Source organism: Lactuca sativa, chromosome 3 (genome assembly GCF_002870075.4).
Source record: "Lactuca sativa cultivar Salinas chromosome 3, Lsat_Salinas_v11, whole genome shotgun sequence".
In the NCBI taxonomy this organism is placed as follows: domain Eukaryota; kingdom Viridiplantae; phylum Streptophyta; class Magnoliopsida; order Asterales; family Asteraceae; genus Lactuca; species Lactuca sativa.
This window is the reverse complement of record NC_056625.2, coordinates 43,446,412-43,518,500: the sequence shown is the minus strand read 5'-3', so window position 1 is coordinate 43,518,500 and position 72,089 is coordinate 43,446,412. Positions and strand designations below refer to the sequence as shown.

The window sequence follows — 72,089 nt, the reverse complement described above, 5'->3', positions numbered from 1 at the left end:
TAAGTCACCAAATTAATTCCTAATTAATTTATGACTTATATTAATAAAATAATATTATTATTCCTCTAACATATTATCCTTATAATACATTAATAATAATATCTCTTCTCTCTAAATCACCCTGTCAAGTTGCTATGGTGAAGGCAACCCAAAAGGACCATGCACAACCGGGTCAAGTACTTACCAAATATAGTTACAGCCTTAGACACTAATCCAACAGTCTCCCACTTGGATAACTCTAGTAACTATAAATGCAAACACAATCCGATTAGCAATCGTAGCTCTCAAAGACGCTGTCAACTCTGATCTTATCAGTAACCTGTCCTTTAGATAAGGGATCGTACAGTCCTCTGTTTTGATATCGTGCAGACAATTTGATGAAATATTGTCATACTTATTGTCCAACAATTATTTTCTCGATCTCAGATTTATTTGACATAGAACTTAATAGAACACATCAATTCAGTCCTGATCGGGCCCGACACATAAGTCAAATCAAATCATCGAGCGGCTGTGATATCGCTTTTACCCTCTTAGGATAAAAGTTATAGATAAACTTCGACTTATATGCATTTACTTATCGACTAATCAACTATACACAACAATACGTTTTATGGCATCAATTTACTGATGTGGTTTCGCATTATCAATGTACAACCAATTAGTAAATAATAAACCATATATCTAGGTTTTAAGACCATATGATATTATCATCTTGCGATCACTCCAAAGTGATTCCAGCAAGCGCGGGTTTATTCCAATGCTCAAAACATGTTCATAAGCACTCATGAACGTTGTAGCAAACATTTTCTATGTCTAATACCATTTAGACAATCTACACACCAATTCACGACAATCTTCATTCATACCTACTTCCAACATATGAACGATTGTGGACTGTTTAAATATATCGATTATTCTTAATAAACTCAATTATTCTGGAAGTCAAAACATGCAAAGTGAAACAATAGATAAACAATTAACATAAGACAATAACTTTACTTATAAATAATACTCCTTCACTTAATCATCAAATGTCAATTACATTTATCTATTACATGTTTCGAAAACTATCTAATCTAAACTAATATCATCCTTCAGCCCAATACTCCTAGCATGCTGCAAGTGCTTAACCCTACTCAGCCCCTTCGTAAGCGGATCTGCTGGGTTATCTTCTGATGATATCCTCTTAACCACGAGGTGTCCTTCTTCTACTCGATGTCTAATAAAGTGATATTTTCTGTCGATATGCCGAGATCTACCATGATCCGTCGGTTCCTTGGTCAAGGCAACCGCTCCTTCATTTTCACAAAAAAATTCCATGAGCTCCTTTATAGTAGGCACAACTCCAAGATCGCCAATGAAGTTCTTTAACCATATTGCCTCTTTAGACGCTTCGCTCGCTGCAATGTATTCTGATTCACATGTTGAATCAGCTACAGTTTCCTGTTTGGAACTTTTCCAAGTTACTGCTCCTCCATTAAGGGTAAAGACCCATCCCGACTACGAACGGTAGTTGTCCCTGTCGGTCTGGAAACCGGCGTCACTATACCCTCGCACCTTTAAGTCATCACTCCCTCCGAGGACTAGAAACCATTCATTGGTCCTCCGAAGGTACTTCAGGATGTTCTTGACCGCAATCCAATGTGCTCTTCCAGGATTCCCTTGATATCTACTGACCATGCTCAAAGCAAATGCCACATCAGGTCGAGTACAAGTCATAGCATACATGATCGAGCCAACTGCGGAAGCGTAAGGTACTCGGCTCATCCAGCTATCTCGACTTCGGTACTCGGACTTTGAGTCTTACTCAACTTGATATTACTTTGTATCGTTAGTTCTCCCTTTTTCGAGTTTTCCATACTAAAATGTTTTAGTACCTTATCTAAGTAAGTATTCTGACTAAGTCCTATTAGTCTCTTACTTCTTAGCGAAGCACTTCCCGAGCCAGGACTTGACCTCCTGCAGAGTCGGGATGTCGTTTCCTATGAGCAGTATGTCCTCGACATACAAAACGAGAAAGCTAACTATGCTCCCACTGGCTTTGACATATACACATGATTCATCTTAACTTCGTACAAACCCAAACTCTTTGACTTTCTCATCAAAGCAAAGATTCCATCTGCGAGATGCTTGCTTAAGTCCATAAATGGACTTCTCAAGCTTGCACACTCTATTTGGATGCTTCGGATCGACAAAACCCTATGGCTGAGCCATGTAAACTTCCTCAGCCAACTTCCCATTAAGGAAAACGGTCTTGACATCCATTTTTCATATCTCATAATCATGAAATGCGGCAATAGCTAGCATCACCCTAATAGATTTTATCTTCGTAACTGGTGAGAAGTTCTCATCATAGTCAACTCTGGGAGTTTGAGTAAAGCCCTTCGCCACCAATCGCGCCTTATATGTGTGGACATTCCCATCCACGTCGGTCTTCTTCTTGAAGATCCATTTGCACCCAACCGTCTTATGTCCGAACACATTGTCAACCAAATTCCAAACTTGGTTGTCATACATGGACTAAATCTCATTGTCCATTGCCTCTTTCCATTTTACAGACTTTGGGTCTGCCATGGATTCCTTATACCAATTAGGTTCATCTAGATTTATTAGTGTACTATCACTAATATACGTGTCCCCTTCGGTAGTAATATGAAAACCATACAACTGGGGTTGAACTCTAACTCTTTCGGAACGTCTAAGAGGTAATGACTCGTCAATTGGTTCAACCGGAGTTTCCTCCTCGGGTTGAGCGCCAGCGGTAGAGGTTCCTTCATCACTAGACTCTTGAATCTCTTCAAGATCGATCTGCATCCCACTGTCTCCTTGGCTTATGAGTTCTCTCTCTCGGAAAACCCCTCTCCTCGCAACGAAGACAACATTGTCACTCGGTCTATAGAAGAGATATCCAAAGGATTTCTGCGGGGAGCCGATGAAAATACATCGCTCATTATGGGGTTCGAGCTTGTCAAGAGTTTCTCGTCTTACAAAAACTTCACAACCCCAAACCTTGATATGTGCCAACGAGGGAGCTTTCCCTGTCCACATCTCGTGAGGTGTTTTGGCAACCTTCTTTGTAGGGACTTGGTTAAGGATATGGGCGGCAGTCTCTAAGGCATACCCCCAAAATGAGATAGGTAGCGAAGCACGACTCATCATTGAACGAACCATGTCTAATAAGGTTCGATTGCGCCTTTCTGCCACACCATTTAACTGCGGTGTCCTAGGTGGCTTCAATTGTGAAACTATTCCACATTCCTTGAGATAGTCGTGGAATTCAAGAATTAGGTACTCTCCTCCTCGATCGGATCGAAGCATCTTGATTTTCCTGCCCAACTGATTCTCCACTTCATTCTTAAACTCTTTGAACTTTTCAAACGTTTTAGACTTGTGCTTGATTAAGTAAATATACCCATATCTACTATAATCATCGGTGAAAGTCACGTAGAAGCGGTTTCCATCCTTTGTGGTGGATCTAAAGGGCCCACATACATCGGTATTTAAGAGATCCAATAAACCCTCACCCCTCTCACAAGTGCCAGTGAAGGGTGACTTGGTCATCTTTCCAAGTAAACAAGATACGCACGTGTCATCTTCCCTAAGGTCGAATGACTCCAACACTCCATCCTTTTGGAGTTGGGCTATGCGTTTCTTGTTGACATGTCCAAGACGACAATGCCACAAAGATGCTTTGTCCATACTATTTGAAGAATCCATACACAACACATCATTTCCTAGGTTATCTACAACCATAAAAGTTTCATAAATTCCATTACAAGGCATTGCTTCAAAGTATAAACACCATTAAGATAAGCATAAATAGAACCATTCATATTATTAAACAAATATCTAAATCCTTGTCTAAACAAACCATGAAATGAAATGATGTGTCTTGCCATATCTGGCGAGTAGCAACAATTATTTAAATCTAATCCTAATCCATTACTAAGCACTAAAGAATACACTCCAATCTTGGTGACAGGCGACGATCTTCTGTTTCCCATGATTAGATTTATTCTTCCTTGCTCCACATCTTTATCTCTTCTTAGTCCCTGCAAATCAGAACAAATGTGGTAACCACATCCTATATCAAGGACCCAAGAAATAGTATGAGACGAATGATTAGATTTAATTGTGTATATACCTGCAAAAGATGGCTTGATCTTTCCATCCTTGATGGCTTGCAGATATTCCGGACAGCTTCTCTTCCAATGCCCTATTTTGTGGCAATGATGGCACTCTGCCTCCTTCGGGTTACAGTTGGGCTTAGCGGGATAACCTTGGTCCCACTAGAAGAGGAACCATCTTGGGACTTTCCCTTGCGGTGGCTCTTTGACGGAGCCTTCCTCTTCTTGCCCCTTCCCTGCCCTATAGCCAAAACAGGAGCAACGGTTGGTGCGGGAGTTGGTGCCACAGACTTGTCCTTAAGGTTGCTCTCAACAGTCCTTAGGAGACCTTGGAGTTTGCTTAGGGTGACCTCTTCCTTGTTCATGTGGTAGGTCATCCTAAATTGATTGTAGCAAGGGGGAAAGGAGTGAAGAACAACGTCGATAGCCAAATCTTCCCCAAAGTTGACATTCAACTTGCGAAGACGATCGACATACCTTTGCATCTTTTGCAAGTGCACGGTTAACGATTCTCCACTTCCCATCTTGGCTGTGATCATGTTGGTGATGATCTCGTAGCGCTTTTGCCTCGCGCTTTGGTGGTACCTCTCCATCAAGTCTTGATGTATTTGATAGGGATACATGTCCTCATAGGACTTTTGGAATTCTTGGTTCATAGTGACTATCATGATGCAATGTACTTTCGTTGCATCACAATCGTGTGTCTCAAAGATAACCATCTCTTCGGGAGTAGCGATTTCCGGGTTGAACTTCTCGAGATTTTTGTCTAGGACATACTCTTTGTCCTCGTAGCGTGCAATGGTGCGAATGTATCTTATCCATTCGCTAAAGTTCGTACCATCGAAGGTCACCTTTTGGCAAAGACTCATTAAGGTGAATGAGTTAGCAACAGCGTTGTTTGCGTTCGACATCTACAATTAGAAAGGACAAAGTTTGATTAGAATTGGATCCCTAATTAAACACCCAAAATGAAAAATTAGGGCTAGGACCAAACAACATTATTTACATATTAGAAAAGGGATGCCGTAATCCAACATGCAAACAATTTGGAGGTAAGTGAATGACGATTCACTAATTCTTCACCTTGAAAACATAACCTTAAGTTTTATTGAGAATTCCTAGATTTTCTTTGAGATTCATTGAACCTTTCAATGGCATGTTTAAATCTCGATATGCCCCTCTAGTTTGTGACTGGGATACCGAGGATCACAAAGCGGGTGTGAATTACCATGCAAATCTACATGGTGCCTTCATTGTTACAATCATCTATTCGATGTGCCGGTAAACCACACACGCTCCATCGAACTATGATAAACAATGAATCACCTTTGCCACCTTTGCTTAGAACCAATTAGTGTGCCGGTAAACCACACACGCTCCACTAACTTCTTAGCAAGGGTGCAAAGTGCAATTTCATGGGATTGCATCAATTCACTTTTCCTAAAGTAACTAAGAATGGGAATTTCATAAAATAGTTTAGTTACTTTTTAGATTCATTATATTTATTAATGAGGAGAGAGAGTTTCCCTATCCTACCCGTTCGGATAACGACCCTCCACCAGTCAAGCAAGCGGTAGGTGTGAGTGTACACCCATTAAGCGCCATTTTATAGGTAGCAACCTTATACCCAGTTTATAGACCGACTTCGTGAATGAGGCATACTAACGGTAAGACCAGCATTTTAATTTTACTTATATATGTATATATATATATTAAGCCTTTAATAATATAATAGTATAGGGTTGAATTTTAAACTTGTAAAACTCTAGGGGTTGAAATTTAAATTCTTCTAAATTAAACTGTTAATCACAAAATTCAAATTTCAAAACTTCGGGATAGAAATTGAACTTTTCAAAACAATAGGGAGCAAATAACAAATAATTCAAATTAAACAATTAATTTCATAATTATCTATATTTGACCTAATCCAATTTTAGTCATTAGATAATTACTAAATAATCTTAAAATAGTCCATATTTATCACATAAATAAACAATATTTAAAAGATTTGAAATTATCTATATTTATGTCAAGGATAATCATTAAATTAAGTTAAAATTTGGATTTTTACATAATAAAACGATTTAGGTATCAATCCAAGACAAAACAACAATAAAATCCCGAATTATCCTCTGTCTGACGCTCGGACTCGCTGAGTCAAGCTTTGGACTCGCCGAGTAGGGCCAACTCGCCGAGTCCAAATACTGACTCGCCGAGTTGGGTCGAACAGAGGTGAAGAAAAACGATTTCCAGCAAGCAAAACAGTTAAGCATCACATTCAATAGAAACCAATCATGGCTCTGATACCACTGATGGGTTTTGGACATAAGAACTTTCCCTATATGCACATACAACCCTATAGCTTGGGTCTAGGTTTCTCTAATTGAACATGCAATATATTCAAGACTTTCATGGCTAGATCTAATGTAAACTAACAATCAAAACATATAAAAACAGATCTAGAACAATACCTTGAGTTACTTGCTTGAAACCTTCTTCTTCTTGGAGCTTAGAGTCACAAATGTCACTCCTCTAATGACTTACAAACACCAACTAGCAAGAAGATGATTTGAGAGAGGTAAGGAAGAGAGAAATCAGCTCTAGGATTACTCCAATAACAATGGTCCGATTTCCACAACCCCAAGGGGCTATTTATACTGTGAGCTCCTAGGGTTTCCCCTAAAACCCTAATTGGATAACTTAGCCTCAAAGCAATCCAATATCCCTTCTAGATAAGGCCTTGGACGATTTCTAGGTGATCCACATCCCTAAAATCGTCCAACCCATATCCATAAGGGTTATTAGCTCAAAATACAACTTTCACACATTTGACAGTTTATGTCCCTTTATTCAATTAATCTCTTTAAGTCACCAAATTAATTCCTAATTAATTTATGACTTATATTAATCAAATAATATTATTATTCCTCTAACATATTATCCTTATAATACATTAATAATAATATCTCTTCTCTCTAAATCACCCTGTCAAGTTGCTATGGTGAAGGCAATCCAAAAGGACCATGCACAACCGGGTCAAGTACTTACCAAATATAGTTACAACCTTAGACACTAATCCAACATATTTCCCTTGTCTAATGATACTTAGTGGTAGACCAGATGGCAGTTCTGGTTCCAGCTAGGGATCAGGCTCGGACTCTGGAGCCGGGCAGCTTGATGGTAAGATGAGGGAGTTCATTAGATCTGAGGGTATATGTAGTATCATTGACCGGACTCCTGTGATCTTTATTATGATCATAGGAGGGTATTTTAGAGATTTGTGATGAGAAGCTAAGTGCATTCTGCATAGATGATTGGTAGATATCCCCAATATTCTTGTACCAGCCGTGGTCTCAAAGGGGACATGGACCGACTTGCTTCTTGTCTCCTGGAGGACGGGGCACGTGATTGATGGGAAGAGGTTGGTAGAAGATTGAGTGATGATGTGGTTGATGCTATGTCATTGGATGACTTTTAGATCAGATTTTGGGCAGAGGGTGCCCAGACGATTGAGGCGCTACAGTTGGCGTGAGAGTTGTTAAATACCCACCCGACGACGGAGACTGTGGCAGAGATCACTGCCAAGTCTCGTGAGAGAGCTTAGTTGGAACCACAGTAGGTTAGTAGATGAGGAAATGAAGAAGGTAAGATATCAGGACATACTGCAGAATGATAGCAGAGAGATCATGAGTTTCTCGGGGTGTGAGACCCTGAGTGATATGACTTCTGGAGCCTGAGAACGGGAAATTGACTTGGATCACATTAGGAAGAGGAAACCAGATCAATTGCTTATACTGAAGGATCTCGAACTGAGACCCAAGATTTAGGATTATCTTTCGAGAGACCGGTAGGACTAGATTCGGTGATGCACTTGTGGGAAACTGCACAAGGGAGCCTTTCGTTCCAAGGGCTTCAGTAAGTGTGACTCCGGGTTATCCTCTGTTTGTGTTTGAATTATACTTCCAAGAAATGGAATATTCCAATTGCATACCGAGAATTATTAGCGGATAGCGAAAGATCATTTCCCAAATTGCGGGATTTGGAGAGTACAACGTCATCTTGGTTTATTCCAAGACTGAGTAGCAGCATGAGAAGCACCTAAGGGAGGTGCTAGAGACTTTAAGGATGGAGAGAATTTTTGCAAGGTACTCCAAATGTGAGTTCTGGTTGCGTGAGGTGTAATTTCTTGGGCACCTTGTCAATCAGAAAGGTATTCTAGTCGATCCGGCCAAGATAGAGGTCGTGATGTAGTGGGACATTCCGAGGTCTCCAATTGAGATTCAGAGCTTCCTGGTTCTAGCGGGTTATTACAGGAGCTTTATTCAGGACTTTTCCAAGATTGCAGTTCTTTTGACTCGACTGACCAAGAAGTCAGTGGCCTTTTGCTAGGGGCCAAAGCAACAGACAGCTTTCGAGACTCTCAGACAGTTAAGTGTTTCAGGAAGTTTAGTGCTTCAGACAGTTTCAGTGCCTCAAGCAGTTACTGTTGGAATAGTGTCTAAGGCTGCAACTATATTAGGCAAGTATTTGACCCGATTGTGCATGGTCATTTTGGGTTGCCTTCACCATAGCAACTTGATAGGATGATTTATTAAGAGAGAATAAATATTATTAAGAATAATAATATTGTTATTTGATTAATATAAGTCATAGAATTAATTAGAGTTAATTTGGTGACTTGAAGAGATTAATTAAATAAGAGGGTATAAACTGTCAATTGTTTGATAGTTAAACTTTAGACTGTAAATCCATATTGGATAGGGGTGGACGGATTCTAGAAGCTAAAGGATAGCTTAAAATCGTCCAAGTCTGTCTAAGGAATGGATTTGGATTGCTTTAAGAGAAGATTATCCAATTAGGGTTTAAGCTGTAACCCTTAAGGAGTCTACAAGTATAAATAGACCCTATGGCAAAGGGAAATCGGCACTTGATCTAAAGTAGAGAATCACTGGCCGAATTCCTCCCTTTTCCTCTCTCTTAAATCATCATCCTTGCTATTCGGTGTTTGTAAGCCATTAGAGGAGTGACAATTGTGACTCTAGAGCTCCAAGACAACAAGATCAAACAAGAGATTCAAAGGTATGATTCTAGATCTGATTTAGTATTGTTCTTATACCTAATTAGTCATTAGAAGTCTTGGATTCAAAGCATGTTTTATTAGAAAGCCTAGATCCAAGCATTAGGGTTTTGCATGCGCACATAGGAAAGTTCTTATGGCCAAAACCCATCAGTGGTATCCGAGCCTAGCTTGGTTTTCATTAAATTGTTGCTTATTTGTTTGAAACTTAACTGCAAAATTCGATTTTGTGTTTCTGAGTCATGGACTCGGCGAGTCCCTTGGTGCACTCGGCGAGCCCAAGCGTCAGGAATGGCTAGATTCGGGATTTCTTCATGATTATCTTATGGAAACTTACCTTAATCATATTAGATCAACCCTAATCCAATTTTTTGATATATATGACTATAATCTTGATCTAATTAAAGATATTTATCAACTAATGAAATATTTAATTTCCTTATATGATAATTAATTAATTATTTTGATTTATTTGGTAATTATCTTGAAAGAAATCTTGAATAAATCAAATATAGATAATTAGGAAATTAATTGTTAATTAAAATTATTTGTTATTTGATCCTCCATGTTTTAAATGTTTAAAACTTGTCCTCAAGTTTTGAAATTTATATTTTGTGATTAAAAGTTTTAATTTAGACAATTTAAATTTCAAACCCTAGATTTTAAAATGTTTAAAATACAACCCTATACTAATATAATATTAAAAGATTAATATATATATATATATATATATATATATGTGTGTGTGTGTGTGTGTGTGTGTATAACTAAAATGCTAGTCTTACTGTTAGTAGGCCTCATTCACGAAGTCGATCTATAAGGTGGGTATAAGGTTGCGGCCTATAAAATGACGCTTAATGGGTGTACACTCACACCCACCCCTTGCTTGATCGGTGGAGGGCCGTTAGCCGAACGGGTAGGATAGGGCAACCTCATCTTCTCTTTAAAAGTATAATAAGTAATACAAAGTAACTACACATTTTTTAAAATCTCCCAATCTTAGTTACTTTAGGAAAAGTGAATTGATGCAATCCCATGAAATTACACTTTGCACCCTTGCTAAGAAGTTAGTGGAGCGTGTGTGGTTTACTGGCACACTAATTGGTTCTAAGCAAAGGTGGAAAAGGGTGATTCATTGTTTATCATAGTTCGATGGAGCATGTGTGGTTTACCGGCACATCGAATAGGTGATTGTTACAATGAAGGCACCATGTGAATTTGCATGGTAATTCACACCCGCTTTGTGATCCTCGGTATCCCAGTCACAAACTAGAGGGGCATATCGAGATTTAAACATGCCATTGAATAGCTTCAATGAATCTCATCCGAATCTAGGAATTCTCAATACATCTAGGACTAATAGTTAGGTTTTTAAGGTGGAGAATTAGTGAATCGTCATTCACTTACCTTCAATTTATTTGCATGTTAGATTACGGCATCCCTTTTCTAATATGTAAATGTTGTTGTTGGATCCTAGCCTTAATTTTTTCTTATTGGGTGATAATTAGGGATTCATATTCTAATCTATCTTTGTCCTTTCTATTTGTAGATGTGAACGCAAACAACGTTGCTGCTAGTTCTTTCACGTTGATGAGCCTTTGCCAAAAGGTCACCTTCGATGGAACGAACTTTAGCGAATGGATAAGATACATTCGCACCATTGCTCGCTATGAGGATAAGGAGTATGTCCTCGATGAGAAGCTCGAGAAGATCAACCCTAAAATCGCTACTCCGGCTGAAATTACCGCTTTTGAAACCCATGAGCGCGATGCAACGAAAGTACATTGCATCATGATAGCCACCATGAGCTCCGAATTCCAAAAGTCCTATGAGGACATGTACCCGTACGAAATGCATCAAGACTTATTGGAGAGATACCACCAAAACACGAGACAAGAGCGTTATGAGATTTTCACTAACATGATTTCCGCTAAGATGGGTCATGGAGAGTCTCTTACCGTGCATCTGCAAAAGATGCAAAGGTATGTCGACCGCCTTCGCAAGTTAAATGTTGACTTTGGGGAAGACTTGACGATCGACATGGTGCTTCACTCTTTGCCTCCGATGTACAATCAATTTAGGATGACCTACCACATGAACAAAGAGGAGGTCACCCTAAGCAAACTCCAAGGTCTCTTGAGGGTCGTTGAGAGCAACTTCAAAGACAAGTCTGTTGCACCAACTCCCAATCCACCCGCTGCTCCTGTCTTGGCTATTGGTCAAGGAAAGGGAAAGAAGAGGAAGGCTTCGTCTAAGAACTATTGCAAGGTTAAAGCCCGAGATGGTGCCTCTTCTAATGGGACCAAAGTTGATCCCGCTAAGCCCTGCCCTAACCCTAAGGAGGAAGAGTTCCACCACTGCCACAAGATAGGACATTGGAAGAGAAGCTGCCCAGAGTACCTGCAAGTCATCAAGGAAGGAAAGATCAAGCCATCTTTCGCAGGTATATACACAATTAAATCTAACAATTCTAATCATGCTATTTCTTGGGTTCTTGATACCGGTTGTGGTTACTACATTTGTTCTAATGTGCAGGGACTAAGAAGAAGTAGGGATGTGGAGCAAGGAAGGATCAATCTAATCATGGGGAACAGAAGATCGTCGCCTGTAACCAAGATTGGAGTGTATTCTTTAGTGCTTAGGAATAATTTGTGTTTAGATTTGAACAATTGTTGTTATTCGCTAGAAATGGCTAGAAACATCATTTCATTTCATGGTTTGTTTAGACAAGGTTTTAGATTTTCTTTTAATAATGAGAATGGTTCTATTTTAGCTTATCTAAATGGTGTCTTTTATTTTGAAGCTATACCATGTAACGGAATTTATGAAACTGTTATGATTGTTGATAACTTAGGAAATGATGTTTTGAACATAGATTCTTCCAATAGTATGGATAAAGCATCCTTGTGGCATTATCGTCTTGGACATGTCAACAAGAAACGCATAGCCCAACTCCAAAAGGATGGAGTGTTGGAGTCATTCGACCTTAGGGAAGATGACACGTGCGAGTCTTGTTTGCTTGGAAAGATGACTAAATAACCCTTCACGAGTACGTGTGAAAGGGGTGAGGGTCTATTGGAACTAATACATACCGATGTATGTGGACCATTTAGATCAACCACGAAGGATGGGAACCACTTCTACGTGACTTTTACCGATGACTATAGTAGATATGGGTATATCTATTTGATCAAGCAAAAGTCAGAAACTTTTGAAAAGTTCAAAGAGTTCAAGAATGAAGTGGAGAATCAATTGGGCAGGAAAATCAAGATGCTTCGATCCGATCGAGGAGGAGAGTACCTAAGTCTTGAATTCCACGATTATCTCAAGGAGTGTGGAATAGTTTCACAATTGATACCTCCTAGGACACCGCAACTGAATGGTGAGGCAGAAAGGCATAATCGAACCTTATTGGATATGGTTCGCTCTATGATGAGTCGTGCTTCACTATCTATCTCTTTTTGGGGGTATGCCTTAGAGACTGCCACCCATATCCTTAACCGAGTCCCTACTAAGAAGGTTGCCAAAACACCTCACGAGATGTGGATAGGGAAAGCTCCCTCGTTAGCACATATCAAGGTTTGGGGCTGCGAGGCTTTCTTAAGACGAGATACTCACGACAAGCTCGAACCTCGTAGTGAGCGATGTATTTTCATCGTCTACACGCATAAATCCTTTGGATATGTCTTCTATAGACCGAAGGACAATGTTGTCTTCGTTGCGAGAAGACGAGTTTTCCAAGAGCGAGAACTCATAAGCCAAGGAGACAGTGGGAGGCAAATCGAACTTGAAGAGATTCAAGAGTCGATAGATGAAGGAACCTCTACCGCTGGCACTCAACCCGAGGAGGAAACTCCGGTTGAACCAATTGACGAATCCTTACCTCTTAGATGTTCCGATAGAGTTAGAGTTCTACCCCAGTTTTATGGTTTTCATATTACTACCGAAGGGGCCTCGTATATTTGTGATGGTACACTAATAAACCTTGATGAACCTAATAGCTATAAGGAAGCCATGGTAGGCCTGGAGTCTGCGAAATGGAAAGAGGCAATGGACAGCGAGATCCAATCCATGTATGATAACCAAGTCTGGAATTTGGTTGATAATGTGCCCGGACGTAAGACCGTTGGGTGCAAGTGGATCTTCAAGAAGAAGACCAACGTGGATGGAAACGTACACACATATAAAGCGCGATTGGTCGCGAAGGGCTTTACTCAAACTCCCGGAGTTGACTATGATGAGACCTTCTCACCAGTTGCGAAGATAAAATCTATTAGAGTGATGCTAGCGATTGCCGCATTTCATGATTATGAGATTTGGCAAATGGATGTCAAGACCGCTTTCCTTAACGGAAAGTTGTCTGAGGATGTTTACATGGCTCAGCCAGAGGGGTTTGTGGATCCAAAGCATCCGAATAGAGTGTGTAAGCTTGAGAAGTCCATTTATGGACTTAAGCAAGCATCTCGCAGATGGAATCTTTGCTTCGATGAGAAAGTCAAAGAGTTTGGATTTGTACGAAGCGAAGATGAGTCATGTGTATATGTCAAAGCCAGTGGGAGTATAGTTAGCTTCCTCGTTCTATATGTCGATGACATATTACTCACATGAAACAACATCCCGACTCTACAAGAAGTTAAGTCCTGGCTCGGAAAGTGCTTCGCTATGAAGGACCTCAGAGAGGCTTCTTACATTTTGGGAATAAGGATAGTAAGAGAAAGAAGTAAGAGACTAATTGGACTTAGTCAGAACACTTACTTAGAGAAGGTACTAAAACATTTTAGTATGGAAAACTTGAAGAAAGGAGAATTACCGATACAAAGTAATGCCAACTTGAGTAAGACTTAAAGTCCGAGTACCGAAGCTGAAATAGCAGAAATGAGCCGAGTACCATACGCTTCCGCAGTTGGCTCAATCATGTATGCTATGACTTGTACTTGCCCTGATGTAGCCTTCGCTTTGAGCATGGTTAGCAGATATCAAGGGAATCCTGGCAGAGGCCATTGGATTGCGGTGAAGAATATCCTTAAGTACCTTCGGAGGACGAAGGAATGGTTCTTAGTCCTCGGAGGGAGTGATGACTTGAACGTGCGAGGGTATAGTGACGCCAGCTTTCAGACCGACAGGGACAACTACCGTTCGCAGTCGGGCTGGGTCTTTACCCTGAATGGAGGAGCAATGACATGGAAGAGTTCCAAGAAGGAAACTGTAGCTGATTCAACGTGTGAATCAGATTACATTGCAGCGAGTGAAGCTTCGAAGGAGGCAATATGGCTGAAGAACTTCATCGGTGATCTTGGAGTTGTACCTGCCATAAAGGAGCCCATGGAGATTTTCTGTGATAACGAAGGAGTGGTTGCCTTGACCAAGGAACTGAGGGATCATGGTAGATCACGACATATCGACAAAAAATATCACTTTATTAGACATCGTGTAGAAGAAGGACAGCTCGTAGTGAAGAGGATATCATTGGAGGATTACCCAGCAGATCCGCTTACGAAGGGACCGAGTAGGGTTAAGCACTTGCAGCATGCTAGGAGTATTGGGCTGAAGGATGATATTAGCATAGATTAGATAGTATCAGAAACATGTAATAGATAAATGTAATTAACATTTGATGATTAAATAAAGGAGTTTTTTTATGAGTAATGTTACTGTCTTATGTTAATTATTTAACTATTGTTTCACTTTGCATGTTTTGACTTCCAAAATAATTGAGTTTATTAAGAATAATCGAATTGTTCAAATTGTCCACAATCGTTCAGATGTTGGAAGTAGATATGAATGAAGATTGTCATGAATTGGTGTGTAGATTGTCTAAATGGTGTTAGACATAGCAAAGGGTTGTTGCAACGTTCATGAGTGCTTATGAACTAGTTTTGAGCATTGGAACAAACCCGCGCTTGCTGGAATCACCTTATGGAATATGATATAAAAGGGGTGATCGCAAGATGATAATATCATATAGTCTGAAAACCTAGATATATGGTTTGTTATTTGTTAATTGATTGTACATTGATAATGCGAAAACGCATCAGTAACTCGGTGTTATAAAACGCATTGTTGTGTATAATTGGTTAATGAATAAGTAAATGCATATAAGTCGAAGTTTATCTGTAGCTTTTATCTAAGAAGGTAAAAGCGATATCTCGGCCGCTCGATGATTTGATTTGACTTATGTGTCGGGCCCGGTCAGAACTGAATTGATGTGTTCGATTAAGTTCTATGTCGAATAAATCGGAGATCGAGAAACCTAAATGCTAGACTAATCATTCCATAGAATTGTCAGCATGATATCTAACAGAGGACTGTACGATCCCTTATCTAAAGGACAAGATTGATTAGATCAGAGTTTGATAGTGTCTTTGAGAGCTACGATTGCAAATCGAATTGTACTTGTGCATATAGTTACTAGACTTATCCAAGTGGGAGACTGTTGGAATAGTGTCTAAGGCTGCAACTATATTAGGCAAGTATTTGACCCGGTTGTGCATGGTCCTTTTGGGTTGCCTTCACCATAGCAACTTGATAGGATGATTTATTAAGAGAGAATAAATATTATTAAGAATAATAATATTCTTATTTGATTAATATAAGTCATAGAATTAATTAGAGTTAATTTGGTGACTTGAAGAGATTAATTAAATAAGAGGGTATAAACTGTAAATTGTTTGATAGTTAAACTTTAGACTGTAAATCCATATTGGATAGGGGTAGACGGATTCTAGAAGCTAAAGGATAGCTTAAAATCGTCCAAGTCTGTCTAAGGAATGGATTTGGATTGCTTTAAGAGAAGATTATCCAATTAGGGTTTAAGCTGTAACCCTTAAGGAGTGTACAAGTATAAATAGACCCTATGGCAAAGGGAAATCGGCACTTGATCTAAAGTAGAGAATCCCTGGCCGAATTCCTCCCTTCTCCTCTCTCTCAAATCATCCTCCTTGCTATTTGGTGTGTGTAAGCCATTAGAGGAGTGACAATTGTGACTCTAGAGCTCCAAGACAACAAGATCAAACAAGCGATTCAAAGGTATGATTCTAGATATGATTTAGTATTGTTCTTATACCTAATTAGTCATTAGAAGTCTTGGATTCAAAGCATGTTTTATTAGAAAGCCTAGATCCAAGCATTAGGGTTTTGCATGCGCACATAGGAAAGTTCTTATGGCTAAAACCCATCAGTTATGGCATTTTGGATAAGTTTCGCATCCTTGTCAGGATGGAAGATAGCCCAAGCGACTGTATGGTTTGAGGATAGTGTGAGATGGATGTTCGGGAAAAAATTGCCAATAAGGAGATTGCATTCCCGTAATGTTTTCCAGCAAGCCTTAGGGAATCAGGTTAGGGATTCTAGTCAGGACATGAGTTCAGTTGAGTGCGGGCCAAGCGCGTGTTCAATCCAGTATGGAAGGTGTTGTAAGTCTGCTGGTGTAGCCGTAGCATTCACTAGCATCCAGATAGTTTTAGAGTCTTGTAAGTATGCGGTAGTAGCCGTAGCATTCACTAGCAGCCATATGATGATAGAGCATCGTAAGTCTGCGGGTGTTGCCGTAGCATTCACTAGGTTGGTAGATAGCATGAGTGTGTTGTTAGGAAACGGAAAAAAGAGTAGTACCCACCAGTTCGGGTGTAGCAGTGAGGATATGGAATTCCATGGATTGGATTTTAGAATTACCTACATGGTTTAGATTTGGTTGAGCCAGTGATAAGACTGTAGGAGCGCTACTACAGTTATGGAATCAGGGAAGCAATGGACCGAATAAGATTCCTGCGATATCAGGCTACCATTAGTCAGATAGTAGTCATTTTTTTAGCCTTGGATTTGGAGGATGCCAGGATCCGACGTATGGACTCAATCAGTTAGATTAGAAACTTATTAGAGCCTTAGTGGCATGATAACTAGTGGCAACTTGTTCCAGAGGAGGATTTCGTTTTGAAGTCATGTGAGGAGACTAAGTGGGAGTCTTTTGATGCCACAACTGGGCTAGAACCTGGTATTTCAGATGAATGACGGATGAATTGAGACCGGGAAAGTCTCGATAGATTTTGGGAAAGCGGTCATGTAGCAGCATGTTGTTTCATGCAGTTTCAACGATTGAGCAGTGTTAGTATTTGTGTACATTGCAAGCACGGACATAATAGTTGGTTGACTGGGAAGTGACAAGTCACTCACAGTAGGATTTGCTGAGCCTTGACCAAGTATAAGTGATCTGTAGGGATAATTGGGCATGTAATCCTATTTTATGGTGGGAAACCTTGAGCTATTAGAAGTTGAGCAGTCAGTTTAGAGATATGCAGGCTAGTTTCACCGAGAATGATTCAATCTGAGTGGTTTGCCAGGGAATCATACCATCTCAAGACAACAGATTTCAGAGAAAGTGGATGTGGACTTGTTGCGAGGAATTCGGTCACCAGTGGAATTTAAGGCTTTGCGAAGATTGGTCATAGCTACCCTGGGAAGGCTAGGGTGTGCCCAGGATGGTGACCATGTTACTAGAGCGGTTGGGCACGTAAGGGTGGTAAGGAACGATTTCGAGGACGAAATCTAATTTAAGTGCGGGAGAGTTGTAACACCCCGTTTATTTATTCAATAAATAAATAAATTAATGAATGTATAATAGCCCGAAAAGTGGAATAGTGTAGCAAGGAGTTAGTTTCGGGGGTTAAAAAGTTATAATTGAAAGTTTAAGGGGTTAAAAATATAATTTTCAGATTAGTTTAGAAAGGATTTTTGAAGTCAGGGGCTGAAAAGTAAGTGTTGGATTAAGGTTGAAAAGATTTTATGGAGTAAGGGGCTAAAGAGTAAATTTTGGACCTAATTTGAAAAGGATTTGTAGAGGGAGGGGGGCTATTGGTAAAATTCAGAGTTAATTGGTAGACTTCTTTCGGAAAAACTTTATGTAGGAGGGACTAGAAGCGTCATTGTAGACTTCTTTCGGAAAAACTTTATGTAGGAGGGACTAGAAGCGTCATTATGGAAAAGATATGTTAAAGGACGGGGATATAGCCGATACCCTCATAAGCCTAAACCCTAAACCTAATAAGAGTAGTAGCTGTCACCCCCTTCCTTGCCTCCGACACCGTCGCCACCATCCACCCATCCGTCTTCCGACCACCTTGCACCATTGATCAACCCTTGTCACCCTCAGCAGCAAGGACCGGCGTAGAGGACTTGTGATGGCGGAGACGAAGTGTAATAAGTCGATAGTGCCTGCCGCCGCTATCTCTGACAGTTGGCGCCAATGCTGCTACTGTTCTGTTGTCGGCGACGACGGGTAATGGTTGTTGTCCTGGTGTTTTGTTGTTGCGGTTCGGACGCCTACTCCAGCCGCCACCTTCTGTCCAACTGCCACTTTCTCTCACTGTTGTAGTATCCATCGCTCGCTGCCAAGGTTGTTTCTGCTGCCGCTCGTTGTGCACCACCTAGTGGTAGGCCGTTTCTAGATCTATTGCGTGTTGGGTTGTTGGCCGGCAACTGAGAAGAACCACCATGGCGGCTGGCCAAGGTGGTTGTCGCTATTAACGCCGCTATGCCGTTGTGGTTGCCGTTTCTACCTTATTCCGCCGCCACCAGCCACCGTGGGAGGTGGCTGTGGGTGTATTTATAGGTGTGTGTTCATGTGTTATTGCTGTTTGCGATTATTATGAGGTTGTATGTGTGTTTTGTTTAGCGGGGATTCACAGAAAAGCCACCGCCACCACGAGCCACCGCCGACCACCACTAGGATGGATGTGTGTGTGTTAGAGTAGTTAGTGTGGGTTTATTTATGGATTAAAAGCTTGTAATTGTAATTAGCAAAAGAGTAATGAAAAGAACGATAACCACCACCGTAAGGTGGTGGCAACTGCCGTGAGCCGCCGTTAACCACCCCTACCCAAGGTGGTAGTGGGTGGTGCCCCACTAGCAAAACCCTAATGGGCTTAAAGATTGATTTTGGGCATATTGGGCCATGTTTTGGTGGAAACCCTAATTAGGTTTTAGAAAAGCCTAATTGTGAGTATTTGGGCCTTGGACATATTGGGACCCACCTTTGGGCCATTGGGATTGGATGGTGGGTTAAGCTGAATTGCTCCGTATTATTAATCTAGCAGAGTAAAGGACTTAAAGGATTAAGTCCTTAATGGGTTATGTAAGAAACACTTAACCCTAATCGTCATTTTATGTGAAACCCTAATTTCACTTGGGCCTTAAGTTGGGCCTTTCTACTGGGTTTTGGTAATTGGGCCAATAATAGGCCATCCAAGAATGATCATATGAACTAGAACAATTAGATGGGCTTTAGGGTAAGGTCCACAGAGGGTTTAGGCCCAATTTCGAAAATTAGGCCATAGATGGGCCGTAGTTTGGGCCTAGATGGTTGTATGATATTGGGCCCTTAGAATGAGACATGTTGGGCTGGACTAAACAATTGGGCCTTAAAGGAAGACCATGTAGAGGTTTGGGCCCAATTTGGAAAATTGGGCCATATGATGGGCTTGAGTTCATTATTAGTCTTTTGGACTGTTGGATTGGGCCTTGGGTTGAATCAAGCTAAGTAGCCTTTACCCAAGCCTGGACTTATAGATATGTGTTAGAACCCAATTATTAATTGGGTGTTATTTTGATGTTGACAGATTCAGGAATCTGTCATCCAGTAGCTAGGGTTATATCAGCGGGACTTCAGTAGTGTGAGGTGAGTTTCCCTTTAGTAGGAATGGGTCTAAGGCACCAATGCCGACCCGTTTAGTAGTGTAGTATATCGGGGTTAGCCCGATGCAGTTTATATGTATTCTGGACTTTGGTCCAATGCCGGGGTGGTCCCAGGAAGTAGTTATGAATGCTTGATGTCTTTGTGATTCATGCATGTTGTGTTATGTGTTATATGTTCCGGGCTTCGGTCCGATTTTGGGCAAGCCCGATGCAGTCTATGTGATTATGTTATATTTTTATGTTATGTTCAGTTTATTCCGAACTTCAGTCTGATGCCGGGTGGGGCCCAATGCAGTGGGCGGTGCCCAAGTTATTCCGGACTTCGGTCTGATGCATTGGGCGGGGCCCAAGTTATTCCAGACATCGGTCCGATGTCGAGTGGGGCCTGATGCAGTGGGCAGGGCCCAAGTTATGCCAGACTTCGGTCCGATGTCGAGCGGGGGCTAATGCAGTGGGCAAGGCCCAGTATATGTATATGTGTTATTGTATAGTATGTGGTAGTTTTGGGGAGCTCACTATGATTCTTGTTTACAGTTTTCTGTTTTGTTTTCAGGTTCTTCAGTTTTCAAAATAGGAGCTCGGGAAGATTGAAGTGCACACACCACAGCTTTCAGCCTGGGATTGTTTGATACTCTGATATATTTTCTCATTTGTTATGATACAGTAATTAATATGAGATTTTGAGATGCATGACACTGGGTTTTCTTATTGATTGTTGATGATTATAGTTTTTATAATATTTTAAAAACAAAATTTTTGGCTTGTACTTTTGGGATGTTTCACAAGTTCTCTATCCATCAGGGGGCCACAGAGATGTACCGAGACCTGAGATTGAGTTGCTGGCAGCCCTGCATGAAGAGGGAGGTTGTGTGGTTTGTTGAGCGGTGTTTGTGACAACCCGAAATTTCTATCATGTACAGTTAATCAAATCAATCAAAGTTGGATTCGTTTTTCTATCTTCTAGCATTATTTAGAGTCAATAAGGGCATTTTAAGCCTAGTACCACCAAGGATCGGGTGTTAGGAAGTATCTGCTTGAGTCCATTGTGCACCAAGCAAGCCATAAACTTCATCATGTGGAGTTTACTGCCACACCATATGAGTTTACGGCCGTAAACTCAAGGTGGCCGTAAACTCATGTCCTTAAACATGATATTCCATCTCTTTTCTTCATTATTCACCATCACACCTCAAGAACTCGACTTCTCTCTCAAGTATCATCAAGAACTTTCATCTTGATCTTCAATCTAGTAAGTAATCTTTCTATTTCCATGTTGATATCCTTCTATATCTAGTGAAGATACATGATTTCATCCATGAAATCTCTTCTTTTGGTTAGATCTTCAAGTGTTCTTCATTTCACCAAGAACACCTACTAGTTCTTGGACCGTGAACCCCCTCCCAAGCTTCAAAAACGAGAGTATATCTTCTATCTCATAGTTAGGCTTGTTAAGCTCTTGATTTCTAGCCTTGAATCATCAAATAATGCATAAATTCGAAGAGTTTACGGCCATGACCATCTCCCTTGGCCGTAAACCCTTGTTATGGCTACTAGTTGGATATAAACTCTTCTTTAAGGCTTGGAATTAACCTAGAGCACTTCTTGATGCTTGTAAGGACTTTAAGTTACCTTTTTGGCACAAGACTTCATGAGTTTACGGTCGTAAACTCATAGCGCCGTCAACCCTATGACCGTAAAGTCAAGGGCCATGAACACATGGCCGTAAACATCATAGTATGGTCGTAAACCCCTTAGATGCAACCCTTTGTACTTCTAACACTGCAATCCAAGTGTTTCCTAAGTCCTAGGGTGTTTCCCTTACCTGATTTGTTGTATAAATACTAATTACATACATATATGTGTCATTATATGCTAAATAGGATCCGTGTGTGTGCTCAAGTCTTCACTTGACACTTAGCATCCTATACCACTCTTTCATCCGAACTACTCACTACAGGTGAGTTCATACCCCTTAACTTATCTTTTAAATGATTTTAAATGCTTTTGTGGGGTGGGGGGGAATACAAGTAGAAACATTATAGTTATTCTATCAATCACATGTGATTAATAACTATCAAACAGACAGATTTCTTATACTTCATACTGTGTTTCCAAACAAATTGCTTCAAATAGTTTTACAAACTCTTTTACATATTAATCTCGTTATTTAAACTCTTTTAAACTTATACTTTATCAAAATCATGTCTATATAGATATAGTTATATAAGTAGGATTGAAAAGACTTAGGACTGATAACTTGCCTTATTTCATGTTCCTTGTTTGGTTGTTGACTTAGGGTATCAGTTGTTTGTCCGAAGGTCGTTTGAATCTTAGTTATATATTATGTGTATGTATATAGATATTACAGTTATTCATTCAGTTCAATACCTTTGGGTAGAAAAGGTGTGCAAACACGTTCATTCATATAAACAACATTATTAGTAGACTATAATAGGTATAGTTTAGGAAGTCACTACTTACAATTACTAGAATAATGAAACATACAATATTTATTTCATTCATGAGTCAATACAAATATACTATTATGAGAAACAGAGAGAATATACTATTATGAGAAACAAAGAGAACATACATTACACTATACAAAGAGAACATACACTACACTATGCAAAGAGAACATACACTACACTATACAAAGAGAACATACAATACACTAGTACAGAGAGAACATACAATACACTAGTACAGAGAGAACATATAATACACTAGAATATACTATACAAACACTAGAACACTAGAACACTATAACATTAATGTGAACCACCACTTCATGGCATGGCAATTTACTGTTGTGTTACATTTTGAAACGAGAGTCTCCTGGAGGGAGAGCGTGAAATGATGTATAGATCTATACAAGATTGACTATCCTACACCTTGCTGCTAGCTATAGTGGGACCTGCAGGTCTACGGGTGACTATGTCATACCATTTTTTATGCCTTAGAGCGTCGTGTTATACTAGTCTATCAAGTATGGTTACAATCATATCACATTTTACCTTAATTAACAAACTGGTTTAAGGTAGTTAGTACATTGGTAGTTACTTACATACAATACTACTGTACACTGTTTATTTTCCCATTGCATTCACATTCACATTGTGATCTTCTCACATACAATATATCATGTTGATATATTCCTATTTCTGTACCCATTCCAGTTAGAATTGGCTTTGCATATGAGTTCTCAATTGGTTGCATAACAACTTTTAAGCAATGACAGGCCCTTGTGCTGCCAGGTGGCAAGAAGTTAAGACTGCACAAGTTCAGTCCATATGAGTTTGGATTTGTTATTAACCGTGTCTTGTGATTATGGATTTGACAAATTCACATGGATAAGAACACATACACCAGAAAATCTAAGTGCCATAAGGTTTCTATCCAATTCATGAAAATGATGGTGAGGAAACCGACACACTAACATAGACTTTTGAGAAACGACAAAGGTCTAAACAATTGAGACTATGATTACGAAATCCCTTTTCATAGTTCTAAAATTGTTTAGATACACATGTATGCTATCTAAGGAAAGGTGTATGATTTTGATAAAGTCTTGTCAAAGCATCTCGTATCAGAAAACTGAACTTTGGTAAGAAAGTTAATAAAGTATTGATTTCTAGAAGTCAAGCTGATTTCTGGGTACATGTCAAAGTTAGTGGGAGCACAAAGTGTTATGCTAGTTAAATTATAATTATCATGTTAGTGGGAGCATGATTATTATGTTACGTGTTGCAGGTTAGCAATGTTAATTATAGAAAACAAAAATTTCAATTCGCTTTGAAAAGTTGTTTTGCTATAATTAAGGGAGAGGATTTTATACTTCATTCCAATTCTACAAGCTTAGATTGAGATTTTAATCAACTTTAGTCAAAGATATATATGAATGTTATTTTGGAATGGTTCGACATAAGGAAATTCTATATATGTTGCTTTCTCAAAATTTGATTATGATTACGACATCTCTCTTCATAGTTCGAATTGTGAGAACATGGCAAATAAAAAGGAATAGAACCGGATATGACTAAAATGATTAAACAATTGTCGAGGACAATCTGAGGTTTACCAAAGATTGGTTGATCGTGGACAATTGGGAGTATAACGTAAACTTTGGACCATATTGACATATTCTGAAAAGAGGCAACTCTTGTTCAGAAGTGATAGTCAAAATGGTAATATGGAATTGTTTCCATAGGTGAAAGTTATTCTCTGAATTTGTGTAAGATTAGAAAACTTAATGGAAAGAAGGATGTTCAGAGGAATGTACTTTAAATATGAGACTTCATTTCCATTGAATTGACCTGCATTGGAATACTTTGTAATGTCAATTGCCAAATCTTTGTGACTTTTGTGCATAGTCATTACAAGAGAATCATTGCATATAAGTTTAGAATCTAACAGATTACAGTAAATGGAAAGAGTTTGGTATTCTTCCATTTACAAAAGGGATTAGGATTGTGGAATGAGCATCATTGGAGTCGTGTTCAATTGATCTATTTCACAAAAGAAAGGATCATAGGTAAACATAGTTTGCATGCTTGGAGCATGGCATGCCTATTGATTTAATTCAAGTATTAAGTCGATAATTCGAAACATTACATGAACAATGAGTAATCAATATGGTGCTTAGATAAAAGGTGTTTTTAATTTACTCTCAAAGTGTTGGGGCCATATAGGATTAGTATTATTCTTGTGTTTCACTTTGCATATTTTGACTTCCAGAATAATTATGTTATTCAAACTCTCCACAGTCGGTCATATGTTGGAAGTAGGTATTGAATTAAGACTGTCATGAATTTGGCTTGTATGATTTGTCTAAGGTGCATTAGACATAGAAATGGTTGCTGCAACATTCATGAGTGCTCATAAGGTCTGAGTATTGGATTAAACCCACGCTCATTTGAATCACTTCATGGATTTTATCACGAGTGAATCATGAGACGATAATATCTTATATTCTTCAAACTTAGAGATATGAGTTGTTGACTATGAGTTGGGTGTACATTGATTGTATGAAAACGCATCAGTAACTTAATGTTATAAAACGTGCCTTTGTGTATGACTCAACAAATAGTTAGTACAAGCATATGAGTCGAAGTTTATCCATTCCTTTTACCTCATAAGGATAAAAGCGATATGTTTGGTCCCCTCGATGATTTAGTGATGACACCCCGAAGTGCTTGGCCAAGCCTGGACTGATTTGATTTGTGCAATTAGTCAGTTGTCATAAATCGAAAATCAGGAAACAACAAATGAACGGAGAGAATGATTATAATCCATGTCTAAGTCCATATGATATCTAGAATGGAGGAATATATGACCACTTATCTAATGGACACGTCATTTGATTTGTCCAGTGTTCGACAATGGCTTTAAGAGCTACGATTGCTAGTCGAGTTATGAAGTCGTACTTGCAATAATAGTTTTAGACTTATCTAAGTGGGAAACTAGTGGATTAGATGTCTAAGCCAATAACTATTATTGGTATGTACTTAACCCGAGAGTAGCATGGTCCATTTGGGTTGCATATCATCAGGACAATTTGTTAGGATGGACTCTTGAGAGAAGGTTATATATGATTTATTAATATATTATAAGTACTAATATATTAATATGAAATCATATGGTTTTAATTAGTATTGATCAAGAATTAATTTGGAATTGATTTAGTAATCAAAAAGAGGCTAATTAAATATATGGGGACTAATTATGTTAATTAGTTATATTTATATGTGTTGGGCTTATGATCCATGTTGTATCAAGTTTATGTATGGATACATAATGAGTTGGGCTACATGAACCATGGATCATAAAACCTATGGGTATGGGTTTGGGTTTTACCCATGAGTCTTAGAATTCAACACATATAAATACATATATGATGACCTAAAACCGCCAAGCCTAGTGTGTGGGTGCATGTTCTTGGAGTTCATGAAGGTTTTAGAGTGCATGGAGATTCTCTCTCAAGTCCTACCTTTGTCCTTGATGTGTTGTGATTCCACTTGAGGCTTCTACACTATTGGGGCTAAGCTCTTAAGGCCAAAATGCATCAAGACTTCCAGCCATATAAAAAGGTATGTTACACTAACTAGTATCTTGTGTAGTTTACATCTTTGTATGCTAGTTATAGGCTTAATACCTTGGAAACACCTTTGTATATATAATTAGTGAAAACATAGATCTAAGGTATTTAGGGTTGCATGAACACCTTAGGAGTGTTAGAATGCTCAAAACTCAACATGAACGTGGGAAGAGCTTTTGGATCCAGAATTTAGAGTATCTTGGGGAGCTCGTGGAGGTAAAAAGCTCATACCTTACTATTGTTTTTGATTGTTTGAGTTAAGGTTTGGTTTTGAGTATTTTCTTAGTCCATGAACCCTCTCTTGTGAGTTTGAGCAACTCTAGTGGTTAGAAATGTTAGATCTAAGCTCATTGGACATTTTAGATACATAAAAATATCAGTTTCATGATTTTTAAGACTCCATCCACGAATTTGAGGTCTTAAAAGGGATCTTAATGGGTTAAATGAGGTTTTGGGTTCCCAAGTGGCATGCAAGGGCATAAATTTGCCAACTTTATCCCCTATGTCATCTTAATCGACTCATATTTGGCTTTGGACGTTGAGTTTCCACATACTAAGTACTTACGGGTTGTTGGTGCATAAACTGCTTGTACACTGGGCGTACTATCTTATACGCCACGTGTACCCCCACAAAACCTTGTATGCTAAGCGTATTGAGGTTGTACGTTGGGTGTACACCTCCAGTGGGTGTTGGGCTTTCGGTGGGCTTTTGATCAATTTGGTCCCTATTCAGCCTTGGGTCTGGACCTATTGAGAGTTATTGGGGCTTTTGTTCTAGTTTGGACCATAGTTGGCATGGTTGGGCTTATTAGGCCTTGTGGCCCATTATTGTTTGGGTCATGTATGTTAGGCCAATTTAGGAAGGAAGGCTTTTGGGGCATATTGGAGGAAAGTGAACTTAGGATTCTAGGCCTTTGGCTAAGATGTGTCATAATCCTAATTAGGGTAATTTGCATATTTATTCAATGTAAGATTTTTGGATTGGTAGCTGAGCAACTATTGCTTCTGCAAACTGAGGTGAGTCTTCTCACTATAACTTCCGGTCTAAGGCACCAAGGCCGGCCCAATATTCAGTTATGTTGCTTGTTAGTTGTTGTATGTTATATGTTGTGATTCGGTTGAAATATACCCCATGATGGGGGCCTAGTATGACATGATGGTTAGAAATATACCCTCTCTGTTTAGGTTGAAATATACCCCAGGGCTGCGGCCCATACTTGTTTTGGGTTTGGAATAAACCCCCTGGCTGGGCCCATTTGTATGTATTTCATGTGTTATTTTGGGAAAAACTCACTAAGAGTTTGCTTACAGTTGTATTGTGATTTCAGGTGCATCTGGTTCCAAGGGGAAGTGTCCGTCTTGATGATGCAGCATGCCCTCTCCATTATCTTCCGCATTCATTGATATGGATACTCTGATGATTTATATGATGGTTTTTTATGTAATGGATTTCTAGTATCAAACTTATGGTTGTAAACCTTATTTAGAAATGAAAAAATTTATCTGGATTTTTGGGCTGTTACACTTCTTTTGACTCCCGTCCCAAACACCATATTGAATTCAATATTCTTTAAATAATTAATCATTTGTTAGAATAAAATTTGAAGTGACAATTGGAGCATCCACGATGCACAATTTAATAGAATGACTGAGGTGTAACGTCTAGTTGGAAATCAATGAATTAAACTCAACATGGGCGTCATGTTGGCGTTGAGTTGATATGAAGTTAAGTGACCATTGAACTCTTGAATTTTCAAGATAAAAAATTAAACTTTTTTAATATAAAAAGATTAGCAAATAAATTATTCATTTATAAAAATGTGTTTTATTGAATTTTGAAAAATTTAATGCATTTTAGTAAAAGATGGTAAATTAAAAAAAAAAGATGGCAAATTATAAGAAAGATAGAAATGATCGTGTGACAACTACTAAAATCAGTAGAGTTCCCCGCATTATCTATGGGCATGTTCGGCACACAATATTTGGGAGTTTTTGAATTCTAGCTTTCAAGAAAACGCTCGTAAAAAAGAAAAAACTTCGTTCCGTGATCGAAGCGTTTAGCTTTTAGCCTAAATAAAACGCTCAAAAATCAAAAGCTACATGGAGAAGCTCTCAATTAAACGCTCAAAAAACAAACGCTGCTAGCTATCCATTACCCACTACCCTATAGCTAGTTTTGTGCAATTGATAATTCTATCTTATATACATAATTAAGGATCTTCATCGCACAAGATGTAATTATTTGAATAAGTCTAGTTGTCAAAAATACACCCATTATTTTCAAATTTCATACGAAACAAAGAAACCACTAAAAATCATAAAGAGAAATATTATAATCATACTCCATACCCAACTATAATATCAGTTTTCATATGTTCCTTTTAGTTCTTTAGAGAACCCGAGGGAAAATATATTCATGTGAAAACGATGTAGTCCTGGGAACAAGAACTTAATCAAGAACAGAGCCTTTATGAATCTTGGTTCTGTAATGGATGTTGCTCCTTTGCATACTCCATCGACAATGGCTATTGCACATGACTCTGCCCCCATTGTTGGGTGGATGGTTCCAAAACCCTGCACAAAGTTTTGAAAAAGCTTTTACAGACAATCGATATTATCAGTTACGATTTAGTGGGAAATGAACCAGTAGTTACTTACTTTTCTTAGACTAACACCAACACCACTGGTTGAGTACTTTGGTGTTATCATGTTGGTTTCTATGAAACCGAGTGTCAAGATTGTTATTGTTACTCTCGGAGACACTTCGAATCTAAGGGACTCATAGAAGCTGATTAAGGCTGCTTTACTTGCCTGAAAATTGAGACACATTAAGCACCTTAGATAATGTTATATATATATATATATATATATATATATATATATATATATATATATATATATATATATATATATATATATATATATATATATATATATATATATATATATATATATATATATATATATATAACAAAGAGAAAACAGAAAAATAGATCGAATGTAGTAGTTTGTTACATTGTAGAAGCCACCTTTAGGTGGGTGCAACACTCCGCCACATGAAGCATTGACCACAATCTTTCCATTAGTTCTTATGAGATGTGGTATCGCAAAATAAGTTGGATAAATTGATCCCCAAAAGTTTATGTCCTGCACTCATTGTTATATGAATCATTGCAATGGTAGCTATGAGAGAAGTAGTTGTGAACTATGGTTATATTTGTTAGATGAGACAGACTATAGTGAATTGAATTGAACCGGGGCAGACAAGATTATCTTTAATAATAAGGATGTGAATAGCATTCATTTCTTTTGTGCACATTAGATATTGAGAACTATATCACCTTTGTTAGTAGAAGAAAAAATGCATTTTTTATCTCAAAAGTCTCACTCTCAGTTCTAGACCCAATACTAGTCCTAATCTAAATCTCAGTTCCACTTTAAAGGATCATACCATAACCGGTGTAAATTTGGTGACGCCAATGTTAATCGAATAAAGGGACCCGATTCCAGCATTACAAACAAGATGATCTACTGCAAAGGGATCAATTATCATGTTAATTCACAAAAAATGATTTGAAAAAAAAAAATGATTTGGAGATTATGGGGTTACCCACATCGACCAAAATGTCTAATGGTCTCATCCACGAACATCCTACACTCATTAACCTTCGACACATCCGCAAACATGAAAATAACATCTGGAGAGCCGAATTCACGTGCTTTATCTGTCACTTGCTCAAGTCGACTCTCTGGTTCTTTTATTGCGACAATTACTAAACATGCACCTTTTTTCTGGTTCTTTTATTGCGACAATTACTAAACATGCACCTTTTTTCGCGTATTCGTAAGCAATGAGCTGCCATTTATGATTAAAACAAATAAAAAAAAGTTGAAATAACCATCAGGTTTATGCCTTTATGTTTTTTTGGTTTACATACCTCTCCAAGTCCCGATGAAGCACCAGTGATCAAAACCACTTTTCCTGACATGTTTTCAATAGGTTGGAAACATGATCGGAGGATGGTGACGAGTTCACAAAAGAAAAGAAAGGGTGAAATGAGAAGTAAAAGCAACAAGAAAACGTAGTACACAAGTGCATTGGTGAGTTTGTTATTAAAGTAGGATTCATACATAGCGATAAACACACCGGGCCTGATTTCCTTTGGGTTTGATAGCAAATAATTGCAATAGTGCATTTACTACGCTCATTATAACTATGCGTCTCAGTTTTTTTTAGTTTTATTTTTGTCTCTTATTGATTCGAAAATTATTAATTTATATTGACCTGGATATGATTATAATAAAAAAGGAATTATTAACACTCAAGTCGTATAAAATTGAGGTAGATAGAATTTTGGGATGTGGATGTTTGTTCATTTTTGACAAATGGGCCTCCTCGTATCAAGAGTAGCAAAAAAGATGCTTTGGTGGATGTGGGTGGTCGTGGGGATGGTGAAAAGACTCGGAATAAGAAGTAAGGAAAAATTTTCTAATAAAAAAAATGATCTACTACTTTTTTGTTTCTGATATGCATGTCTCAATCTTTTTAATCATTATACAATTAGAAATTTCAATTTGAACTAATCATTTCAAACAGTTTACAAAATATAGCAAGTATCAAATACAAGATATGTAATACTTTTCTACATGTATCTAAAATCTAAAAAGTTTATAGTTATAGAAAATAGACGTTGACAACAATGCGTTAATTCTTTGATATAGATTACATCAATTTTATACAACTTAATAATTAATTTCTGTTATAATAAATAAAGACAATTTTATTATATCAATCTTTAATAAGTTTTGATATTTGTCATTTTATGATATTTTTTTAAATAAATAATATACACATGTCATTTTATGTTTTTTTTTTTTTTTTTAATTTTTAAAATTAAAAAACTATATATATATATATATATATATATATATATATATATATATATATATATATATATATATATATATATATATATATGAGGATAACCAATTCCCTGCTCCGAACCCTATAAAAAACTTGATAACGACTCGTTATACGACCCGAAATAATCGGGTTCGGATTTTTTTGCCATCGCTAATTTAATCTATTCACTAACATTGTAGCAATCTCGTAAATGATAATTCATTGAGGCTTATGGAAATAATTGTGACACGTGGCCAGCGTTGCCGAATCCCACGTGGATAAACATAGCCGCCCATGCTCCAAACACACCACGTGTAATCTAGGATCCGCAACGAACACAATCCATTACGTTGGTTTTAGAACCTGATCACCCTTACGGAAAGAAAGATGTCTGGTGTATCCCTTGCGGTGGCGCCACGCCCTGACTGCGACAAGAACCCCCCAAACAATCACCGACAAGACCAGACGGCCGGCGCCGTTGAAGATGTAATGGAATCACTACGTATGATGGACCTCCAGTTGGTAGCTTTCATAACGGTTTTCTCAGCTAGCGGTCTTGTCCCCCTCTTCGACCTTCTCTTCCCAGCCATCACCTCCGCCTACCTCCTCCTCTTATCCCAACTAGTCTTCCCGGAGCACACCTCCGCCACCACTTCAAAAGAGCGACTATTTCAGTCAAGTAGATCCTTTAGACTTTATGTGATTACGGGTCTCGCCGTGGGGCTGTTCTTGCCGTTAGCTTATGTTTTGGGAGGGTTTGTAAGGGGAGACGATCATGCAGTTAAGTCGGCTACACCTCACTTGTTCTTACTCTCGTTTCAAATATTGACGGAGAAGGTTGTAAGTGGGCTGTGTTTGTTTTCACCTCCTGTGAGGGCTTTGGTGCCGATGTTGTATACAGTTAGAAGAATCTTTGTTATATTGGATTGGGTACGAGATGTGTGGTTCAACAAAACCCTGCCATTAAATGCAGGAATTAAGGTAAGATAACTCTTTTACTTAATGCATAGAGGTTGTAATCAAGTGATTTTTCTGATATACATTTGTGTGTCGAGTAGGATGTTGGATGGTATTGGTTTGGGAGAATCCTAGCGATGGCTAATCTGGGTTATTTCTCAATCAATCTGTTTGGATTTTTGATTCCACGGTTTCTTCCAAGAGCATTCGAGCAGTATTTCAAGGAAAGAAACGAGATACACGAGAAGTCGTCGGTGAAGGACTTGAGATCCAAGTATCCAACACCCACAGGAATCAGGATGTGGGCTGCAAGAGACCATCTACAGTCGGAGAAATCTGATTAACATGGACTGTTCGTTAATACACGCCAAAATACGGGTTAATATGTTTTTGTTTTATGTTGATAAAGTTTAGATATACGGGGAAACGGGTCTTTTTTTTTTTTTTTTTTTTTTTTTTTTTTTTTTTTTTTTTATGATCGATCTTCGTTTGATTTCATTTAATTAACTAAACATATGAAACAAAATGAGCAAATATGATTATGGCTTTATGGACAAATAAAGAAAGACAGGTATACTAGAAAATAATAAGTTTCTACTAAAATTTAGGCAAAATTAAGTCGTTTTCAAAAATAGCCATAAAGTTGAAAATTCGCTAGGGTGCCCTGCCAAAATAGTTGTTTGTCTAAGATAATTTGTCATTTTTTTTTATAAATCATAATAATATATACATCATTACAAACCCGGTTTTTTAGTTGATCAAGTGTGGTAACTTGGTTATAGATCAACTGGTTCGTCTATCGAGTCAAGCCTGATTTTTAGAAAAGACTTGCCAACTATAAGTATGTTTGTCAAAAATAACTGGTAGCTGGTAGTTCGAAGTTTCCGAAATATTTAAAATTATTTAAAACAGCAATTGTTATATATATATATATATATATATATATATATATATATATATATATATATATATAATAAGGGTAATTCTGAAAGTTGATTTTAAAAACTCAGTGGTGTTTTGTTAAATGGTAGCAACTTTTATATTTGAAGTGTTTTGTTTAAACTTAAAGCTAAACACTCATAGTGTCAAACAATTTTTTTTGTTTAAAATGAAGTGTTTTGTGAAAAGCTAAAACTAGAAGTTAAACGCTCTCAAACACTTCATGTTAAACATGCACTATAATAACTACAAACTTTCATGCTACTTCTGCAAGATTTGCCAATGGTACTAGAACAAAGGTTGAGCCCTCCGTAATGTTCCTATCGATGGTGGCTTCTGGAAAAACAAGGGAACCACCATAGCTGGCTGGTGCTGCCTTAGCAAACCATGGTTGGACCTGTTGGTAACCAATGTTGCATATCGTTAAGTAAACAACCTTTTTATATATATAGTTTGTGTGTCTATGTCTCTCATAAATTAAGAGAAATGAGCTAGTGTTAGGTGTTGCATTTTCCTGGTTGTCCTTGCTTGAACTATAAGTATTTAATTTAGATATTTTGTTTTCGTATGTTAATCTTATTAATATAATTTTTTGAACTTAAAAGTTTAATCATAGCTTCTTCTTATATGTATGTGAAATTCCGAATACAACCAAAACATACATCCGTCAAAAAGATGTTCCAAATGGTCAATGAGTCATCGGAGGGCCATCTGTAAAGCTACGTGTCATCGACCTATTGGCTTATTATTGTCATCTTTATTTAGTTTGGTTTTTGGCCATAGTTTCGCTTTTTGTAAAAGAATTTAAAAACTAAAATTTTGATGCTGGCCTTACTTTTTATTACTTTAGAGTATTTTAAGGATTAAGTCTTACTTTTCATGGGCTATATAAGAGATGCATGAAGCTTGCATTTTTGCAAGAGTGAAGCTCTTCTTCTTCCCCTCTTTTCTCTCTAGAACCGTGTGTTCTTCTTCTCTTCTTCCTCTCTCTCATTTGAAGTTAGTTTAGTGTTTAGAAGACCTCTTGAGTTGTGCTCTTTAGTGCTTATTTGAGTTAAGCACTTAAAGGCTTTAGAAACTCAAGAATACAAGAAGGAACTAGCATTCCAAATGTCTTACTCTTGATAGTGGATACTTGTAGAGAAAATCATACATTTTGATCTTTTACTATCTTCATCAACACCCCAAAACCAAGTGGGTTAAAAGACTTCAAAGGTTATCTCTAAAACATCATATGGTTGTTTTTATTTCATTCTAACCTCTATAAATGGATCCATGATGCTTTGGTTTTGTTATAAATAAAAAATAAACTTGTTATTTTTAAAGTCTTCCGTTGCCGATTTTTGTGAAAAACAAACTTTTATTTCGTATCAAAACCAAACACAAAGCCTATATATGGCCTAATTTTCCAAATTGAGCCCAAGTCCCTTTGTGGGCCATCATCCAAGTGAACACAAAATAAAACATCAGCCCAACTAAAACCTGATGGCCCAATAAGGCCCTAATCACATACATCCAAACATGTCCCAAAACTGAGAGCCCATGAGTCTAAAGCCCACCTACTGAGTACGCGAGGCGTACTCAGCTTGTACGCTTAGCATACTCGCTATGGGGCTTGTACGCGCAGTGTACTAACGTACTCCCTAGCTTAGCCAACATCCATCATTCAGCTCTTAATTGATTAGAATTAAACCCAACACTCAGGTCTAACTTCCTTAAGGTGGTTTATCACGTAAAGTTGGCAACTTTACATGCATCCATGGCTTAATGAGGCTCATATAGCTCAAATGACTTAACACATGCATGAGTGCATAAATACCATAAATATCACAAATTTATGCTTAAGGGACCCTTAAAATGTCTAGATCTACAAGATTTAGCTTCTAAAACGGGCTTAGCTCATCAAGGCCAACCAAAAGGGACCAAAATGACCACAAACAGTTAAAGAGTATATCAATGCAAAGAGTAGACAAGGTATGAACTTTATACCTCAAAAGTCACCAAATGATGGAGCTAAATCTGGATCTCTAAGATCTCCTCCAAGGAATGAGTCTTCAAACTTCTTCTTCTACCACTTCAAGATGCACAAAACCCAACAAAGTTCAAAACAAAAGCACAAGAGCACTACATAAGGCAAAGGGATGAATTAGGGTTTTCAAAGGGTGGAGGTTGGTCTAAAATGTCCACAAGGTGGGTTAATGAAGCTTAAATAGGGAACAAACCCTAAAAATTAGGGTTTACCCATGACCAACGTATGCCCAACATAATCCACAAATGCTCAACATACGTGGTGGATGCCCGCGTTCATCTTTCAGCTAGTGCGCCAAGCGTATACTGTGGTACGCCCCTCGTACTAGCCACAAGGACCAAAATTTCAATGCTTTACATAAGGATGGTTAAGTATGTACATAGCCAGTTTAAGTGTTACAATTCTCCCCCACTTGAATCTGTCTTTGTCCTCGAAGTGCGCTGCTCCAAACAATTCCAAATAGTGCTCCCTTATCTCATCTTCCGACTTCCAAGTCCACTTCGAACCGTTGTGATGTTGCCGTTGCACTTTCACCAACCCAACAACCTTCTTCCTCAAGGTTTTCGATTTCCGATCAAGAATCACCACTAGTCTCTTAATATAATTCAGGTGGTCATCCACCTGAATATCCTCCAACGGTACCATGGCAGAATCATCCACTAAGCACTTCCATAGCTGAGAGACATGGAACATGATGTGAATATGACTGAGCTCATCGAGAAGATCCAAACGATATGCAACCTTGGCCCACCCGTGCCAAAACCATGAAAGCACCAATATACCTAGGGCCCAACTTGCCCATATTCCTCAATCGAATGATACCTTTCTAAGGTGACACCTTCAAGAGAATCATATCGCCCACCTGAAACTCTAGATCTGATCGGTGTCTGTCGGCATAACTTTTCAGCTGACTCTGAGCTGTCTGAAGCCTACTTCGAACCGGCTGGATCAACTCAATGGCCTTGAGTACCACCTCGGTACTCCCCATAACCCGCTGACCGACTTCGCCCTAACAAATCGGGGTCCTTCATTTCCTCCCATAGAGCATCTGAAAAGGAGATCGATCAATGCTAGCATCGTAATTGTTGTTATACGAAAATTCCGCTAACAGAAGATACGTATCCCAACTCCCACCAAAGTCCAAAAATACTCCTGAAGCATATCCTCTAATTTTTGAATTGTTCACTCGCTCTAACCATTATTCTATGGATGGAACGTTGTGTTGAAATGGAGACGAGTACCCAACTCACGATGGAACTTCTTCCAAAACATGGAAGTAAACCTAACATCCCTGTCTGAAACCATGGAAACTTGCACCCCGTGCCATGCCACAACCTCCCTGATGTATACCTCGGCCAACTTCTCCACAAAAACACTCTCCTGAATGTGGAACTTCGTGATGAAATCCATGGTAATATCCTCCTATTTCCATATGGGAATATCCAACGGCTGCATTCGTGAGGCCACTGATGCTCAACCTTGACTTTCCTGCAAGTCAAGCAACGCTCCACATACCAAGCCACATCCCTATACACCTTCGTCGCACCAGGATGAATCGATAACTTAGACTTGTGAGCCTACTCCATCAAAACCTGACGCACACCGCCCCAATATGGAACCCAAACCCGCCGATGAAGAGTCAACAACCCACGCTTATCATGATGGAAGGAAGCCACCTGACCCATAATTCTCTCAACCTTCCAGTGCTCTTCCTTTATAGTCTCGACCTGAGCCTAACGAATCCGATCCAATTGTGGAGTAATCACGGTCATCCTCAAACATATATCCTTGATCGGAGCCGCGACCGCCTTGCGGCTGAGAGCATCGGCTACCACATTGACCTTCCCCGGGTGATAAAGGATCTCACAATCATAATCCTTCACCACATCCAACCATCAGCGCTGCCTCATATTAAGATTTGGCTAATCCATCAGGTACCTCAGGCTCTTGTGATCCGTGTAAATAGTACAACAGACCCTATAGAGGTAATGCCGCCAAATCTTCAGGGCAAAAACCACATCCCCCAACTCCAAATCATGAGTCAGATAATTCGCCTCATGAGGCTTCAGCTGCCTCGAAGCGTAAGCGATCACGCGACCCCTCTGTGTCAACACTGCTCCCAAGCCCATGATCGACGCATCACAATAGACCACAAAATCCTCAACACCCTCCGGCAGGGTCAAAATCGGTGCCTTACATAATCGTTGTCTCAAGGTCTCTAAAGTTGTGAGCTACTCAGGACCCCAGCAAAATGTAAATGTCTTCTTTATCAACTGAGTCAAAGGAACAACTATCTTGGAGAAATCATAAATAAAGCTCCGATATTAATATGCTAGACTAAGGAAACTCTGAATCTCAGATGGAGACCTCGGAACCTCCCACCGCATCACAACTTCGACCTTGGCCGGATCGACCAGAATACCATTTTGGTTGACAAGGTGCCCCAGAAACTGCACATCACGTAACCAGAACTCACACTTGGAGAACTTTGCAAAAAGTCTTTGTCTCTTCAAATCTCTACCACTTCCCTCAAGTGCTCCTCGTGCTGCTCCCGGGTCTTGGAATAGACTAGGATATCATTGATAATTACAATCACAAACAGATCTAGCATTGGCCTACACACGCGGTTCATGAGATCCGTGAACGCAGTTGGAGCATTGGTGACCCCAAAAGGCATCACTACGAACTCGTAATGACCATAACGAGTCCGAAAAGCTATCTTCTGCACATTCTTGTCTCTAACCCTCATCTGATGATAACTCGGTCGCAAGTCAATCCTGGAGAACCAAGATGCACCCTGAAGCTGGTCAAAAAGATCATCAATCCTGTGGATAACAATTTTTCACCGCTACCTTATTCAACTCCCAGTTTCCAATACACATATGATGGGACCCATCCTTCTTCTTCACCAATAAGATTAGTGCTCCCCATGGCAACCTGCTCAGTCGAATAAATTCCTTATCTAACAACTCCTACAGCTATGTAGACAACTCCTGCATCTCAGGAGGAGCCAACCGATATGGTGCTTTGGAAATCGGAGTCGCACCTGGAACCAGATCAATCATGAACTCAACATGCCTCGTTGGAGGCACCTAAGGAAAATCCTTCGGAAACACATCCAGATAATCCCACATAATAGGCAGATCATCCACAGTCGCCTTAACCTTATCATGAGTATCCATAACATAGGCGAAAAATCTGGAGCAACCCTATTGAAAATAACGTCTAGCCCTTATTGTTGAATACAACTTCGGCCCACTATGAGCTCTCTCTCCCGGAATCACTAACTCTCGGGGTTCGAATCCGATCTAACTGCTGCTCATAATCGATAACCTCCCCATTGGGACTCAGCCAATCCATACCCATAATAATCTTGTTCTCACGCAAAGGAAGGGGAACTAAATCAACCAAATATTGCTCGCTAAACAACTAGAGATTACTGATGGGAATTATGGAAAACATATAAATCCTATGTGTGCATGCAACCCTAAATAATTTGATCTATGTTTTCTCTAATTGAACATACAACTTGAACAACAAAATAGAAACCCTAGAACACTAGTATATAATCAAAATACACAATTAGAGTTATGAGAATCATACCTTGATCGTTATATAGTAATAATAATACAAATCCATGTGTTGATGAAGCCTTCACAGCAAACGTCACAAATGTCACGCCTCTAGTGGTTCACACCCAACACTAGCAATGGAAGATGATTGAGAAGGAAGAGAGATGCTCTAAAATTTGGCTCGGTATTCCAAGAAGCAGGTTGCCGAAATTCTTAGGGTTGAGGTTGTTTATATATTGTAGTCAGGAAAGCCTAGATAAACCCTAATCCAAGATTATCTTAAACCAGGTAATTATCCATTTTCCTGTTTATCCTTCAGCAATTATTCTAGAATCCCTTAGGCCTTAAGAAAATCGTCCAAGCCTTTATGGAGGGTTCTAAATTTCCTCTTGCTCAACTATTAAACAATTGCACTTCAGTCCCTACACTTTTAGTTTATTCCTTTAATCCAAAAATTAATTCCAACTAATTTCTGATTAAATATTAATTAAATATTACTATTTCTAATTAATATATTATTCTCATAATATATATTAACAAATCATTTATTTCAATTTATTAATCTAATAATACATCAACCTCTTTTCTCTAAAATCATCCTGTCTAGTTGCTAGTCTGGAGGGCAACCCAAAAGGACTGTGCTACTATCAATTTAAGTATATACCAATTATAGCTATAGGATTAGACACCTAATCCAACTGTCTCCCACTTGGATAAGTCTAATAACTAAAGTTTCTAGTATAACTTCAAATACTGATTAGCAAATTGTAGCTCTTAAAAGCCGCTGATGAACTCTGACCCAATCAGATACGTGTCGTAAGATAAGTGATTATATAATCCTCCATTATGCAATATATCATGTGGACATGAGACATGGAACAAAATGAATCTCATTGTCCAATACTTTGTTTCCCAAATTCTGATTTGTAATGACAAAGAACTACTAATCGAGCACATCAATTTAGTCTTGGCCGGGTCCGACACTATAAGTCAACACCAAATCATCGAGAGGGCCAAAGATATCGCCTTTTCCCCTTAAGTGTAAAAGGAACAGATACACTTTGATTTATATGCTTGTGCTATTTCACCAAATTATGCACAACAATACATTTTATAGCATCAAGTTACTGATGTGTTTACATATTATCAATGCACAATTGATTTGCAAACCACGAGTCATATATCTTCGTTTAAAGATTATAAAATATTATCGTCTCAGAATTACATGTGATAAATTCTCTGATCATGGGTTAATCCAATAATTAAAATCCCTATTTTCAAGTTCTTATTAATGTTGCAACAAACCATTGATATGTCTAAACTCTTAGACAATCTACAACCCAATTCATGACAACCTTAATTCACTACTTACTTCCAAAAATACGAACGACTGTGAATTTTGAATAATCCAATTATTCTGGAAGTAAAATATGCAAAATAAAACACAAAATAAACAATAGATAAAATGTAGTAATCCAACTCATAAGCAAATCTACATTACTTAATCACCAAAAGTCAATTATATTAGTTTGTTACATGTTTCTAAATTGTTGGATTAGTGTCTAAGTCCATAACTATTTTGGTATGTACTTGACCCGATGGTGCATGGTCCTTTTGGGTTGCCTTCACCAAAGCAACTTGATAGGATGAAATATGGAGAGAAAGGAGTAAATATGATTTATTAATATATTATGGGAATAATATATTAAAGGAGAAATCATATTGTTTAATTAATATTAGTCAATAATTAATTGGTAATTAGTTTTTTGACTAAAAGATATTAATTAAACTTAAGGGACTGGAATTGTAATTATAAGATAATTGCAATTTGGGCCATGGATTGCCTTATATTATAAGGTGGACGAATTCTATGGGGAAAGCCCATATGAAATCTGATGGGTTTTAGCCTTAAGAACTTTCCTATGTGCACATGCAAAACCCTAATGCTTGGATCTAGGCTTTCTAATAAACATGCTTTGAATCCAAGACTTCTAATGACTAATTAGGTTAAATAACAACATTGAAACAGATCTAGAACCATACCTTTGAGTTCCTTGTTGATCTTGTGGTCTTGGAGCTTCTAGAGTCACAAATGTCACTCCTCTAATGGCTTACAAACACCAATAGCAAGGAAGATGATTTGGGAGAGAGGAGAGGGGAGGAAATCGGCCAGAGTTCTCTTACTTTAGGAGAGGTCCGATTTCCTTATGCCATGGGGTCTATTTATACTTGTAGACTCCTTAAGGGTTACAACCTAAACCCTAATTGGATAATCTTCTCTTAAGGCTATCCAAATCCTTTCCATAGATAAGCCTTGGACGAATTTAGCTATCCTTTAGCTTCTAGAATTTGTCCCATCTCTATCTATAAGGATTTACAGTCTAAAGCTTAACTATCAAACAATTGACAGTTTATACCCCTTTATTTAATTAATCTCTTTAAGTCACCAAATTAATTCTAATTAATTCTATGACTTATATTAATCAAATAACAATATATTATTCTTTATATTATTCTCATAATATATTAATAATATTTACTCTCTCTTAATAAATCATCCTATCAAGTTGCTATGGTGAAGGCAACCCAAAAGGACCATGCACAACCAGGTCAAATACTTGCCCAATATAGTTGCAGCCTTAGACACTATTCCAACAGTCTCCCACAAGTACAATTCGGTTTGCAATCGTAGCTCTCAAAGACGCTGTCAAACTCTGATCTAATCAATCTTGTCCTTTAGATAAGGGAACGTACAGTCCTCTGTTAGATATCATGCTGACAATCCTATGGAATGGTGAGTCAAGCATTTAGGTTTCTCGATCTTTGATTTATTTGACATAGAACTTAATCGAACACATCAATTCAGTTCTGACCGGGCCCGGCACATAAGTCAAATCAAATCATCGAGCGGCCGAGATATCACTTTTACCTTCTTAGATAAAAGTTACAGATAAACTTCGACTTATATGCATTTACTTATTCATTAACCAACTATACACAACAATGCGTTTTATAACACCGAGTTACTGATGCGTTTTTCGCATTATCAATGTACAATCAATTAACAAATAACAAACCATATATCTAGGTTTTAAGACTATATGATATTATCGTCTTGTGATCACCTTTTATATCATATTCCATAAGGTGATTCCAGCAAGCGCGGGTTTGTTCCAATGCTCAAAACTAGTTCATAAGCACTCATGAACGTTGTAGCAACCCTTTGCTATGTCTAACACCATTTAGACAATCTACACGCCAATTCATGACAATCTTCATTCACATCTACTTCCAACATATGAACGATTGTGGACTATTTGAACAATTTCTATTATTCTTAATAATTTCAATTATTCTGGAAGTCAAAACATGCAAAATGAAACAATAGTTAAACAATTAACATAAGATAGTAACATTACTCATAAATAAAACTCCTTTATTTAATCATCAAATGTTAATTACATTTATCTATTACACGTTTGTAATACTATCTAATCTATGCTAATATCATCCTTCAGCCCAATACTCCTAGCATGCTGCAAGTGCTTAACCCTACTCAGTCCCTTCGTAAGCGGATCTGCTGGGTTATCTTCTGATGATATCCTCTTCACTACGAGTTGTCCTTCTTCTACACGATGTCTGATGAAGTGATATTTTCTATCGATATGTATTGATCTACCATGATCCCTCGGTTCCTTGGTCAAGGCAACCGTGCGTTCGTTATCATAGAAAATCTCCATGGGCTCCTTTATGGCAGGTACAACTCCAAGATCACCGATGAAGTTCTTTAGCCATATTGCCTCCTTCGACGCTTTGCTCGCTGCAATGTACTCTGATTCGCACGTTGAATCAGCTACGGTTTCCTGCTTGGAACTCTTCCATGTCACTGCTCCTCCATTTAGAGTAAAGACCCAACCCGACTGCGAACGGTAGTTGTCCCTGTCGGTCTGAAAACTGGTGTCACTATACCCTCGCACCTTCAAGTCATTACTCCCTCCGAGGACTAAGAACCATTCCTTCGTCCTCCGAAGGTACTTAAGGATGTTCTTCACCGCAATCCAATGTGCTTTGCCAGGATTCCCTTGATATCTGCTAACCATGCTCAAAGCGAAGGCTACATCAGGGCGAGTACAAGTCATAGCGTACATGATTGAGCCAACTGCGGAAACGTATGGTACTCGGCTCATTTCCGCTATCTCAGCTTCGGTACTCGGACTTTGAGTCTTACTCAACTTGGCATTACTTTGTATCGGTAATTCTCCCTTCTTTGAGTTTTCCATACTAAAACGTTTTAGTACCTTCTCTAAGTAAGTATTCTGACTAAGTCCAATTAGTCTCTTACTTCTTTCTCTTACTATCCTTATTCCCAGAATGTAAGAAGCTTCTCCGAGGTCCTTCATAGCGAAGCACTTCCCGAGCCAGGACTTAACCTCCTGTAGAGTCGGGATGTCGTTTCCTATGAGTAATATGTCATCGACATATAGAACGAGGAAGCTTACTATACTCCCACTGGCTTTGACATATACACAAGACTCGTCTTCACTTCGTACAAATCCAAACTCTTTGACTTTCTCATCGAAGCAAAGATTCCATCTGCGAGATGCTTGCTTAAGTCCATAAATGGACTTCTCAAGCTTACACATTCTATTTGGATGCTTTGGATCCACAAAGCCTTCTGGCTGAGCCATGTAAACATCCTCAGCCAACTTTCCATTAAGGAAAGTGGTCTTGACATCCATTTGCCAAATCTCATAATCATGAAATGCGGCAATTGCTAGCATCACTCTAATAGATTTAATCTTCGCAACTGGTGAGAAGGTCTCATCATAGTCAACTCCGGGAGTTTAAGTAAAGCCCTTCGCAACCAATCGCGCTTTATATGTGTGCACGTTTCCATCCATGTCGGTCTTCTTCTTGAAGATCCACTTGCACCCAACGGTCTTACGTCTGGGCACATAATCAACCAAATTCCAAACTTGGTTATCATACATGGATTGGATCTCGCTATCCATTGCCTCTTTCCATTTCACAGACTCCGGGCCTGCCATGGCTTCCTTATAGCTATTAGTTTCATCAAGATTTACCAGTGTACCATCACTAATATACGTGTCCCCTTCGGTAGTAATATGAAAACCATAAAACTGGGGATGAACTCTAACTCTATCGGAACGTCTAAGAGGTAAGGATTCGTCAATCAGTTCAACCGGAGTTTCCTCCTCGGGTTGAGTGCCAGCGGTAGAGGTTCCTTCATCTATCGACTCTTGAATCTTTTCAAGTTCGATTTGCCTCCCACTGTCTCCTTGGCTTATGAGTTCTCGCTCTTGGAAAACTCCTCTCCTCGCAACGAAGACAACATTGTCCTTCGGTCTATAGAAGAGATATCCAAAGGATGTCTGCGGGTAGCCGATGAAAATACATCGCTCACTTCGAGGTTCAAGCTTGTCGTGAGTATCTCGTCTTACGAAAGCCTCGCAGCCCCAAACCTTGATATGTGCTAACGAGGGAGCTTTCCTTGTCCACATCTCGTGAGGTGTTTTGGCAACCTTCTTAGTAGGGACTCGGTTAAGGATATGGGCGGCAGTCTCTAAGGTATACCCCCAAAAAGAGATAGGTAGTGAAGCACGACTCATCATAGAGCGAACCATATCCAATAAGGTTCGATTACGCCTTTCTGCCACACCATTCAACTGCGGTGTCCTAGGAGGCGTCAATTGTGAAACTATTCCACACTCCTTGAGATAATCGTAGAATTTAAGACTTAGGTACTCTCCTCCTCGATCGGATCGAAGCATCTTGATTTTCCTGCCCAATTGATTCTCCACTTCATTCTTGAACTCTTTGAACTTTTCAAAGGTTTCTGACTTTTGCTTGATTAAGTAGATATACCCATATCTACTATAGTCATCAGTAAAAGTCATGTAGAAGCGGTTCCCATCCTTCGTGGTTGATCTAAACGGTCCACATACATCGGTATGTATTAGGTCCAATAGACCCTCACCCCTTTCACACGTACTCGTGAAGGGTGATTTAGTCATCTTTCCAAGCAAACAAGACTCGCATGTGTCATCTTCCCTAAGGTTGAATGACTCCAACACTCCAACCTTTTGGAGTTGGGCTATGCGTTTCTTGTTGACATGTCCAAGACGACAATGCCACAAGGATGTTTTATCCATACTAGTGGAAGAATCTATATTCAAAACATCATTTCCTAAGTTATCAACAATCATAACAGTTTCATATATTCCATTACATGATATAGCTTCAAAGTAAAAGACACCATTTAGATAAGCTAAAATAGAACCATTCTCATTATTAAAAGAAAATCTAAATCCTTGTCTATATAAACCATGAAATGAAATGATGTTTCTGGCCATTTCTGGCGAATAGCAACAATTGTTCAAATCTAAAACCAAATTATTCCTAAGCACTAAAGAATACACTCCAATCTTGGTCACAGGCGATGATCTTCTGTTCCCCATGATTAGATTGATCCTTCCTTGCTCCACATCCCTACTTCTTCTTAGTCCCTGCACATTAGAACAAATGTGGTAACCACAACCGGTATCAAGAACCCAAGAAATAGCATGATTATAATCGTTAGATTTAATTGTATATATTCCTGCGAAAGATGGCTTGATCTTTCCTTCTTTGATTGCTTGCAGGTACTCTGGGCAGCTTCTCTTCCAATGTCCTATCTTGTGGCAGTGGTGGCACTCTGCCTCCTTCGGGTTAGGATAGGGCTTAGCGGGATCAACTTTGGTCCCACTAGAAGAGGCACCATCTCGGGCTTTGACCTTGCAATAGTTCTTCGATGAAGCTTTCCTCTTCTTTCCCTTTCCTTGACCAATAGCCAAGACATGAGCAGTAGTCGGATTGGGAGTAGGTGCAACAGACTTGTCCTTGAAGTTGCTCTCAGCGACCCTCAAGAGACCTTGGAGTTTTCTTAGGGTGACCTCTTCTTTGTTCATGTGGTAGGTCATCCTAAATTGGTTGTACATCGGAGGCAAAGAGTGAAGCACCATGTCGATCGCTAAGTCCTCACCGAAGTCAACATTTAACATGCGAAGGCGGTCGACATACCTTTGCATCTTTTGCAGGTGCACGGTAAGAGATTCTCCATGACCCATCTTAGCGGAAATCATGTTTCTGAAAATCTCATAACGCTCTTGTCTCGCATTTTGGTGGTATCTCTCCAATAAGTCTTGGTGCATCTCGTACGGGTACATGTCCTCGTAGGACTTTTGGAATTCGGAGTTCATGGTGGCAATCATGATGCAATGTACCTTCGTTGCACCTCGCTCATGAGTCTCAAAAGCGGTGATTTCGGCCGGAGTAGCGATTTCAGGGTTGATTTTCTCGAGCTTCTCATCGAGGACATACTCCTTATCCTCATAGCGAGCAATGGTGCGAATGTATCTTATCCATTCGCTAAAGTTCGTTCCATCGAAGGTGACCTTTTGGCAAAGGCTCATCAACGTGAAAGAACTAGCAGCAACGTTGATAGCGTTCGACATCTACAAAAGAAAAAGACAAAGATAGATTAGAATAAGAATCCCTAATTATCACCCAATAAGAAAATTAGGGCTAGGATCCAACAATAACATTTACATACTAGAAAAGGGATGCCGTAATCCAACATGCAAATAAATTGAAGGTAAGTGAATGACGATTCACTAATTCTCCATCATAAAACTTAACTATTAGTCCTAAGTGTTTTGAGAATTCCTAGGTTCGGATGAGATTCATTGAAACTATTCAATGGCATGTTTAAATCTCGATATGCCCCTCTTGTTTGTGACTGGGATGCCGAGGATCATAAAGCGGGTGTGAATTACCATGAAAATTCACATGGTGCCTTCATTGTAACGATCACTTATTCGATGTGTCGGTAAACCACACACGCTCCATCGAACTATGATAAACAATGAATCACCCTTTGCCACCTTCGCTTAGAACCAATTAGTGTGCCGGTAAACCACACACGCTCCACTAACTTCTTAGCAAGGGTGCAAAGTGTAATTTCATGGGATTGCATCAATTCACTTTTCCTAAAGTAACTAAGATTGGGAATTTTTAAAAATGTCTAGTTACTTTGTATTTCTTATTATACTTTTAATGAGAGGATGAGGTTGCCCTATCCTACCCGTTCGACTAACGACCCTCCACCAATCAATCAAGCGGTGGGTGTGAGTGTACACCCATTAAGCGCCATTTTATAGGCCGCAACCTTATACCCACCCTATAAATCGGCTTCGTGAATGAGGCCTACTAACGGTAAGACTAGCATTTAGTTATACATATATATATTATTCTAGTAATATCATATTAGTATAGGGTTGTATTTTAAACCTTTTAAAATCTAGTGTTTGAAATTTAAGTTGTCTAAATTAAAACTTTTAATCACAAATATAAATTTCAAACTTGAGGGCAAGTTTTAAACATTTAAAACATGGAGGATCAAATAACAAATAATTCCAATTAACAATTAATATCCTAATTATCTATATTTGATTTTATTCAAGATTTCTTTGAAAGATAATTACCAAAATAATTAAAATAAATAATTAATTATCATATAAGGAAATTAAATATTTTATTAGATGATAAATACCTTTAACTAGATCAAGATAATAGTCATATATATCAAAAAATCGGATTTAGATTGATCTATTATGATTAAGGTAAGTTTCCATAAGATAATTATGAAAAAATCCCAAATCTGGTCATTCCTGACGCCTGGACTCGCCGAGTGCACAAAGGGACTCGCCGAGTCAGGACTACTCGCCGAGTCCACTTTGGAACTCACCGAGTCCATGACTCAGAAACCAAAAATTCGAATTTTGCAGGTTTGTTTCAGTTAATCAAGCATCAATTTAAAGAAAACCAAGCTAGGGTCTGATACCACTGATGGGTTTTAGCCATAAGAACTTTCCTATGTGCGCATGCAAAACCCTAATGCTTGGATCTAGGCTTTCTAATAAACATGCTTTGAATCCAAGACTTCTAATGACTAATTAGGTTAAATAACAACATTGAAACAGATCTAGAACCATACCTTTGAGTTCCTTGTTGATCTTGTGGTCTTGGAGCTTCTAGAGTCACAAATGTCACTCCTCTAATGGCTTACAAACACCAATAGCAAGGAAGATGATTTGGGAGAGAGGAGAGTGGAGGAAATCGGCCAGGGTTCTCTTACTTTAGGAGAGGTCCGATTTCCTTATGCCATGGGGTCTATTTATACTTGTAGACTCCTTAAGGGTTACAACCTAAACCCTAATTGGATAATCTTCTCTTAAGGCTATCCAAATCCTTTCCATAGATAAGCCTTGGATGAATTTAGCTATCCTTTAGCTTCTAGAATTCGTCCCATCTCTATCTATAAGGATTTACAGTCTAAAGCTTAACTATCAAACAATTGACAGTTTATACCCCTTTATTTAATTAATCTCTTTAAGTCACCAAATTAATTCTAATTAATTCTATGACTTATATTAATCAAATAACAATATATTATTCTTTATATTATTCTCATAATATATTAATAATATTTACTCTCTCTTAATAAATCATCCTATCAAGTTGCAATGGTGAAGGCAACCTAAAAGGACCATGCACAAACGGGTCAAATACTTGCCCAATATAGTTGCAGCCTTAGACACTATTCCAACAAAATCGTCCAAGGCCTTAAGAAAAGGAGTCCATGGGTTGCTTAGGGCTTAAGCATCCAAATTAGGGTTTCCTTGTTAGATAACCCTAATTGCCTCCTATATATATGGATCCCTTATGACCCAAAAACGTGGCTAAGACTTCTCTAGGGTTTATAGACGGTTTTGGGCAGCCTACATCCTCTCTCCTCTTCATCCTCTTGCTTATGGTGTTTGTGAACCATTAGAGGAGTGACAATTGTGACTCTAGGCTTTCTAAAGTCAATACAAGGAGATTTGGGATTGTTATTGCTACATAACAATCAAGGTAACATCTTAAACCTATTCTTGTGTTAATATGATTACTTGTATGCTAGAATTAGGGTTTATAGTCTTGGATAACTTGCATGTACAATAGAGAAACCTAGATCCAAGCATTAGGGTTTGTATGAGCACATAGGATGTTCTTATAACCAAAACCCATCAGTGGTATCAGAGTCTAGACTGGTTTCTATTGTATTGATGCTTGATATGTTTGAAAAAATCGATTTTTTGGTTTCTGGAGGCTGGACTCGCCGAGTCCATAGCTGAACTCGCCGAGTCCATGCAGACTCGACGAGTCCTTTCCTAACTCGGCGAGTCAACTCGTCAGATGGAGCATATTTCGCGATTTCTTGCTGTTTTTGCTTATGGATAGTTACCTTATCATATTAGATCAATATAAATCCGATTTTGTTATATATTTGACTATATTCTTGATCTAATTGAAGATATTTATCAATTAATAAGATAATTGTTTCCTTATGTGATAATTGATTAATTATTTTGATTAAATTGGTAAATTGTTTTGCAAGGAATCATTAAATAAATCAAATATGGATAATTATGTGATCAAATGTTAATTTAGATTATTTGTTATTTGATCCTTGTTTTTATGAAAAGTTTCATATTTTCCCCTTTAGGTTTTATAGTTTAAATTTGACCTCAAAAGTATTGTTGTTTTGAAATATAAATAGTTATAACCCTAATGTTTTGAAATGTTTCAAAACTTGTCCTCAAGTTTTGGAATTTAAAAGTTGATTAAAAGTTTAATTAGGAATGTTAAATTCTAAAACCCTAGTATTGTTTTGAAAAAGTTCAAATTACACCCTTATGGTTTTATTAATTAATTAAGGTGTATAATTAAAAGAGGTTTAATAAATCCATAAAGTTTTTGGTTTAAAATTTAATTGAATTAAAAGTATAATTGTTAAATTTGACCTCCTAATATTTTAAAAGTGTAAAATACACCCTATACTATATGCAACATTAAAAGTCTAACATTATATATATGTATGAGTAAAAGTCAGTCTTACCGTTAGTAGGCCTCATTCACGAAGCTGGTCTATAGGGGGTATTTAAAGAAATTGCCTATAAAATGGCGATTGAATGGGTATCCACTCTTACCCACCGAACTCTTGACTAGTGGAGGGTCGTTAGCCGAATGGGTAGGATAGGACAAAAAACTTCCATTATAAGTATAATGATATACAAAAGTAACTAAATGTTTTCATAAAATTCCCAATCTTAGTTACTTAGGCAAAAGTGAATTGATGCAATTCCATGAAATTACACTTTGTGCCCTTGCGAAGACGTTAGTGGAGCGTGTATGGTTTACCGGCACACTAAATGGTTCTAAGCAAAGGTAGCAAAGGGTGACTCAATGTTTGTCATAGTTCGGTGGAGCGTGTGTGGTTTACCGGCACATCAAATAGGTGACTGTAACATGTGAGGGCACCATGTAAGTTTGCATGGTTATTCACACCCGCTTTGTGATCCTCGGCATCCCAGTCACAAACAAGAGGGGCATATCGAGTTTTAAACATGCCATTGAAAGTACAATGAATCTCAAAGGATCTAGGAGTTTTCATAGATATAAAACTTAAATTTCTTTTTTGTTTTTCGTGGTGGAAATTAGTGAATCGTCATTCACTTACCTTCAAATATTCTGCAATTAGGGTTACGGCATCCCTCTCCCGAGTTGTGGAATATTGTGTTGGGTCCTAGCCTTAGTATTTCATTTGGGTGATTTACTAAGGACTCTATCTATCAACTAACTTGAATTCGTTTTTTCTCCCGTTTTGTAGATGTCAAAGTTCGACAACTATGGTTTTCCCAAATCCCGTGGAACAGGCATTCCACATGAAGATGATATTCCACGATTCGATCGAGGAACAAGAGATCATGCTTCACTTTCACCTCCTCCTCTAATTATTCTCCCTAACCCACAAGTTCGAAGGCTTGAAAAGTTCAAGCTCACTCAAGCCCTTTTGGCAAGTAAACATGAAGAAGGAAAGTCGGTGTGTGCACACGTCCTAGGGATGAAGTCACACATTGATAGGTTAAGAATGTTGGGATCCGTTGTCTGTGAGGAAATGGCTGTTGATTGGGTTCTTCAGTCACTTCCTAACTCATATTGTGAGTTCTTAAGAGAGTACTATATGATGAACCGCGACGTGACCCTTATAGATCTCACCTATATGCTTATTGCTGCTGAATCAGCAATGGTTTGGCGCAATAGAAAAGCAAAGTTGATTGGTGAATCTACCTTCAAAACCTCTATGGATATAGACAATGGCAATGAAAGACATGTTATGATCGAAAAGTCTGATCATAGGAGAAAGGCAATGTCTGAAGTAGTTCCATGTCATGTTCCAAAAGAGTCAATTTGCTTTTATTGCCAAGAGAAAGGGCATTGGAGACGAAGCTGCCCCATTTACCTAAGAGATCTAAGAGATGGGAGAGTCGAAACGTATGGCTCTAATATAGGTAAAATCCATTAACTAACTCTTTTAAGCTTCTATTCTAGATTCTTAATACATAATGTGATAAGATTACAATTGATGTCTTGTAAGATCGAAGAAAAGAAAGGAAGCTTAAAGGAAGAAGTGAGCAGAATCTAACCGTGCAGGAATGGATTTCAATCGCATTTCTCGAAGATTAGATTATTGAGCTACTACTTAGAGTTGGAATTAGATTGCTAAGAAAGATGTATTAGCATAAGTTTTTCAATGAGTTGCATTGTAAAGACAATTTTTTCCGCAATAAAATAAATTTTGATTTTATATTATTTATTTATCCTTGCAATGGCGTATATGAAAAGTTGATGTTTGAATGGTTCTATTATTGGCAATAATGGATTTGGTTCTTATTATGTTATTTATGGAAAGTCGAGAATTTACCAAATGGGGAGAGTTTCTCATCACCCAAGTTTCAATTGGACAGAAACTTGGAATCATGCAACTTGGTTGCACGATGAATGAGAAATTTCATATTTTGGAAATTAGACTAATTCATTGACAAAGTGTCAAGTGAAGGACTAAGAGATCGAGCACACAAAGTTGCATGTTGATCAAGTCCCCCATAAGAGTAACAATGATATTCGTCATGATTTACTAAAGGTTTAGTAAATATGATTATACTTACAAGATTAAGTGTAATTATGAATTGATTGAAAAAGTTTAAATCAATAGCAAAACGAATAAAAAAGGTATCATGTAGGCAGAAAGATAAAAGTTTCTCCATTCTAAGAAGAAGGGAGAGTAGCTTTTATGCTTTATGATAGGTCTTAATGATTAAGAACCATATCTCAATTGATCCTCTAAGTGAGTCTTAGTACAATTGTATGTCTAAGAAGAGGAATCAAGAATTGAAGAAATGGTTAAATCAAGAGGTCAATCATACTTTGTTCCAAAACAAGTCTTAGAGTTAAGATTGTGACATTGAGTGATAAGTAATAAGAAGGTTTATAACATTCATCAAATGTGGAAATTTGTGATGTCTTGGATAAGACAAAGACCAACTAGGACCAATTTATGAAGTGTTTTGATAAAAGCTACACTAACTCTTGAATATCTGTTTGTCAAGAAATGGTTATTGACAAGAGAATCTTATATGTCAAGGAGTCAGTGGGAGTCTTAATGGTCTTGAAAAGTTTCAAGAACAAATCAAATAAACCTTATCGATCATCACTAGCACACGAGTTGAGGTTTACAACCCATCGTGTTGACATTATTTTGTTTCTGTGCCAATCCAATCGAGTTAATTACGCATGTGAGTTATATGAGTTCTCATTTGAATGCATAAAAGGCAAAGACCTTGATCAATGGAAAGTACGTTGATAAGAAAAGGTGAGCCGCTTAACTACTTGGAAGACATGGTGGGCAGCGTTGCTACCATAAGGCAAGAAATCAGGATTAAGAAAGTTCGGTCCATATGAGTTTGAATTTGTCATAAAACTTTGGTTTTAACAAATTCACATGGATAGGAACACATACACCGTTTAAATCTAAGTGTCATAAGATTTCCTCCTTCATGAAAATGATTGTGATGAAATGCTTTCACTAAGAAAGATTTTAAGAAGATAGTGATTGTAAAATTGCATTCTCGAATTCGATTATGGTTACGGTATCCCTTTCCATGATTTGAATTGTGAGGTTTGGCAATTAGTCTTAATTGTTTAGACACACATATGAACTATCTAAGGCAAAGGTGTATAAGTTCAAGAATCCTTGATAAAAGATTATCAAAGCACTAAGTATTAGAAACATGAACTTAAGAAATTCAATAAGCATTATTTTTCTGAAAGTTAAGCTGTTTCTGAATACATGTCAAAGCTAGTAGGAGCATAAGTGTTGTTTATAATAATCATCATGATAGTGGGAGCATAAATTTTATGATTGTATGATTATTAAGGAAAGTATTGCAAGTTGGCAATATTAATTATAGAAAACAAGAGTTATACCTTGCAAAGTAGTAAGGGTTGTAAAGTTGTTTTGCTATAATTAAGGGAGAGAATATTATGCTTCATTTCAAATCTAAAGGCTTAGGTTGAGAAATGTTAATAAATTTAGTCAAAGGTACATAGTGTGTTCTTAAAATTTCGATTATGATTATGACATTCCTCTTCACAATTCGAATTTTGAGAACATAGCAAATAAAACATTGTGCGTCGTATCCCATACGCTTCGGGTATAGGATCGATTGCAAATGCTTTAATATTTGACCATTCTAAAATTTTCCAAATGTCTAGCGCATTTAGAGGGAAAAGGGACTAGAATCGGTTTTGACTAAAATAATTAAACAACTATCAAAGGACAATCCAAAGTTCGACGAGGATTGGTTGCTTGTGAGTAGTTTGAAGCATGGTATTAGATGGACCATATCGACATTATTATGAATAGAAAAGATTCTATTAAGAATGAGTTGTCATATGGAAATTATGGAAATGTTTCCATATTGGATGGACCATACCGATATCATTACGAATAGATAAGATTCTATTAAGAATGAGTTGTCATATGGAAAATATGGAAGCGTGTTCATATTGGGAACTGAATATTGAAAATCTATGTCTAGATTAGAAACCTTTATGCAAAAGGATGTTCAAAGGAATGTACTTTGAGTGAGAGACATCATATCTAAGGAATTGTCTTGTAACAATGTCCGATAGAGAACTTTGTAATATCATTGACAATAGTCTTTGTGACTTTGGTGCAGTGAGATTACGAAAGGATCATTGCATAGAATGTTAGAATCTAGCATATTTTATAAGTAATAAGAATTTGATATTCTCACACTTATGAAAAAGGATTTGGATTTGTGAAATGAGAATGATTGGAAATGTGTTCAATTTGATCTATTTCACAAAAGTAAGAACCATAGGTAAACATTGTGTGCATGCTAAGACAATGGGACAAGTGTAATAATTCAAGTAAGAAGTTGATTACCCGAAACGACAAATAATGAGTAATCGATATGGTGATAAATAAAAGGAGTTTTATTTATACTCAAAGGTTTGAGGCCATATGGGATTAGTATTATTCTTGTGTTTCACATTTGCATGTTTTGACTTCTCGAATAATTTAATTGGTTAAGAACAGTTAAATTATTCGAACGAGCCATAGTCATTCATATATTGGAAGTAGGTATGAATGAAGACTGTCGTGAATTGGTGTATGGATTGTCTAAATAGCATTAGACATAAGCAAATGTTTGCTGCAACGTTCATGAGTGCTTATGAATATGATTTGAGCATTGGATTAAAGCCACGCTCACTTGGATCATTCCATGAATTGTATCACGAGTGATTGGTGAGACGGTAACATCTTATATTCTTGAAATCGAGATGTGTGAGTTGTATCTTGCAAATCGGTTGCACATTGATAATATGTAAACACACTAGTAACTTGGTGTTATAAAACATATTGTTGTGTGTGATTCCGTGAGTAAGTGCAAGCAAGAATTGTATCAAAGTTTATCCGTTCATTTTATCCAAGGTAGGATAAAAGCGATATCTTTGGGCCCCTCGATGATTTAGTGATGACAAACATAAATGCTCGGCCGGGCTAGGGCTAATTTGATTTGTTCAATTAGTCAGTCGTCATAAATCAGGAATCGAGATATAGTACAAAGAGAATGATTTGAAATCATATCTCATATGATATCTAGAATGGAGGAATATATGATCCCTTATCTAAAGGACATGCGTATCTGATTGGATTAGAGTTGACAACGGCTTTGGAAAGCTACGATTGCAGATCAGGATCTGAAGTCATACGCATAATAGTTATTACACTTATCCAAGTGGGAGACTGTTGGATTAGTGTCTAAGTCCATAACTATTTTGGTATGTACTTGACCCAATGGTGCATGATCCTTTTGGGTTGCCTTCACCAAAGCAACTTGATAGGATGAATTATGGAGAGAAAGGATTAAATATGATTTATTAATATATTATGGGAATAATATATTAAAGGAGAAATCATATTGTTTAATTAATATTAGTCAATAATTAATTGGTAATTAGTTTTTTTGACTAAAAGAGATTAATTAAACTTAAGGGACTGGAATTATAATTATAAGATAATTGCAATTTGGGTCATGGATTGCCTTATATTATAAGGTGGACGAATTCTATGGGAAAGCCCATATGAAATCATCCAAGGCCTTAAGAAAAGGAGTCCATGGGTTGCTTAGGGCTTAAGCATCCAAATTAGGGTTTCCTTGTTAGATAACTCTAATTGCCTCCTATATATATGGATTCCTTATGACCCAAAAACGTGGCTAAGACTTCTCTAGTGTTTATAGACGGTTTTGGGCAGCCTCCATCCTCTCTCCTCTTCATCCTCTTGCTTATGGTGTTTGTGAACCATTAGAGTAGTGACAATTGTGACTCTAGGCTTTCTAAAGTCAATACAAGGAGATTTGGGATTGTTATTGCTACATAACAATCAAGGTAACATCTTAAACCTATTCTTGTGTTAATATGATTACTTGTATGCTAGAATTAGGGTTTATAGTCTTGGATAACTTGCATGTACAATAGAGAAACCTAGATCCAAGCATTAGGGTTTGTATGAGCACATAGGATGTTCTTATGACCAAAACCCATCGTAAATAACTATCTAACTACTAAAACTAATATCATCCTTCAGACCAATGATCCTAGCATGCTGAATGTGCTTGACCCTACTCAGACCCTTTGTAAGGGGATTTGCTAGATTCTCTTTTGATGACACCCTCTTCACGACGAAGTGACCTTCTTCTACTCTATGTCTGATGAAATCTAATTTTCTATCAATATGTCTCGATTTTCCACGATCTCTTGGTTCCTTTGTTAAGGCCACCGCTCCTTCGTTATCACAAAAAATCTACATTGGCTCCTTGATGCATGGAACAATTCCAAGATCTCCAATGAACTTCTTTAACCAAATCTCTTCCTTTGATGCTTCGCTTGCTGCTATGTATTCTGATTCACAAGTAGAATCAACCATAGTTTCCTGTTTGGAACTTTTCCAAGTTACCGCTCCTCTATTAAGGGTGAACACCCAACCAGATTGAGAACGAAAGTTGTCTCTGTCTGTCTGAAAGCTGGCGTCACTGTACCCAGTTACTCTTAAGTTATCACTGCCACCAAGCATAAGGACCCAGTCCTTAGTTCTTCGTTGATACTTAAGAGTATTCTTAACTACTATCCAGCGAGCTCTACCTGGATTTCCCTGATAACGACTTATCATGCTCAAAGAAAAAACCACATTAGGGCAAGTACATGTCATAGCATACATGATAGATCCAATGGCGGAAGCATATGGAACTCTACTCATTTTTGCTATCTCTGCATCAGTATTCGGGCTCTAAGTCTTACTCAGTTTTGTATTACTCTATATAGACAGTTCTCCTTTCTTGGAATTCTCCATAATAAAACGCTTTAGTACCTTTTCCAAATATGTACTTTGACTAAGTCCAATTAGCCTTTTACTCATGTCACTCAAAATTCTTATCCCCGGAATATAAGCAGCCTCTCCCAAATCCTTTATAGCAAAACACTTTCCAAGCCAAGACTTAACCTCTTGCAAAGTTGGAATGTCGTTCCCTATAAGAAGTATGTCATCAACATACAATACTAAGAGGGTTATTATAATCCCACTAGCTTTGACATATACACATGATTCATATTTACTTATAGAAAAACCAAACTCTTTGACCTTCTCGTCAAAGCAAAGATTCCATCTGCGAGAAGCTTGTTTCAATCCATAGATTGATTTCTCAAGCTTACACACTCTACTTGGATACTTTGCATCCACAAAACCCTCTGGCTGACTCATGTAAACATCCTCAGCCAACTTCCCATTAAGAAAAGCGGTTTTGACATCCATTTGTCAAATTTCATAATTATGAAATACAACTATGGCTAGCATTACCCTAATAGATTTTATCTTGGCCACTAGTGAGAAAGTCTCGTCATAATCAACCCCTGGGGTTTGAGTAAAGTCTTTTGCAACCAGTTGAGCCTTGAAAGTGTGTACCTTCCCATCCATGTCGGTCTTCTTCTTGAAGATCCTTTCGCACACAACTATCTTACGACCTGGTACATTGTCAACCAAATTCCAAACTTGATTGGCATACATGGACTTGATCTCGCTGTCCATTGCCTTTTTCCACTTGGCTGACTCAAGGCCTGCCATGGCTTCCTTGTAGTTAGTTGGTTCATCCAAATTTACCATTGTATTATCACTAATAAATGTATCACCTTCTATAATAATATGGAAACCATACAACACTGGTTGTATTCTAACTCTAGTGGAACGCCTAAGAGGTTATGACTCGTCAATTGGTTCAACTGTAATTTCTTCCTCAGGTTGAACCCTAGTATTTTCAGAAGTTCCTTCATCGTTTGGCTCTTGAATTTCTTTAAGATTAATAGTACTCCCACTATCCTCTTTGTATATGATCTCTCTCTCTCTCTCTCTCTCTCTCTCGCTAAAGACTCCCGTTCGTGCTACGAAGACCACGTTGTCACTAGGTTTGTAGAACAAATATCCAAAGGACTTTTGTGGGAAGCCGATGAAAATACATCTCTCGCTTTAAGGTTCAGGCTTGTCGTGGGTCTCTCGTCTAACGAAAGCTTCACAACCTAAACCTTGATATGTGCCAATGAGGGAACCTTCCTTGTTCATATCTCGTGAGGTGTTTTGGCAACCTTCCAAATTAGGACAAGATTAAGAATGTGGGCAGCAGTCTCTAAGGCATACCCCCAAAAAGAGATTGGAACTGAAGCTCGACTCGTCATGGAACGAACCATGTCCAAAAAATTTCGATTACGCCTCTCATCCACACCATTTAATTGTGGTTTCGTAGGAGGTGTCAATTGTGAAACTATTCCACATTCGTTGAAGTATTCATAGAACTCAATACAAAGATACTCACCACCTCCATCGGATCTAAGCATCTTTATCTTTCTGGCTAATTGATTCTTGACTTCTTGTTTAAGTTCTTTGAACTTTTCAATGGTTTCCGACTTATCCTTGATTAAGTAGATATAGCCATATATGCTATAGTCATCAGTAAAAGTAACATAGGATCAATTTTCATCCCTTGTGGTTGATCTGAACGACCCACACACATCTGTGTGTATGAGATCCAACAATCCTTCACCTATTTCACAAGAACTAGTGAAAGGTGATTTTGTCATCTTTCTCAGTAGAAAAGATTTGCATGTATCATCCGACCTCGAGTCAAATGATTCCAACACTCCATCCTTTTGGATTTGGGCCATGCGTTTCTTGTTAATGTGTCCAAGACGACAATTCCACAAGCACACTTTGTCTATACCATTAGACGAATAAATTTAAAAAACACTATTTCCTAAATTGTTTACAATCATCACTGTTTCATACACACCATCACAAGGTAAAGCATCAAAATAAAAAATACCATTTTTATACGTAGAAATAGAACCATTTTCATCATTAAAAGAATATCTAAAACCTTGTTTAAATAAAGCATGAAATGAAATGATGTCTCGTGTCATCTCTAACGAGTAGCAACAATTTATTAAATCCAACCCTAACCCACTACTAAGCACTAAGCTATAAACTCCATTCTTGGTAATAGGTGAAGATCGCCTATTGCCCATGATCAAGTTCATTCTTCCATGATCCACATCCTCACTTCTTCTTAGACCCTACAAATCAGAATATATGTGAAAACCATATCCTATATCAAAGACCCAAGAACAAGGATATGATGAGTTATTAGATAAGATAGTGTAAATACCTACCGAGGTTGGCTTCACCTTGCCATCCTTGATATATTGCAAGTATTTCGAGCAGCTACGTTTCCAATGCCCTTTGTCGTGACAGTATAAGCAAGTGGCTTCTTTGGGAAGTAGGGGGAGATTCAGAATTGGCCTTTCCTTTGGGTTCAGTGCTTTATGACCCAACTTAGGACTTTCCCTCCCAATTCTACTTTGGAGGACCTTTCATCTTTTTTCCCTTTCCTTGCCCAATGGCCAAGACTAGAGTAGTAGCAGGAGTAAAGGCAATACTTTTTCCCTTCATTCCTGGTTCGACTGTTCGCAGGATGTTCTGGAGTTGAGCCAATGTAGTCTCTTGGTTGTTCAAATGATAAGTTAAGATAAACTGATCATAACAACTGGGCAATGAGTGTAAAACTATGTCAATAGCCAATTCCTTATCAAAGTTCACATTTAGCTTCAATAAGCGATCCACATATCGTTGCATCCTCTGCACATGCCTACTGACAAACTCTCCATCTTTCAACTTGCTAGTGATGAGGGACTTTACTACCTCGTACTTTTCTTGATGAGCTCGTTAATGGTACTTCTCTATCAAGTCCTTGTTCATCTTGTACGGCCAATAATCCTCATAGAACCATTGTAGCTTAGGAGTCATAGTCGCCACCATGCTGCACGCAACTTTTGTTGCATCATTGTAGTGCCTCTTAAACTCAACTATTTCTTCAGGAGTAGCTTTTGTTTCATCAATTTCAGGGAGTTCTTTTTCTAGGACGTACTCTTTGTATTCAGATCGAAGAGCCATCTTTATGTTGCACATCCAATCGTTGTAATTGGTGCAATCCAATGTCACCCTCAAGCAGCTGTTAAGCAACGAAAAGTTGTGGTTGGTGGAGGAGGAGGAACATGAAGCATCGGTTGGAGTAGACATCCATAAAAGAAAGATATTTTTAGTTAGATAAGAAAAATCCTCAATATAACACCCAAATGAAATATTAAGGCTATGATCCAACTAGATAATTCACAACTTAGAAAAGAGATGTCGTAATCTAATTGTAAATTATTTAAAGGTAGATAAATGACAATTTACCAATTTCACCACAAGAAAACGAATTAAGTCTTTTTAGATAAAATTCCTAGATCTTTTGAGATTCATTGAACTCTTCAATGGCATGTTTAATCTCGATTATGCTCTTCCATATATGACTAGGATACCGAGGATCACAAAAAAGATGTGAATAACCATGCAAATTAACTTAGTACTCTCAATGTCATTTATTATCTCATATTAATGTTCAGTTAACCACACACGCTCAATTAATCAATGATAATTTACGAGAAACTCATTACCACTCTTTATTCATCCCTATTAGTGTGTCAGTTAACCACACACACTCCACTAACGAATCATAAAGTGCAATGTGCAATTTCATGGATTAGGATAAAAATTCACATTTTTCCTAAAGTAACTAAGATTGGGAATTTTTTATAAAAATATTTAATTACTTTATAGTTCATTATACTTATTAATGAGGATTAATATGTCCTATCAAACCCGTTTGGTTAACGACCCTCCACCAATCAAGGGAGCGGTGGGTAAGAGTGGATACCTAACGACGGTCATTTTATAGGCCGTTTCCTTAAACTTCCCTTATAGATCGGCTTCGTGAATGAGACATACTAGCGGTTCGACTGACTTATTCTTATACGTACGTATAGTAATATTATACTTTTAATGTTACGTATAGTATAAGGGTGTATTTTTAAAAGTTTTCAAAAATACTAGGTTGTATTTTAAATTGGGAAAATTAACAAATTAATTTTAATTTAAAATTTAAGCCAATCATGAATTCAAGATAACAATATCAAATTAATTTTGCAAAATATTCAGTTTTATACAATTAAAACATTATTAAAGGTAATTATCCTAATCAATTTATGAGACAATCAATAAAATCGAATTTTATGGATCTGACAGCCCACCACGTCGTGGTAGAGCAAAATCGTAGGTCACCATGTCGTGGTGAAAGCCATCATGCCGTGGTGGCGGAACATAATGAAGATTCTATTTTATTCTCCGTGTTCAAGTTCAACTATTGTATCAGTTCAATATAAAACTAAACCTAAGCTCTGATACCACTGATGGGAATGATGCAAAACATATAAATCTTATGTGTGCATGCAACCCTAAATAATTTGATCTATGTTTTCTCTAATTGAACATACAACTTGAACAACAAAATAAAAACCCTAGAACACTAGTATATAATCAAAATACACAATTAGGATTATAATAATCATACCTTGATTTTTATATAGTAATAACAATGCAAATCCTTGTGTTGATGAAGCCTTGAGAGCATCACAAATGTCACATCTCTAGTGGTTCACACCGAACACTAGCAATGGAAAATAATTAAGAAGGAGGATAGATTCTCTAAAATTCGGCTAGGTATTGCAAAAGCAAGTTGCCAAAAATTCTTAGAGTTGAGGCTGCTTATATAGTGCATTCAGGAAACCCTAGATAGACCTTAATCCAATATTATCTTAAACCGGGAAATTATCCACTTTCCTGTTTATCCACCATGGATTATTCTAGAATCCCTTAGGCCTTAAGAAAACCGTCCAAGCCTTTATGGAGGGTTCTGGATTGCCTCTTGCTCAACTATTAAACAATTGCACTTCAGTCCCTGCACTTTTAATTAATTTTTTTAATCCAAAATTAATTCCAATTAATTTATGATTAAATGTTAATTAAATATTAATATTTATAATTAATATCTTATTCTCATAATATATTGCCAAATCATTTATTTCAATTTATTAATCAAATAATAAATCAACCTCTTTCTCCAAAATCACCATGTCTAGTTGCTAGTCTTGAGGGCAACCCAAAAGGACTGTGCTACTATCAATTTAAGTATATACCAATTATAGTTATGGGCTTAGAAACATAATCCAATAATTACAACCCCGATGAACCCTCGCTACCCGGACAGATCGATCGTCTACAATCTTGACGTCTAAAGGACGATCCAACTCCCCTGGAGCTCCAACAAACCTCTTGATAAGCGTAAGCGACACAAAGGATTGGTTAGCCCACGAATCAAACAATACCAATGTAGAAATACCATTCACAAGGAATGATCCTAAAATAAAACACACAAATATAAGTAGGCAATTAAATATAAATAAAGAGATAATGAGATGATATATACCCGTCACCACGTAAGGAGGTACGCAAGCCTTCTCGGCTGTCAACTGGAAAGCCCTGATCTTTGTCACCGGTGCATCCGCCTTGCCTAGAAGGCCGTCAGTAATCTGTAGAGTTGTAGGAGCAGGTGATGACATCGGTCCTGCTAATGTCAAACTCGAACAATGGGCCTTCTTGTGGCCCTTCTAATTTCCATGAAAGCAAATCAGATCAGATATCGGGGTGGTGGTGGTAGTAGTAGTACAATCCCTGTTGATATGACCTCTCCGGTCGGAATTGAAAAGCATCCAGAACCACCCACTCTGAACGCCACATCGTTCTTCTTGCTGCACTTGCCACAGCGGCCCCGATCCTGCTATCCCTTCCATCTCGTATCAACAACCTTAGGCCTCTATCCTGAACCCTCTGCACTCGGCACATAATCTGGCTTCCTCTTCTTCTCTATCTCCATATCAATCTCTCTCTTTCTCTCTCTCTCTCTCTCTATTTCTCTCTTTAGCCCTCGATATCATATCCTCCATCATCCTATAGCTGGATCGGCTCACAAACTGCTGAACATCACTCCTCAACATCTCATGATACCTCGCCTTCTTCATCTCCTCACCCGCCACATACTATGGAATCAACAGTGACGTCTCACGAAACATCGGGTGATCTCAACCATTGTCTCAGTAGTCTGGCGGAGATCCTGAATCTCTCGTGCCAACTATTGCACCTCACTTACTGGAGCAAAATCAGCCCAAAATCTCATCGTAAAATCATCACATGTCATTGTATCAACAGCTTCATCACCAACTACGTGCCCAACCTCCTCCCACCAATCTCGTGCCCTGTCCTTCAGAATATAAGATGCAAGTCTAACCTTTCCCCCTCAAGACAACTGTTAGTGTGAAAGGTGTTAAGAACATCCTCTAACCACCTCATGCTCGCTATCGTGTCCTTCGCCCCGTGATAGTCTGGATCCCTACATGCTAGGAACACCCTGAAGGTCAAGGAACGCGCCCCAATCAAGGCTAACATCTTAGAATGGAAATAACTCAACCGCTCCTCCAACAGCTCTACAATGTCCCCTTGATTGTACCGAAGATCACAAGAGTCTGCTCGAGTATGCTAAGCATAATCTCAGGCGAAATGAACTACCTCGTGTGATCATCTAGCTGCCCAACTACAGTTGCTGAGCCCGAGCCCTCCCTAACACCCGAACTGGTAACCGGTCTGCCTCGCAAAGTCACCATACTGAAAATATACCATATAAACCATTAGAATACACATCAAAATATACCGCTGGATCACAAAACTATACAAGCTTCTTGGTTTCATCACAGCTCTCCTTGACTCGAGTATTGATCCTCTACTTCCAGTAGTACAGACCCATACTACCTTCCACATCTATCCGTACTTTCCTCAAGGATTGTCTTGAATCCGCCAAGTGACTTTATATCCATACAATTAACCCTTATCAAGATAAGGCTCCCAACACTAAATCTCTTCCTAGGTTTTCCTAGAGAAAACTCCACACCACTCATCGTTATTAGTTGTAGAAGGAACTCCTGCTAGCTTCCTCTATCTAGCTCACGAATACCATTACATATCACCAAAACCAGATAATTCTTTGAATGAGATGTATCACACTATAAGGTTGGACTCAAACAAGAGTTGCGCAATAGAGTTAAAACATAACCTTCTAAAATTATCTAGTCTTAGTAATATGTAACCTAACGTATTCACTTACTAGTTAGTTGAAATTATTAAGAACTCCGAAAAGCACAAAGCAAGCAGCATTCGAGCATCAAGTAATCAAAACCAAGCATAACCTAATCAAGTCAACCTATCACTGACTGAGTAGTACTAACATGCAACTCTACACGATCATACAGTAGGCATACAAATTCATCTCTCCTAGCATTCTATCATGCAATTACTGAGTATATCCTTAGCCCTAACTAGCATGTGATTCACAGATTCACAATTCAAATCATATTAGATAACATGTATGAGTATTTTGGGAAAACTTACTTGATCTCGGTCGATTGCACGCACCACACCCTTTCTGGTATTAGAAAACCCTTTTCTTTAAAACATTTATTTTTGAAAAACTATACCAAATCCTCAGTTTGAGTTCAGACACACCCGAGAGCATGTTTGAATCCCTCAAACTAAGGCTCTGATACAAACTTGTAACGTCCCAAAAGTAAGACCCAAAATTTTATTTTTTCAATTAATAATACATGATCCCAAAACATCAACATAAATCTCTAAAACATCAAATGTATCAAAATATCACAAATTATCAGAGTTATCATGAAAATGAGGAACTATATCGTGTGCGCACTCCAATCACCCCGAGCTCTTCACTTTTGCACCAGAAATACCTGAAGCATAAACTGAAAACCGTAAGCACGAGGCTTAGTGAGTTGTCCTCAAATACCATATACCATACAAATCAAACATATAGTAGGCCCCGACCGATGAGTGTAACGGTCCCCACCCAGCTCACATAACGGGCCCCGCCAATTGAGTATAACGGGGCTCACCCTGACTTGCATAACAGACCCCGCCTACTGCGTATAACGTGCCCCGCCCTAACTCTCATAATGGGCCCCGTCCAACATACAAACATACAAGTAAACACAAGTAATGGCATACATATTACCTATTAGGCCCCGCCCAATAAGCATACATACACATGCAAGGGTCACGTAGAAATCTAACACCCTAGCATAACAAACCATGGGTCGTCATTAGTGCCTTCGACCAACTAAACATAGTGAGGAAGAACCACCTCGAACCATTGAATCACACTAATAAATCTCTAGCTGTTGGCCCGACAAATCCCCATGCTATCAATACCAATAACATCCCATTAATAAATGGATTCCAATCCACAACCATCAGTCTAAATTAGGGTAACAAGACCATTTTACCCTTTACCTATTTTGGTCAAAGACTAAGGCCCAACCAACTACCCTAGAAGCCCAATTCCAAAATGGTCACCCCAAAGCCTAGATATAGCCTAATTTTCCAAATTGTGCCCAAGTCTGTTTGTGGGCCTTCATCCAAGTGAGCCCAAAATAAAACATCAGCCAAACTAAAACCTGATGGCCTAATAAGGCCTTAATCACCTAAGTCCAAACATGGCCCAAAACCGAGAGCCCAAGAATCCGAAGCCCACCTACTGAGTACGTAGGGTGTACTCAGCTCGTACATTTAACGTACTCGCTTTGGGGCTTGTACGCGCAGCATACCAGCTTGTACGCCCAACGTACTTCCCAGCTTGGCTAATTTCTATCATTAAGCTCTTAATCAATTAAGACTTCAACCCAACACTCAGATCTGACTTCCTTAAGGCGGTTTATCACGTAAAGCTAGCAACTTTACGTGCATGCATGGCTTAATGAGGCTCTTAGAGCTCAAAAGACCTTAACAAATGACTTAACACATGCATGAGTCCATACATACCATAAAGATAGCATTTTTATGCTTAAGGGGCCCATAAAACATCTAGATCTACAACATTTAGCTTCTAAAACAGCCTTAGCTCATCAAGACCAACCAAAAGGGACCAAAATGACCATAAACAAGCTAAAGCGTAGATCAATGCAAAGAGTGGACAAGGTATGGACTTTATGCTTCAAAAGTCACCAAATGATGGTGCTAAATCTTGATCTCTAAGCTCTCCTCCAAGGAATGAATCTTCAAACTTCTTCTTCTACCACTTCAAGATGCACAAAACCCACCAAAGTTCAAGACAAAAGCACAAGAGCACCACACTAGGCAAAGGGATGAATTAAGGTTTTCAAAGGGTGGAGGTTGGTCTAAAATGTCCAGGACGTGGGTTAATGAAGCTTAAATAGGGCACAAACCCTAAAAATTAGGGTTTGCTCTTGGCCAGCGTATGCCCAACGTAACCTATGTACGCCCAACGTATGTTGTCGATGCCCGCGTTCATCTTTCAGCTAGTACACCAAGCATACACTGTGGTACGCACCGTGTACTATCCATACGGACCAAAATTGCAATGCTTTACATAAGGATGGTTAAATATGAACATACCCAATTCAAGTGTTACAGTGCTTGTAGTCTTTGAGAGTCTTGTTGTATATGTTGTATGCATGTGTGCTTGTTTGCTATATGTATGTATGGTGAAATAGACCCGGTACAGCCTTGCGTTGGCATGTGAGTTGAGATAGACTCGGATGTCAAATAGGCCCAAGGGTGAATTAGACTTGGTACGGCCTTGGGTTGAGATATGAGTTGAAATAGACTCAGGGATGAAATAGACTCGGGGGTGAAATAGACCCGGTACAACCTTGAGCTGACGTATATGTATGGTATGGGGTATTTTGGGGAACTCACTAAGTTTTGTACTTACGATTTCTAGTTTATGTTTCAGGTACTTCCGGATCGAAGGGGAAGAGCTCGGGATGATCGCATCACATATACCATGACTTTTCACTTATTTGACTCTGATGTATTTTGGATGATTATGGATACGCTATGATTTCCCTATAGTTTTGATAAACACATTCGGTTGATGTTTTATTTAAAAGTTTGTTATATATCATAGATTATGATTTTTTTCAAAAATAAATTCATTTTGATACCAAACTTAAACTTTAAGAAATATCAATTTTTATTAATTTGTTATTTTTATGAAAACTAATTATACATTTTTTTAAAAGGAATTTATATTTTAAACCATATAAAATGATTTGACTTCTTTTATAAAATATATAGATGTAGCTACCTATATCGATGATGCTCTTTTTTAGTGACCTAATCCCAAATTGAGAACTTAAATACACAAACCAATATTTATTATTAACATGCATGACTTGAATTATATATTACTTAAAGGTTGCTTTTAAAAAAAAAACATTTAACTTAGAAGTGTTGATATTGATTAAAGTATACTTGACAATGAGTTTTATTTTTCATATAAATTTTAAGAAAAAAAAAAGAGCGTGAATTGAAGAAAACCTTTTATTCAGTGGTATGAGTTTAAAACATTTAGAAAAAATTCGTAATCCAAAAGCTAATTCAAATAAATGTCTTATGAGTTCCAATTAATAGCTAGTTTTGCAAATTAGGAATGAGAATTTGGCCCTGAATTTCAAATCGAATCGAAACCCGAACCGAATCAAACTGAATTAGGCTCGAATTAGCAATTCGTTTCGGTTTTCGGATATCTATATTAGCTTATTCGGTTCTCGGGTTATTCAATCCGACTTACCTAAATAAGAGCTTATTCGGTTCTAAATACCCGACCCGGAATTGAAAAGTCATTTAATTTTATCCGGATTACTTTCCCTCGTTAGTCGCTAGTAACCCTTATATGATCGAAGTCAAACTCGATGTCATGCCCTGCATTTCTCGTCTCCTTCTTTGATCAACAGAAATTGAAATCACGTTCACAACAGAAAAAAAAACCCTACGCTAGTCCTCGTCGTTTCAAAATTGACGAATCCTCTCAACTATTGCCAAACTTGAAATCACTTCTCTCGATTAGATCCACCATTCAAGTTTGATTTTTTTCAACAAGTCTTTAGGAAGTTGATTAAATTAAAAAATATACAAAAAGATCCACTGCTCAACTCGATAGTCAGTTTGAAGGCTAATGCCTTAATACGGGGTCTGCAAAAAAGATTTGAGAATTTTTTTTATTTCTACAAATCAAAATTTGACAATACTGACGATTCTCAAAGTCAAACACACATGGTCATGAAGATGTAGTTGTGATTGATGACGAGAATGACTTCATGGATGATTTAATAGTACAAACAAATTACCCATCCGTATCAATAGAAACTGAGTTGACACAATACCTAAACGATCAGTTAGTTAAATATAATAAAGAGTTTGATATTCTACTTTGGTGGAAACAAAATACATTTCGTTACCTTATTGTATCTCGTATGGCGAAAAATATAACTTTATTATTTGTATATTTTTTTTATAATTATAATTTAACACATTTTATGATTATGTTGATAGATATTTTGGGAATGCAAATCTCTATCATGACAGCAGAGACGACTTTTAGTACAAGCAGACGGATATTAGATCCATACCGAACAAATTTGTCCGCAAATATAGTAGAGGATGTTGTTTGCACCCAAGATTGGGTATGGAAATCAAGAAAGCCATTCTGGAGAACATTGATGAAATTTTGAAAGACGATGAGGTCGCAAAAGCTTTAGAAAAGGCGATAAACAATGAATATGGAAAAGGAAAACAACTAATCAATATTCTCGAATAGTTAATTCGTGTTTGACAATTGTTATTTTGGATATGGTTAAAAACTTAATATTCAAATTTTAGTTTGCGTGTTGAATGTTTAATGTTTTACTTATATATATATATATATATATATATATATATATATATATATATATATATATATATATATATATATATATATATATATATATATATATATATATATATGGATTTTTGGGTGTTTTGAGTGTTTAATGATTAGTGTTTAGTATGTTGGATTTTACATTCTTATGTCTCAAGATGAGTTAATTCGTGTTTACATTCATACTACATCAATTCTATCCTTTTTTTTTGCACCTTCGAAACAATTATGTATACTTTGCATTATTTTTAATTAACAAATTTGTTTTTAAAAAAAATTATTCGGGTTATGGAATCCTAATATGGTTTATTCAATTCTTTTCAATTATGTTATGTCCTTAATCATCTTGTACATGTTATTCGGGTAATAATCGAACGAACCGATTAATAGTTGAATTGAACCGAACCCGTAGTGGTTAATCGGTCCGGTTTTCGAATCATACAATTACACTTATTCAAGTTGCGGGTTATTCGGATTCCGATCGGTCTGGTTCCGACCCAAATAATATCCCTATTGCAAACAGCAAAACGATGTCCTAAATAGAAAGACCAATAATAATGTTGAAACGTCTTTATCTATTTTAGGATGGCTGAAATAATTACATTATGCATATATAGTAGCCAAGTAGCAAATTGAGGAACCAAACTACCGAAGGGCTTCTAGTATTTTTTTAATGAGATTGAGGGTTTAAATTTCATGAGAGACATTGATAGATTAAAGAGTAGAGAAATTAAATTACCTCCTATCTTTTATGTCTACAAATGTTCCTACCCAATAAGATTATGACAAATCACCATTTAATTTAATTTAATTTAATACATTCCTAATATAGCCTTAATGAATTAGTTAAAAAAATATGAAATGATGACACTTATCATAATCTTATTGGGTAGGAATATTTGTAGGCATAAAAAATAGAAAACAGTTTAATTTCTCTAAAGAGTAATATAGGAATATATCGGATTTATCGTGTAAAAAAAACAAACAAAACTCACGAGTTGAATGTATTAATTAGGTATAAATGAAAAAAATACCATGAAGTCAAAACAATACAAAAAATAAGTTAAAAGTTAGCCACCTTGATCACGATGCTATTGGGGATATGGTGGATGTATGAATTGAAGGACACTTTATGTTGTCATGGGTATACGAGTCATATAATAGCTGACAAACAAAGGCCATGATAGTAGTTAGCCAATCTAATCATGATAGCCTACACACATCTACTAAATCTTCCATACACAAACCAACAAAAATACACTTGATCTAGATCTAGTTTAAGTGACACATATGATCAAATAATCACAGGTCAACTTTCTTTCACATTCAAGACCCCACGTTAGTCACACGTTCGTTTCCATGATTTCATTTTCCTAAGCCACCTTAAACAAGTTTGGGTCATAAAAATAGTCTCATCCAAACATACGAGTATATATAAAGACTCTTGTAAACCTAAAGGAGCCAATACCTAAAGGACTTAAAGATCTATGTGACCAATTCACAAACCCCTATGATGTGCGCATAAAACCGAAAAATTTCAACCCATATATCATGTAAAACTTAGAACGCATAATCATTAGATATAAAAACACAGTTAGACCCTAGATCGATCAACGGCCACCAGTGCATATACATTTATCTACGTTTGCCACCTTTCTTGACAAAAGTACAATAACAGGGCCCTGGTGTGAACAACACACAAGTCACACGATGTCAATCAGGATTCGCAACATGAACAAGTGGGAGAGCAGGTATCAATCAGGCAGAGTAAACAAATAATTATTTCTTATTAAGATGCTTTCCCTTTTTGAGTTGGCACGAAATGTCAAATCTTGTATCCAAATTTTCGGTTCGTTACTTCATGAACAAAAAAGATCGCGTAAATATCTGCAGTCATTCTACTCTTATTACTTACACGATATAGTCAGAGAATATTTTAATTAAAGATTAAAGGATGATGGAAAGAATAAAATATAAGTGACATATAGCTGTCAGATTCAGACAGTCTTCAACAAGCAACTATGTTGATGTACGTAGAGTTGTTTTGTTCTTTCCATCTTATTAGGCCAAAGAAATATTATTCATTTTTGTGGGACAACGCTTAATGTGACCATTAACTAAACCATTAAAAGTAAAAAAAAACAACAGTACGTTAGTGATGAGATTCATGAGATGGTTGAAGTGTATAGCGCCTTATAGCCACCGTAAACACCATCATCTCACATGGCAATGGCATGCAAACATGAGACATCAGCTAGTTGGCCCATAGACTAGTGACCTTGGGGGCCAAATAATTTGGTCTTTTCACAAGTATCCACCCAAAGCTTTGTTATTTTCCTTATGTTCCTCTTCACCTGCCATGAATTTGACATTGATCAACTCCTCCTGGATTATTCCACATCGAGATATTAAGCATCACATTATCCATAAGAATTCATTTTTCTTCTTTCTTCTTGTCAAAGAATTGAGTGAACAGAAAACTCTTCTGGACTGAAACTATGAAGGTATGTTCAAATTTGCTATAATGTTTAGCAATACAATGTATGCACCCTTCAGTCATGACTCATGCTTGCATGTCTTCTTGGCAGTTGCTAGATTGGATGCATCGCAAGTTTAGGAATGGTGATCCACTAAAAGAATTTGCTACAGGTATGCCATGCATCCTCCAACACCTATTAATTATATATGTATATTTCTTAAACTTGGATGCATGATATAGGAAACCCTTGTACTTGTCTTATGGGGCAACCATCACTTGATGATCCAGAGTACTATCCTAAATCAAACTATTACGCCAAGACATCGAGCAAAGCACGTGAAAACCAGCTCCTTAAATCATTTTCATGCATAAGATCAGATGACGAGCACATGGGAGAAGAATCATCTGCTGCTCTTTCTGAACTCTTTCATGGATTTTTGGCGATTGGGACTCTTGGAATAGATCCAGTTAATAGCGATCCAGCAACACCAACATTCTCCACCTCAGTTGAGTATATTATGGAAAAAGAAACCGAGGCAACAGAAAATGAACTGCAGTTCATCAATGATGAGTTGGAGAAAGTGCTGGGTGCTGAAGGAAAAGAAGATGACTCATCTGGGAGAAACAGTTACGTCAGTATTGGAAGAAGCAGTCATGGAAGCACAATTACACTTAGTGGCAAACCTTTAGAAGCTGCAGAAAATGAAAATGGAGCAGTTGCCTGCCCACTTCAGGGTTATCTCTTTGGATCAACAATTGGACTGCCGGAAACGACTACAGGAAAGAAAGAACATAGAACATCACTAGGGGAATTGTTTCAGAAAACTAAAATGGCAGAGGAAAATAGTGGACTTAAATGCAACAGGATAGAAAAACAGAAGGAGAGAGACACTGATAAATCTGCTGTCCACTTGATGAAAAAGATTCTGAAAGGAAGAAAATCTTCAGGAGGAACCAATATTGATAATGCTTCAGCGGATAAGAAAGTGCACAAGGTAGATGTATTTAAGCTTTACGCAACTCATTTCCCTGCATGTACTCTGAATTCATGTTCAATTTTCAATTAATTTTTCTAATCTTTTATGTAATACTTTCAGATCCTACATCTGTTCCACAGGAAAGTTCATCCTGAAACTACAACAAAATCGCAAAATCACTCCAAGTATTTGAGAAACAGCATCTGTGACAACGAGGACGGACATAAAAGAAGAAACCAAATGCTGCCTGAGGAAGATATTAGTATATTTCCTGAGAAAGAGATTTCAAAAAAGGGTGCAAACACCACAAGAATCAACATGCCCCAGGGTCCATGTGGTGCCGGTGATTCGAATGGAAACAGAGAATGCTGGATCAAATCAGATGCAGACTGTTAGTATATTCGAACATGCACTATCTGCTATTATTCAATTCCACACTATATAATAT

The 72,089-nt window shown here is 37.8% G+C and overlaps 3 protein-coding genes across 4 annotated transcripts in view; 2 read left to right on the top strand and 1 right to left on the bottom strand.

Annotated features, from left to right (window-relative positions):
- Nucleotides 1-28,345: 28,345 nt before the first annotated feature.
- Nucleotides 28,346-30,123, bottom strand: LOC111919341 (11-beta-hydroxysteroid dehydrogenase-like 4A). Its single transcript, XM_023914931.2, has 7 exons — nt 29,929-30,123; nt 29,819-29,846; nt 29,605-29,775; nt 29,442-29,521; nt 29,006-29,137; nt 28,649-28,801; nt 28,346-28,564 (listed from the first exon to the last, which is right to left on the bottom strand). Exons 1-7 carry the CDS (start codon nt 30,121-30,123, stop codon nt 28,352-28,354), a joined length of 972 nt encoding a protein of 323 aa, XP_023770699.1. The 3' UTR covers nt 28,346-28,351.
- A 1,123-nt stretch (nt 30,124-31,246) lies between these two features.
- On the top strand, nt 31,247-32,290 carry LOC111919364 (uncharacterized). The gene is made up of 2 exons (XM_023914955.2): nt 31,247-31,874; nt 31,952-32,290. Exons 1-2 carry the CDS (start codon nt 31,281-31,283, stop codon nt 32,192-32,194), a joined length of 837 nt encoding a protein of 278 aa, XP_023770723.1. The 5' UTR covers nt 31,247-31,280; the 3' UTR covers nt 32,195-32,290.
- Nucleotides 32,291-70,517: 38,227 nt separating this feature from the next.
- Nucleotides 70,518-72,089, top strand: part of LOC111919363 (protein LAZY 1) — a 1,868-nt gene continuing 296 nt past the window's right edge. Inside the window, exons 1-4 of one of the 2 annotated variants that reach the window (XM_042900089.2) lie at nt 70,518-70,689; nt 70,774-70,834; nt 70,953-71,659; nt 71,762-72,032. In XM_042900089.2, coding sequence (XP_042756023.1) covers nt 70,684-70,689; nt 70,774-70,834; nt 70,953-71,659; nt 71,762-72,032 — 1,045 coding nt within the window. In that variant the 5' untranslated portion in view covers nt 70,518-70,683. Of the gene's footprint in view, nt 70,690-70,773; nt 70,835-70,904; nt 71,660-71,761; nt 72,033-72,089 lie in introns of both variants that reach the window. The other variant, XM_042900088.2, reaches the window with a different exon arrangement.

Excerpts from the sequence above, each read along its gene's own strand:
- LOC111919341 (XM_023914931.2), bottom strand. The coding sequence starts at position 30,123 with ATGTATGAATCCTACTTTAATAACAAACTCACCAATGCACTTGTGTAC. Across the intron at positions 29,522-29,604 it reads CATTAGACATTTTGGTCGAT|TAGATCATCTTGTTTGTAAT; the intron begins GTGGGTAACCCC and ends ATCCCTTTGCAG. Across the intron at positions 28,565-28,648 it reads TTGGTGTTAGTCTAAGAAAA|GGTTTTGGAACCATCCACCC; the intron begins GTAAGTAACTAC and ends AACTTTGTGCAG.
- LOC111919364 (XM_023914955.2), top strand. The coding sequence starts at position 31,281 with ATGTCTGGTGTATCCCTTGCGGTGGCGCCACGCCCTGACTGCGACAAG. Across the intron at positions 31,875-31,951 it reads CATTAAATGCAGGAATTAAG|GATGTTGGATGGTATTGGTT; the intron begins GTAAGATAACTC and ends TGTGTCGAGTAG.